The following is a 72089-nucleotide window of genomic DNA, read 5'->3' as shown; positions in this document are numbered from 1 at the left end:
AGCACAGATAGGAACCATGGAAATGGATTTGCAAATACATTTATTATTTTTTTATTGCGGCACGGCATCAGTTAGATTCAAATCTACGATCTTCTGTTCTCTATCCATGGAATTAGTCCACCAGGATGGAGCTAGCACGCCATGTTTTTAACTCATACACAGCTGTTTTAGTCAAACAGACCCCCTTTCAAAGGAAACAAGCGCAGCTAACACACATTAAAGGGGAATGGAAACACTTTAGGAAGTAAATCTAAGCAAAGAGATGTTTTCAATCCACTAAAACTAAACGTGTGCATTTAACATAAAAATATCTCTATATTTAGTATTTTGATCGTCGACAAGGTTTATATGACCTTTGTCAGCGCCATTTTAAATTGCCATAGTAACGACTGACGCCAGTGCGTCACAGGCAGGAATCCACAAATTGTCTGTGGTATTGAGTTTAAGCGGGTAGAGGGAATCGAAGAGAGTGAGGTTAGGTGCGGACAACGAAGAAGGCAACAACAAGTAGTAATTCAAACGTGAACAGTATAGCAGTATACTGTATGAATTGGCTCAAAAAAAATCCCTCGGTGAACTACCCAAGGACACAAAACTGTTGAAGAAGTGACTCCATGTCCTGAAGAGGAAGGAAGTGCCAGCTCGAGCTAGTAGGATCTGCAGACAGCACTTCGCAGACCTCGCGATGAAGGCCACTTTCGATGCGGCAACAGGGAGTTTCCGAATGGAAATAGGCCTACGTTGAAGCCCTCTGCTTGCGCCTCCACTTGCAATTTCGAGGCTTATGGACCGACCATCATCAACATTGCTGACTTGAGTCAAGTAAAAGTCAATGCAATGGAGCCTGAGGTAACGTTAACCAGTAATGACTGTTGTTGACTAGGCTGGCATTAGACACTGGACAGCTTTGTTGCAACTTTAGTTGAAGGTAACTAGCTGATTGTGTCTGAAGTTTTTTGTGTAACACCCCCAGCAAACAACGTTAGCAAGCAACTAATCTAAAATTGCAGCACAGTTTCTCTGTGTACCCCTGTTATTAGGTAGTTACTGTAGCTAGCTTCCCCCTCAGATAGTCAAGTAACGTAAACTCACCCCATTCCGTACAAATGTGCGCAACCGCAACATTCAAACGAGGCTACAAAGAAAAGTAATGGGACTGTGTTGACTTCAAAATCGGGGGTGTGAACTAGGTTTCTCTTCAAGCGTCGATCGACATGGTAATGGCTCTATAGTATTGGAGAAAAGTTGAGAACTGACCCTCCGTTACATCGTGACGCGTCATGCCGTAACGTACAGCACGCATAAAGCAACTATTTCTGTCTTACAATCTCTCTCCACCAGGTGTAGCACTTCTCTCATCCTTTAGAAACATGAAATGGACAGTGACGGGGGTAAGGGGGGGATACCTAGTCATTTTTTGCGTCATCATTGCATGCGATCATCATTCTCAAAGCCGCTGTTTACTTCTAAGATCACTTTAGCACCGCCCTAAAAAACAGATTCAAATTCGACACAAACCTTCAAATAGGTGTGCAATGACACATTATATAAACTCTTTATGGTGTTTTATTTACATTTTAGAGGCAATAAGGTGATAAGTTGGACAGATCGAGTGGAAAAAAAGCTATTTTCCCACACGACATATCTCCTTCTCACTATCACACATTAGTTTCACTACCCCACCCGCCATTTAAAAAAAAGACCCGACAGAAACGGGCAGCGTTTAGGTCATGTCATTTATTTTGTTGGAAAGGGGAGAAATTGTGCTTTACAATGGTATTGACATTACAGTTGATTTGGAAGTATTACGTTTTTGGGGCGCTAAAATAACGGCAATTGTACGGACCAAGGCGATGTACAAGTTTACGTGAGTTTACTATACTGTAATACATTTTGTTGACAGATTTGTTTTTGTAATGTTGTGTTGGCTCCACCTCATTTAGCTAAACTGAAGTTGACATAGCTAATGTTTGCTGAAAAAGAAGTGTGTGTGTGTGTGTGTTGACAAAGCCTACAAGACAGGTAGCTTGTTAATGCCAACTGATATATTTGGGTTTAGTTGTCTTAACAAAATGTTTCTTTGTTTTCAGGATGACATCTTCATCCCTGAAAATGTTTTCATCCTGGAGGAGACTGTGCAGGAGGCAGAGGAAATATGTGTAATCCATGTTATTTCTAAGGCTATTGTTAATTTCAAGTATATGCAGTGAATCTTGAATATAACTATAGCCTAATAGTTGCTTTCATTTTTTCTACCAACAGGAAAGAACGGTTAGTACAGCATGCCAAACTGACCCCTGGGTGCCAGAGTGTTCATGTGCTGCAGTGAAGAAGAGGTCCACCGAGACCATCACTAAAGAGCTCAGTGCCCAGCTAGATTGTGCTCACATCCATCAGTATACATCCAAGGCCTGCCCCTATACGCCACAGATGGAGCTGACAGAGAGTGAGATCAGTGAAGACCATAAAAGATGACTTTGGGGGAGCGGGCTGGTATTCCCGAAAATGGAGAAGGAGAAGGCCATTCAACAGCGAATTGAAAGATACACCCATCCATGAAAGGAATCGGAGTGGAATTGTTTTTCCACCAATTGTATTTTTATACCCGTTTCAACCTTGTCCACGTCCTGCTGTTTCGACTCTCTCTCTCTCTCAACCTATGAATGCTCAGCTATGAAAAGCCAACTGACATTTGCTCCTGAGGTGTTGAACTGTTGCACCCTCTGTAACCACTGTGGATATTATTTTTATTTAAAAAAGGGCTTTTGTAAAATACATTTGATTGATTGTTTGCTGTGCTGGAAACTGTGATGGGACATTTTTATAGTATCTGTAACATATTTTGGTGTGTGTTTAATCTCCATTTTAACTTCTTAAAGTGGCAATCAGCAGTAGAAACAATAACAAAGTGCCTCCCTGCTCCTCTTTTGGTAAAAAAATCTGAAGGATTGAGAAATGTAACCACTCTCAATTTCATAGACAGCGCTATAGATGCAAGGACTGACCATGTACACAGTTCGCTTTGGATAAAGGCGTCTGCTAAATGGCATATGTTTATTAAAGTCTACTTTGATGAACAGCCAAAAAGCACATGAAATCTGATATTTTAAGCCACATTCCAAGTCTGATACAATTCTGATTCCCGGCCACGTGACCTACGTCTGAACGGTCAAATCTGATTTATTTGTCCTCAAGAAGTGTTTTTTTTAGACGGTTATTTGTCATATCTTGTTGCTCACTGGCTACCGTGTTCACAGTATGACAAGAACATGTGGTAGCTTAATAGCTTGTTGATTGTTTACAAAGAAATTAGTCAACGTGCTAAATGGCTAGTTGAATGCTGTGGTTAGCCAAACATTATTTGTTTTGAAAGTTGGGTCATCTTATCCTTTGCGGCTTTAAAAGTGTTTTTACATTATAATTTTCTACATTAAAAAGCAACTGGGAAACATCCATGGCAGGCATTGCTGTCACCTTAGCTCGCTACAACTTCTGAGCAATTGGAAGCACGAGCAACACAACCAATCAGCCTACACCACTGCGCACACATGTTTTTACTATGACAATGAGTTTAGCCATGTCAGCAAATGACTGTCTGAACAGACACACCTGATTTGGTCACTGGTAACTTTCTGTTTGTACAGTCAGTAGTCCAAAACTGATTTGAAAAACAAAACTGATTTGAGCATTAAGGCCTGCAGTGTGTACAAGTCTTAAGAGCTTTTCACACCTTGATTGTACAATATTTGCCAATTATTCTTGAAAAAATTATTCAAGGTCTATCAAGTTGGTTGTTGATCATTGCTAGACAGCCATTTTCAAGTCGAGCCAATGTTGTCTTGGTAAGCAACTCCAGTGTATATTTGGCCTTGTGTTTTAGGTTATTGTCCTGCTGAAAGATGAATTTGTCTACCAGTGTCTGTTGGAAAGCAGACTGAAATAAGTTTCCCTCCAGGATGTTGCCTGTGCTTAGCTCTATTCAATTTCTTTATATCCCTCAAATAACTCCGTAGTCCTTGCTGATGACAAGCATACCCATAACATGATGCTGCCACCACCATGCTTGTTGTGTTGGATTTGCCCCAAACATAACGCTTTGTATTCAGGACAAAAAGTTAATTTCTTAGCCACATTTTTTGCATTATTACCTTTTGCCTTATTGGAAACAGGATGCATGTTTGGGAATATTTTTATTCTGCACAGGCTTCCTTCTTTTCACTGTAATTTATGTTAGAAGTAACTACAATGTTGTTGATCCATCCTCTGTTATCTCCTATCACAGCCATTAAACTCTGTAACTGTTTTAAAATCACCATTGGCCTCATGGTGGGATTTTGAGCGGTTTCCTTCCTCTCTGGCAAATGAGTTAGGAAGGGTGTCTGTATCGTTGTAGTGACTGGGTCTATTGATACAACATCCAAAGTGTAATTAATAACTTCACCATGCTCAAAGGGATATTCAATGTCTCACTTTTTTTTTACCCATCCACCAACACGTGCCCTTCTTTGCGAACCATTGGAAAATCTCCCTGGTGTTTGTGGATGAATCTGTGCTTGAAGTTCACTGCTCAACTGAGGGACCTTACATATAATTGTGTGGGGGGGGTTCATGTTAAACACTATTATTGCACAGAGAGTGAGTCCATGTAACTTATATATATATTTTTGTCACTTAGCAGACACTCGTATCCAGAGCAACTAAGGTTAAGTGCCTTGTTGCTCAAGGGCACATTGGCAGACTTTTCACCTAGTCAGCCCGGCGATTCAAAACAGCGACCTTATAGTTAGTGACCCCAAGCTCTGAACCGCTAGGCTAACTGCCACCCCACCCCGCAAGTATGATGTGACTTTTTAAGCACATTTTCACTCCTGAACTTATTTAGGCGTGCCATAACAAAAGGCTTGAATACTTATTGACTCAAGACACTGCAGCTTTCCAAAAAAAGTCATGGGTGTGAATACTTTCTGAAGGCACTGTATGTTGTTATAATACATATTATTAATCTAACTCAAATCTCCTTTTCATGAATAAGAAAAGGACTGAAAGTGTAACCTTGTGCCCCAGTCTCCCCTATCTACCTCTCCATCTTTCTCTTTCTACTTCTATCTATCCAACTCTTCAATGGAATTTAGGTTATTCTCTGTCTCTTACCAGGGTGTCTGTGGCTTTGGCCTACATCCATAAAATGCCAATCAGGATTGCTGTTTGCATTGCATGGAACCCCATCATGAAATAATCCAGTCGTCATGGAAAATTAGATCGCTGTTGGAGTGTGAAGATCTCTCTAATGTAAATAAATCATCTGTAGGCCTATAATAAATACATTCTATAGAAAGACATAAGAAAAAGTATATTTAATTAAAACGGCTATTTTGAACAATATATTTTTCCTACCATCTCCTGTCCACTGGACATGCTTTCTGCCACTTTTGTGGGAAATATGGCCAAGATGAATTGCCTTGCTTTGATTGAACTTGGCTTTGGCTTGAGGTCTGTCTCGCCCATCTCGGCCACCAGAGGGCGGATGTGGTCTCTTGAATGTGCAGGGCATGAGTGAATAACGGCCATGCTTGCTGGAGCCAGACAGACGCTCAAAACTTCTACATCAGGACCAGCCGGTGGACGGATTTTTGGATACGCTTCTGAAACTATTTGTGAATACATTTAGGCTTTTATGGAGTGATCCCTTATAAACAAGCTCAATACTTTCAGAATATTTACGTATTTTGCTCTGAACGTTCTATCAAGGTAAAATGACTCCGCTTTTTGCTTTGGTCGTACTTTTCCTGAGGGCTGCGGAGCCCCGAAATGTCGGCTCTGGTTACACGGCGCTGAGGAGCCAGGACAGGGACGGGTCAGCACGTGTATTAACCGCGGGGAACGGAGAGTCAGACACTGGGGTGAATCTGAATCAGATTGGAGGAGGACATATCGAATCTCGGTTGCAGGAACCAGACGCAAACCCAAAGAGAATCCCCCGGGGCGCCAAGGATGGGAGCTCGAGAAACCGGGACCAGCAGTCTCCCCACAGCTACCGACACCCCAGACCGTATGACCCGGACGGCTACTTTACCACGCCCAAGAATGCACACCTGGCCAATAGCACCCCAGACAGAGATTCCAAGGGTTCGGTGCTGCTACACAACCCACTCTATCCGGTAACTGACAGCTCCTACCGGGCTTACGCAGTGATGCTGCTGGCGCTCATCCTATTCGCTATGGGCATCGTCGGTAACCTCGCGCTCATGTGTATCGTTTGGCACAACTATTACCTGAAGAGCGCGTGGAACTGCATCCTGGCCAGCCTTGCGTTCTGGGACTTCCTCGTGCTCTTTTTCTGCATGCCGGTGGTCGTCTTCAACGAGCTCACCAAGAGGCGGTTGCTAGGCGACCTGTCATGTCGGATTGTGCCTTACATGGAGGTAAAAAAGTTCACATTGAACGTCCAAGTACGTGAGGACCTTTCAGCCGTGTGCGTTCACAAGCGCAAAGAGATGCAACTGTTGCGTCATGCGCAGGTGCCCGTTATTTCTGCATAGGATCTAGCTCTCCTCGTTCTCCCATTATTGAACAGTAGGGCTAGGCCAGTCATACACACAAGTGTTCATACTTTTGTATAAATACAAATTATTATACCTAGGTACACATGTGATAGGCAGCAAATATATAAATAAAGAGTCCATGAAGAGATACAAAGAACTCTTATTGTAAAAGGTCTTATCTTTTTATTTATATATATATGGGTGATCGGCTACTATTCACATATTTTTGAGTATGAATACTCCCTGTGTTAGTGCCATCAGGGCTGAAATAGTCCCCTTGCAGGGTTGATGGTGCTAGCACAACTCTGGCTGTTCTACTGTATCACTATAATGTGTGTTTTATAGATGTAATTACACTATGTGCACTTCTGCCCGTGTATATAGCTGTCTTCAGACCAGTCTGCCAGACCCCTCTGTGTTGTGGTAGTTAGCCCATTGTTATGCTAACAAGTGCCCCACGCTAATAGTCTGGTGGGGTGTGCTTAACTAATTGAGGTTGTTAGGAGCTCTATCGAGGAGGGGATCTGGGTCAGACAGGACGCTCTAATGTTAGTCTATATGCTCTTTTTAACCAAGCTTACGACATTTGCATATTCCTGGGGCATCTATTTGGGGCAATAGTGCTTCCCCCAGTGTTTTCTTTAGCGGGTTGGAGAAGCCTCAGAATCAGCATCAACACCTGCCAAATCAACATCTTGTATTGAAACCAGTGTCACTCCATCTATCCCATTCATTCTCCCTCTCCTTTCCACTGTCATCTTCTCTCCTCTCCTTCTTTGCCCTCACCCCTCTCTCCCATCTTCACTTTCTCTGCCTGTTTCGCCTCCCTCTCTACACCGCTCCCCCCTCTTCTTCCTTGTTTCTCCCTCTGTCCTTCTCCTACCCCTCTCCTTCCAGGTGACATCCCTGGGAGTAGCCACATTCAGCCTGTGTGCATTGACCATCGACCGGTTCCACGCAGCGACCAGCCTGCAGCCCCAGGCCCCGCGGGTGGAGCCCTGCCAGTCCATCCTGGCCAAGCTGTCTGTGGTCTGGATCGGCTCCATGGTCCTGGCTGCTCCGGAGCTGCTGCTGTGGCAGCTCACCCAGGAGGTCTCCGTCCAGCCAGGGGGCTTCGTGGTGGACCTGTGTATCCGGAGGCCCTCCCTCAGCCTGCCCGAGTCGGTCTACTCGCTGGTGCTGACCTACCACGAGGCCCGCATGTGGTGGTGCTTCGGCTGCTACTTCTGCCTGCCGCTCCTCTTCACCCTCGCCTGTCAGCTGGTGACGAGACACGTTGTCGCTGAAGAGGCACGGAGGAAACAGGGGACAACCACAGTAGTGGGAGGAAAAAGAGTACGCCCTTCCTCCTCCTCCACCTCTTCTTCATCGTCATCCTCCTCCGCTCCAAAGAAGCAGCAGCAGCTGAAGAGAGAGCGTAGGTTGAGTTCTACGGTCGTGGCTTTGGCCATCGTTTACGCCGCGTGTAACCTCCCCGAGAATGTCTGTAACATCGCCCTGGCCTACATCGCCAACCCCGTCTCCACGACAACTGAAGCCCTGCTGGCTCTGATTGGCCAGTTCCTGTTGTTTGTCCGTTGCTCGGTGACACCGGTGTTGTTCCTGTGTCTGTGTCGTTCACTGGGCCAGGCCTTCATGGACTGTTGTTGTTGCTGCTGTGAGGAGTGTCTACCAGACGGAGCTTCTTCATCATTGTCTTCCTCGACTACCGCAACAGCGGCCTCCACCTCCCTCTCCTCTCCGTCATCACTCTCTCCGTCCTCCACCAAGGAGGAGAAGCTGACGATTGTGTCTGGGACCACACCAGCCATCTTCTATGACAAGGCCAAAGACAGCTCCTCTCTCATGGTCATCGGAACACCCTGCTGAGGTCCTCTCCCTGACTAGCCAGGAGTCACTTCATTGGAGCACAAAGTGACCAAGCTACCCTTAGACCTCCAGCTCTCTTACCCCAACCTCTCTCAGCCCACTGTGGCTGTGCTGGGCATTGAACTGAATGAAGATAAAGGATCTCTATGATGCTGGGTCTTTAGAGAGTGACTTATTTTACCTTTATTTTACCAAGAAGACTATTGAGATGAAAGGTAGACTCGACACTGTTGGCATCATCATGCATAGGGGGCGACTTCCTGCTTAAAGCCCACTTTTTATGAGTTTGAGGTCATTGGTTTTGAGAGAATTATGGTTATGACCACTTGAGGAACTCTTGGCTAGGGCTTTGGTTGTCTTCAATCCCTCGAGGCCCCGAGAAAAGTTATGAAGATAACTTAACCATTATGACACGAGACAACATATCAATTGTAGTGGTGGAGCTGAAAGCTAGAAGACAGCTGAATCAACTGCCATAAACTTTTCTCAGCTTTTTTTTAAAACTAGTTTTCTATACTCTCTTAATAATAAAAAGAACACCAACAAAGACATTCCATTATCCTTACAAAAAAAAGAAAACAATTATCTTAGCTGTGAATAATGGTCTGGATTCTTGGTGTATTATTTTTTTTGTTGAACTTCCTGAGTTTGTATTAGTGGAGATTAACAACAGAAAGAGCCTTTGAGGGATCCTCTGACTGTGTCTGTGGGGTACATGTTCCCTCTCTAACCTCCTTCTAACCCCCCCTGCACCCCATCTCACAGTGATCTACAAGGGAAGGAATGTGGTAGAATGGTACCCGTCAAACATCAGTCATAACACCCACTACTGCTGGTGACAGACTGTTTACACATGGTGTAAATATTCATTGACCTTGCCGTTAGCTCGGTAACTAACAACCAGTACAGTGTAGTCGTCTAGGATCTCTCCAGAGCAATGTGACAGTGGGCGAAAATCAATGGTCTGGTGTGTTAAGAATTGTTCCAGTAATGCTTGTTGGTGTTGCTCAGGGTTGTCTCATCGTTTTGCCCGTCAAAAAAACGTGCTGCTGAGCATCTTCTGCAGAGCTACGAACATTGCTCAGGGCACCTATCCACCATGCGTCTCAGTATAGGAATGCTGATCTAGGATCAGTTTTGCCTTTTGGATCAAACTTGAGTATTATTATATGGACAGATCCTTTATCAGCACTCCTACTCATGAGAGGCTTTGTTGATACAGCGCCCAGATTTTACAACACGTCTATTCTACAGATAAACCCTATTATTATTATTATTATTATTATTAAAAGCGATTAGTATAACCGCTAGTCCACACAATGGCTCCTGTGTCAATATGTTGATATACTGTAAGTCGAGATAGAACCTAACCAATCCCTATCAAAATGGTGAATCTGTGTAGAGTACAATCTGACTGATACAATGCTGATATCTATTGTGGTTTGCTGTCATGTGACACAATACTGGAATTTCGACCTGCTCAGATTGCAGGACCCAATTAACAATATTTTAGTGTACATGTTTCAGTGTACATATGTGTACAATCTGGAAAACTTTCACTCCTCAAAAAGAGATCAGTCAAATCATATGAATGTAGTAACAAGTTGTCAATAAATCCATTGTTTTTCTTTGGAATTAGTATATATTCTCTTATATTGTGAATTTACTGCAATTATGTCTGATTTGAATCTAACATAGTTTATCTGAGGTAGTATTTAGTTTTGTATGTTTTTTTATTCAGTTCTCAATAAATAGTGAGACAGTGTCTGTGGTCTTGTTTTTACTGGCACGGAAGTCATGGCTGAGGGAAAGCATCTATCAGAGCATGAACAAGTCACTGTCAATTTAAAGAGACCACCACGTCTGCCCACACACACACACCCACACATGCACGCACACACATGCACACACACAGACGCATACACACACAAGTACACACATTCTCTGTCACAGACACATATCCTCATCCATCATCCCTCTCACACACACAATAACAGCACAGAGGACAGTGACGGTGAGGATCCTTCGGCTGGTCGACCCTGTCTTATGTGTTGCGTCTCGGCTCCCTGAGCTGAAATATTTGTCCTCCCACTTAGTTCTGCCTGGGCCTGAGAGGGGGGGGGGGACTCTCATAAGGAGAGCATTGTTCCTCAGCCCTCTCCCCAGTCCCAGTCCCCTCACTGCATATCAATGTCCAACCACCGGGGGAGTTGCCAAGCTACCGTCACATTGAAGTCCCCCTCGCAGTCACCAAACAGAACCAAGAGAGGGAGACGAGGGGAGAGAGGGAAGAATGAGGGAAAAAGGGGGCACTAGGCGACCAAAACAATCCGCACTTTCCCAAACCCTTCAGTTGCCCTGTGGTTCCCATGACGACGAATGAGGGGCCTTTTTTGGTCTGGTCTCTTGTTTGTTCAGGCCAGACGTTCCGTTTTTTGCTGCGCATGAAATTCTCCTCTGTCTACCAAGCCACCATTGAGTGTCGGAGGCCGCATAATGGGAAGGTTCATTAAAATGAGAGGCCTTATCGCTCTCTCAGACTGCTTACTTTTCTCATCAGACAAGGTTTTCAAACCTGATCTGCATCCGAGATGAAGCGAGGTGGGGCTGAAGTGACTCTTGAAGTAGGCTATGGTGACAGAGCGCAGCAATGAAAGCCAGGATGAGGAGGGCACAGTTGACACATAGTATTGGAACTGTGACCCACATAACGCGGTCGGAGTGTTTTGGTGACACACCAAGTGAACAGGTTCTAGCCAGTTAGGAACCAGTCTGGGTGAGAAACAGCTTGGGAAGCACTTGAGTGGACAACAACATGGAGATGGTTTCTCCTAGCTCTCCAATAGGTCAGAGTAGAGAATCCACCATAAAGCTTTGATCTAATCAGTGCTTTCACATTAGCAAGGGTATGAACGAAGAGCATGGTTTCAGTACAGACTTCTGAAAAGGGATTGGTCTAATGGGACAGGACAGGTGAACGCAGTATGGTGGGGTGCCAACTGTGAATGTACAATTCGCCTGTCCAGCTCGTTCTCGTCAGTGCAGATTAAGGAAAGGAGATTAGGAGAGGGAGACGGTTTTTGACCATTGAGAGGCAGCCAGTGTCTAAAATGTGCCGCCTGTGTTGCGAAAGGCCACAGATACCCACTGCATCGCAGTAAAGCTCCTTCTCAGCTGTGAAGGGAAATCTTGTGATTGAGACAAGTTCAGTGACACAAGCTGTCTATGAAATGAAAGAGGGATCTTTGTTGGGGCACACAAGCAAATCTTATTCATGGTCATATACAGATGCACATGTCCATTCATTCACAGTCGTACACATATGCGAATGCATTTTGGGAATTTATGTCCATTTATTCATTGACGGTGAGAGAAAGGATGGGAGAAAATAGAGAAGAGCGAGAAAAATATGTGTGTGGGTGTGTGTTCTCAGCCTCCCCATGTGTGTACTGACCGTGTTAAGGCCCTCTGTTTGTCTTGTTCCCTTCTTGCTCAGCAGGCTCTGATCACACCACAATCTACACGTTGTCACGGCTACTGCCTAGCAGCCAGCTCTGGAACATTGGAGAATGCAAACAGAACCGGTTTTTGGGGGTCCAGCGCTCCGCAGGCCCATAGGCTAGAACCCTGCAGAGAACCCTGGGCCCAGTTCCCAGAGAGGGCAGAGGTTCTGGACTTCTCAGTCTCCATGTGTTCCTTTTGTCAGCAGAACACAGAACCGGCTCAGTCCGCTCTGTCACAGTCCTGTGATTGTCACTGCTGGGGGTGGAACCGGACCGGAGTCGGGACAGCGGGGGGGGGGGGGGGACGACGACTATGTGTGTGACTGGGGTTGTTTTTCAATCAGGACTGGTACCAGTGACAGACCACCACAGGACACTTCCTCTGTGAGGGTGTTTGGCTTTGGTTTTAAAGGAACATGGGAAAAATAAATAAGCTCTAAAGACATCACCTTTCTATCCCGGCTGAAACAGTGCTTTCACTGGCTCTATTTACTGGTTCACAGCTTTACATGGTCAGGCAGGCCCTGGAAAACCAACATCTATTGAAAGACAGTCCAACTAGCAGGTCTTTTGAGATAAGACTGTTGTAGATGAAATGGTGAACGTTCTGTACAAGTGACTTGTTTTCTTTGCTAAGTGCAAGGCGTCTCATCAGCACCCATCTGTGTCGGACATTTGTAATCTGGTTGTCCCTTCATTCTCTTGGTCGTTTTCCACTGCCAAACAGGCTGGAGCCATCAACACTACTTAATGAGTTGAACTCTTTCCCGAGAGTTACACCGAGTCTATTTTGCATGTGAATATGAGGGAGAGAGAAAGAGAGAGGGAGAGAGAGATAACAACAAAAAACAAGTTCAAGGATGAGAAGAGAAAGGTCCACCCGTGTTATTACTTTTCCCAGGCCGCTCTGGTTCAGAGGGGTTGGGTTAAATGCGGAAGACTGACTAGGTATCCCCTTTCCCTCCCCCAGAAAGACACCCCTTTCCATCTGAAACCTGATCCTCTACCGCCTCTTGTTGGGTCTACTTGGGAATGACATCTATTATGCAGTGAAATAACTGTTCTCGTCTGTGCAACACATAATGATCTGGACAAATAAAGAAGTGTTCTCATCTGTGTTGAACTGTACTTACCATGGAAAAACCATTCCAACAATGAAAGTCCAGATTCATTTGTAGACATTCCAAAAATAGTGACCAATAGTTTTATCATGTAGCAAACATACAGTACCGGTCAGAAGTTTGGACACACTGACTCATTCAAGGGTTTTTCTTTATTTAGATTATTTTCGGCATTGTAGAATAATAGTGAGGTCATCAAAACTATGAAATAACACATATGGAATCATGTGGTAACCAAAAAAGTGTTAAACAAATCAAAATAGATTTTATTTCTTCAAAGTAGCCACCCTTTGCCTTGATGACAGCTTTCCACACGTTTGCCATTCTCTCAACCAGCTTCATGAGGTAGCCACCTGGAATGTATTTCAATTGACAGGTGTGCCATGTTAAAAGTTCATTTGTGGATTTTTTTTTCCAAATCAGTTGTGTTGTGCCAAGGTATGGGTGGTATAGGTATATAGAAAATAGTTTTTTTTTAAATAAAGAAAAACCCTTGAATGAGTAGGTGTGTCCAAACTTTTGACTGGTACTGTATATAATAAATGACAGTCATACAATGAAACTCACAGAAGAAAAAAAATCCATAAATTGGGTTTACAGAGTGGGACAGTTTTATTTTATTCTTCATCTCAAGATAACAATAGCGACACATACAGAGTGGTCACTGACAGGACAGAAAATGAAGATACATGAATTAAAGTCACGTGGGTCCTCATGATGACAGAGACACCTGGACTTTGTGTTTTGTCCCACCTCGTCGACCACATCAACTCAAATCAAAAAATAGTTCAAAAGAAGAAATTGCAAAGATCAGACGTTGTTTTTTTGTTGTTGTTGTACATTCACACTGTGGCCTTTAGTTCAACTGGCTAACCATGTCGCTTGTCCGTGGGAGCTCCACCAACAGCAGGTTGGAGGTTTGATTCAAGAGTTTTGTGGATCACTCTCCTCCTTATGCTGGGATCATGGAGCAGAGATTGGTTTACTGTAGTTCACTGCAAAGAGGTTCATGGAAATATTTCAATATGTGCCAATATGAAACTATATATTTAATATGTTCATGTGGCCTTATTGGTCTTTCATTAGGCAATTGGTCAGCCTGGTTTCATGTATTTTATGTATGAATACAGCAGGTAGCCTAGTAGTTAAGAGCACTGGGCCAGTAACCGAAAGGTTGTTTGTTCGAATCCCAGAGCCGACTTAGTGAAAAATCAGTCAATGTGCCCTAAGTTCTCCTGTAAGTCACTCTGGATAATGTATTAAGAGAGCGAGGAAACTTAACAGTTTTGAGCTTCTCAACTGCAGCTGTATTTCAGAACTGAGAATGGCGCACCATAGTATTTCAGGAAGTACTAACCACTGGGAACGACACACCACCCACTCATCCAAAATCACACATTCGCTCACAGCAGACAGAGACACAGACAAGCCATCACCCCCCCCCCCTCCCCCCTCCCCCCCATAAGAATGACATACACGTTATCACAATGCATTCAGAAGACTGCTACAAGGATAACATCCTGCCTCTCATAACAGCTCGTTACGGCTGCAGACAGCCGCTGTAGGAAAAGTGTGTGTAGTTTTGTATTAAAAGAATAGCCATATTCATCAGGCCTGATATTCAGGAGAGTTGTTTTGGTTCAAAGTCGCTATGTACAAGACCCTATCTGAAAGGATTAAAAACAACTAGTACATAGAGCTCTGTTTCTTAGTACTGATTCCTTTTCATCAGGAATGTGTATATTCTCCCAAAAAGCAGGTGTATTATTAACATGAAACTGAAACCAAAATGTTTTTTTTTTACATTTAAAAAATTAAATAAAAAATAAAATAAAGGCTGAGATAATTCCAGCAGACAGTCATGATGTGAGTTCTCTCTGTTTCACTGTACTCTGAACCTAGCCTGGTCCTCGATCGGTTTGCGCTTTTGCCAACTCCATTGTCAATCTAAACATTGCATGACAATTCCATAAGGAATTGCCAAGAGAGCAGAAACAGACTGGCACCCGACTTCCCTTGAACCCACACACATAAAACCCAACACAACCAGGCCTGTTCAGCATAAGGTGAGAGACTCCTATTCTCAGGCAGAGAAACCAAGACGAAGAGGTACCGTTACTGTTAACCAATAACACATCACTGTCAGTCACTGTAGCCAGGTGCATCGTGGAACAAATTACACCTTTCACTTCATTTTAGAGACAATACCATTTTTACTTTGTGTTAAACAAGCCAATTCACCAATGGTACATTCTGTCAGGTGCAAACGTCCAACTTCAAATAACGACTAGCAACCTTAAACAGGTATTAAGCCTATAGAGTGGCGTTGAAGTGAAGAACGGGACCAGGGATGCATCTCAATACTCTAAAATGGACTTCCTCGGCTCAACTCCACGGCTCAACCTGAAATGATCTGGACAGAGAGGACGTGTGAAAGCAATATGGTGGATGGATGCCTCTTTTAACCAGTCTAGTTCTTTCATATCTGTGTGAATGTAGGAAAGGGGAAAAGGGGGGGGGGAAGCAACAGTAGACTACTAGTATGCACCCTATAGCTAAAGTACAGTACATGGCACTAAACTAAAAGCTGAGCTGAAACCTCCACATCCAACAGGGAGGAACTGTTAGTGGAGGCAATGGCTAGATTCATATTCAGGGGAGTGAATAATCGGAGAAAAAATATACAAGTTGGATATTGTGTGCGTTACATCCTTTCTGTGCTCTATGAGATGTTTTTAAAGAGCATACTGCTGATTTTAGTATTGAATTGTTGTATTGCATCTTTTTTTTGTTGGTGGTTATGTTCAAAAGTTAAGACATGAAGAGAAAACCTAAACACTAAGAGTCAAATTTGGCCTTATAAACATGTTATACGAGACAGTGTCACGTAGGATTTTTAAAAGGAGGGTTCAAGTAAAATGTTGCAAACTGATATTGGTGAGAATATGTACAACTCAAAGCAGGGTCCAAATCTAGCCCAAATAACACGATATCAAATCTTATATTACATTGTTTTGCATTTGGAATTGGAACAGACGTTGACTGTGATATGAGACAAGCGGTTTGAAAAGCAGCACTAAGGTGTACATGTTTGCTTAAGACCGTCACATTGGTTTACTTATTGTCAAGGATATCGAACCTGCGTGAAACTTTATTGATTTATGTTGCATCAACATGGAACAATTTCCTGTAATGTCATATATATATATATATATATATCTCAGTTTTGCTAACTTGTGAGCTGGCCTGTGTATTAAATCCTTCAGATTGTAGTGGAATGCTTTTCCTTTCAGTTAGGTTAAACATGCAAGAGAAAGGAGAAATGACTGTATCCAATAAATCTCAACAAATAATTGGTCAGAGCTGATCACCTGATCAGGTTAAGAGCCAAAATGGCCACCATGTCGCTATGGGAACAGCTGTGAAGCTACAGGTTAGTTGACAGAATGAGTGAGTGTCTGTGTGAGTAGTTTTAACTTTGAATGACAGGCTAACATGAATCATTTGAGCAAGTGAAAATATATTACCTCATTGACCCAAATCTCATCCAATCAGACCCACACTGTACAAGTATAGTATATATATATATATATATATATATATATATATATATATATATATATATATATATATATATATATATATATATATATATATATATATATATATATATATATATATATATATATATATATATATATATATATATATATATATATATATATATATATATATAAAAACAAAATAAACAACAGTCAATGCAAACAATAACTACTCAGTGGGTGACTGTCAAGAGTCAACATTATCCAGCCTGAAGTACACGGTGTAAAAAAATGCATACCAAAACAATTCAAACAGTGCAAATCATAATTTTTCACACTCTTTACAAGAACAGAATCACGTAGGGGGGGGGCGGGTGTTTTTAAAGAGTAAAATGTAGGGATCTTAGATAGCTAAAGAAAAAAAAGAAAAGGAAGGTGAGCTGAAGATGACAGGACAGCCCCTTCTCTTAGCCTCTACTCATTCCATGTACGCAGATCCGAGAAAATTGGACATTTAGAAGCATTGTGGTGATGGCTCCATATTCGGACATATTGCTCACACCTATCCAATCCTCTCAGATCTGTGTATACCAAGAGGGTAGGAGTGAAACGAAGGGACTAGAAATGGAACCAGAGCGATGAGAGAAGGGAGGAGCGGAGGGAAAGGAGGGGGAGAGGAGATGAGAAGGAGGGGTACGGTTGGTCTTGGAGTTGTGGTCCTGCAGGGGAGAGGAGGAGGGGGGGGGGGGGGGGGGGGGGGGGGGCTCATCCAGTAAATTGAGGCCTCATGTTGTTGTCCTCCTGGTTCTGGAATGTATATATATATACACATATATATATACACACACACACACACACACACACACACACACACACACACACACACACACACACACGGGTTTCTGATGGGGTACGACAGTTGAACTAAGCTTATGAGGCATTTATAAGTTATATTCTTCAAGAATCAATGAGTACATATCATTCGTTTACAATTCCAAAAATGGATGTAGCAACTGCAGATTGCCCCTTTTTAAGGTTAGTAACGGGGAGGGAAAGTGGATGTTTGATCTGTACCTAGGAGAAGCTCCACCTCGGAGCTGACATTTCTGACGAGTCATTAAATCTGCAGAATGCTGACTCCAGAGTTCAGCCTAGACAACACAACTTTCAGGAAAACGTCACGAGTTCAGCTGAAAACATTCCCAGTGGTAGTGTCGTGTTAACCTCCAGGTCTAAAATCAGTTTACAAATATAAACCCAATAGTGAAAATATGAGTAAAATGCATTATGAAAAAAAAGACTCCATTTGAGGCGCTTGCAGGTTAACTCAAGAAGAAAGCCTTCATCTTGTACTGTCGGAGTGCTGCTCCTGTACTCTCTCTGACGAACAACCTTTTCGAGTTGAGAGCAAAACAGGAAGCAGAGGGAACGGCTGCCCATTAAATGAACAACTTAAAGAGCATCCACTGCGGTTGTCCTTGTGTCATTACAAAACAAGCTTATTTCACACCACCACCTGATGCACTTTGTTCATGAAGTCAGTTCGGTTGAGGCAAGGTTAAATAAAGTATACTAAGTAAAAGTAGGACACTAGGCCACAAAGCCATCTCTCTACTTGACATCAATATTACACTTTCACTCTATAGGGTCCTGAGACTAGTGTAATTTCCGTCGTCCCGGGGGCGAGGTGTTGACCTGATCATGCTGTAGAGGTGTCTCAGACAAGACTAATGCAACCTGGAACTATATTTCAGCCAGACTGACACATTACTAGCAAAGACCTGTTCGGCCAAGGGAATAAGTCTCTCACAGACTTTCAGAGGCAGGCAGGGGATTCATACACTTGTGTGTAGGCCTATCTGAACTGTGTGTAGCCCGTTTGTGTAGTTCAAATAAGAAACAGCCCGACGATCAATTGGGATCAATGGACGCAAATGTGGCGAGCGTTGCCTGTTGTGTATTTCCTAATGCAAACGCTGCGTATGTCCCAATGCAAAGATTGTGAGCTCAAAGTTCACATGGAATCAATCAAAACTGAGATTTTGACCAAAATCCCTAAGATTAAGATGTAAACTTCCATAACAGTCCAAATGAAATGATAGTGAAACTACAGAAATCCAGAAATCACTTTTTTTTTCAAAGGGCAAACATTCCTGGATATAGAAACCCCAAACAGGGAGCCTATGTAAAAAGGTCAATAGGATTTGCCTACAGCCAAGCCTACTGTTTTGATCATGGAGTGACTTCATATCAACTTAGGAGGAAATAAGCAAGGCCTTTGTTCCTCCTTCATAACCACTGAACAACATCTGACCTAAATATTGGAGAGGATCCCAGAGTAGGTAGCCTAGTGGTTAGAGCGCTGGGCCAGTAACGGAAAGATTGCTAGATCGAAGCCCCGAGGTGACAAGGTAAAAATCTGTCGTTCTGCCCCTGAACAAGGCAGTTAAACCACTGTTCCTAGGCCTTCATTGTAAATAAGAATTTGATCTTAACTGACTTGCCTGGTTAAATAATAAAAATCTAAAAATCTCAGTGGATGCCAGAGCAGCCCTTTGATTTTTTTCAGGAGAAAACTGTCAAGGAGGGCCATTGTCCTCACAAAACCTCACAACATTGTATCAACGTCACATGGAACTCATTGTTAAGTCAGATGCCATTTAAGCATAATGTCACTCCCTGTCTAGAGATGATGATATAATTGGGGTCCTGAGTTTTCCCCTGACTGCATGACCTGACCAGGAAAGGAATTAGGCCTTGAGGTTGTCCTGGTCAGGTCACATGGACTAAGGTCCTTAGAAAAGACTAAGGGCCCTAGCTATAATAGATTGCATTTAGCTCTGTCGGTCCCAGTCTGCTATATGGGGGGGGGGTATCTCACCTAATTTATCCCATCTTAAATGAAAACATATTTGTACATAAATCAAATTTGATTAGCTACGTACACATATTCTGCAGATGTTATCGCAGGTGCAGTGAAATACTGATGTGTCTAGCTCTATTGCAGTAATACCTAATAATACACACAAATCCAAAAAATAAAATAATTAAGACATTTCAGAACGCGCAATGTCAGAGTCCGGAATAAATTTCTCTCTCTCTCTATATATATATATATATATATATATATATATGGATGGTGTGTATGTACATTATGGACAGTATATGAATAGAAAAGGTGTGTACAGCAGCTACAGCTGAAGTCGGAAGTTTACGTGCACTGAGGTTGGAGTCATTAAAACTTGTTTTTCAACCACTCCACAAATGTATTTTGCCGTGAAGCACGGGGGTGGCAGCATCATGTTGTGGGGTTGCGTTGCTGCAGGAGGGACTGGTGCACTTCACAAAATAGATGGCATCATGAAGAAGCAAAATCATGTGGATATATTGAAGCAACATCTCATGGCAAACTGGCTTAAAGGACAACAAAGTCAAGGTGTTGGAGTGGCCATCACAAAGCCCTGACCTCAGTCCTATAGAACATTTGTGGGCAGAACTGAAAAATCGTGTGCGAGCAAAGAGGCCTACAAACCTGACTCAGTTACACCAGCTCTGTCAGGAGGAATGGGCCAAAATTCACCCAACTTATTGTGTGAAGCTTGTGGAAGGCTACCCGAAACGTTTGACCTAAGTGAAACAATTTAAAGGCAATGCTACCAAATACTCATTGAGTGTATGTAAACTCTACTATTATTCTGACATTTCAAATTCTAACTGACTGACCTAAAACAGGGAATTTTTACTAGGATTAAATGTCAGGAATTGTGAAATTAATAATTTTGCACGCCCAATTTTTCAGTTTTTGATTTGTTAAAAAAGTTTGAAATATCCAATAAATGTCGTTCTACTTCATGATTGTGTCCCACTTGTTGCTGATTCTTCACAAAAAGTTTTATATCTTTATGTTTATCTTTATGTTTGAAGCCTGAAATGTGGCAAAAGGTCGCAAAGTTCAAGGGGGCCGAATACTCTCGCAAGGCACTGTATGTCTCTGATGTCTCTCCTGAAGGAGATCCTCGCCCGGAGCTAGGCTATTTTTTTGTCCAGAGACTGAATATTAGCGAGTAATATACTCGGAAGCGGTGGATGGTATGTACGCATCCTGAGTCAGACTTAAAGCCCACTCCATATTCGTCTTTTCCATCAACGGCGTCTTTGAGCAGCCCCTGGGATGAGAGAAATTCCCTCAGGGGTACAAACAAAAGATCCAATTCAGGAAAGTCTCCTTTCTGATCGAAATGCTGGTGAGTGACTGCCGATCTAATATACAAAAGTTATTTTTGGCTGTACGTAATAATGCAAGAAACATTCTGCACCAATAATGTAAGAAATAACACCCAAAAAAGGGCGGCCATGTCTGTCGGCGCCATCTTGTTACATAGCCTATAGCCTAGCCTACAGATCTGTACTTGGATTCTTAGTACGAGTGGGATATGGCTTCAATGCTTTCACAACAACCTGGACATAGAAATGTAATGTCTAGAACTGATATGATTCCCTCTGTCTTAAAATGGAACAGAACGCCATGTATGCTCTATACATTACATCTCTATCTGAAAGTGTCATCCCAAAAAGTTAGAAAACTACACCATTAACAATACACTTCCCTACTAAGTGATCATACTGCAGTCACCCATAACCTGTGCATACTGATCAGAGCATGGCTGAGTTAGACTCTGGGCCTTCAGTTGTGCAATAGAAGCAGACGGATAAGGACACTTAACTGCCACTCACTGGGACTGTTATGAGACAGACGAGACACAAAACTGCCAGATGGGAGGATCTGACAAACCAGGATGAGTCACTAAATCACCATCTTCCCAAGTCCCTGTCTAGCACTCAGTGGGGAGCCAGGGCCAGAGCTGACAGCCTTCTGATTCTCACTCCTCCAATAAGACAGGACAACCCCACTCACTGCCACCTGTGGCAGCTCAACAGATACACCACAAGGATCAGGAAGTTGGGAATTGGACGGTCTGTGAAACCAGACGGATATGGCCCCGGACAGTGAGTTTGAGAGCCCTAAGCTAAGTGGGCCTGGGGGATGGGCACAGGGCCGTGAATGGGTTGAGTATGGGGCAGAAAATGGGGATGTGATGGTGCTGGGGAAATCGGCTGAGGCTGGACTTGGAGCTGTGAATGGGGCAGTGGAATGAGCTGAGGCTAGCTGAGCCTGGGGATGGGCTGGAGCAGGGGATGAGGATTGGGCTCAGGTTGGGTAGGAGCAAGGGCAGGGTCTGAGGCAGGGCCTGGGTAGCCTCATAAGGCTGATTACTGCATATTCGTGCAGCGAACATTCATGTAAGCTCGCAAGATCAGGCAGCTTGCTAGGCTAGGGGACCTAGATAGGGCTGGGAGATTGGGCTCAGCTGGAGCAGGCAGATGCAAGGAGGTAAAGTCCAGGTTTAATTTATGCGCTCTATAAAAACAGGTGAATTTATACACATGACCTTCTTCTGCACAGCCTGGTTTTGTGTGTGTTCGCAGAGGGGATACTCATCAGCACTGGTAGAGGGGTGAACACACACACCTACAGTATTAACACAAATTTGAATAAAGATAGGCTAATCATGTCCTCTTCATACAAAAATACCTGTAGAATGTACAAGCCATTATACACCCATCCACATACCACACTGCAAGGATATCACTACAATCACACGCTGGCTGGTGAGAGGCTTGATACAGTGTTGCAATGGAGCAGGGGAAAGGGTTGTTGTTGTTGCCACAAAGTAGAAGCAAATAAGTAGTGGGTGATACAATGAATACAGTCAGAGTGGAGGCCAATATCGAATGTACAGCCCAACTGTGACCTACTGGCTGTATGTCAGAGAGATACACTATTTTAGGGCCTGGTGTAGCCTGCAGTGTGTAAAAGTACTTCAACCAATGTAGGCCTATGCCTTGGTCATTTCTGGTCCTGGTCTTGGCCTTTTCTAGTTCCTTGTCATAGATTCATGTAAGCAGTATCAGCATCCTAATCCAAGACCTTGGTTTGGACATTCCTGGGCGGATTTAGCCCCAGCACATTTTACTGCACATAATTATCTAGGTTATGTGTAACATATACACTCTCTGGTGTACAATGAAATAACCGTGCACCATTTCAAGGTTGTAAATGCAGTCTCCATCCTTCAATAAATCATATAGGCCAATTAATTTAGCATATCGTCCTATTCAATTACATCTAGACATTATTCACACACACAGTCTATTTGTTTCTAGCCAGGACGAAAAGGTCCGGATTACGAATAATGCTGCGACACTGTACCAATTGAAAGGAGGAGCAGCGGTTCAATCACGAGACCGCTACTTTGTGCAAAGGTCTGTTCCCATCGTAATCGGTGCACACACACAGACGGAGCGAGTAAACTGAGAAATTACCGCTATTACGTTGACGAAGGTGGTTTTCCCCGAATACTGCAGACCGACCAGTGTCAACTCCATCTCCTCCTTCCAAAATAGCTGTTTAAACCAGTCCAACAGCTTGTTAAAAAGGGCTATCATCTTGAGAGTGTGGCTAGGGTAGCAAAATATCAACTGACTGGATGTCTTCGCCGCCGCTATCAGATGGGAGGAATGCGAAGATGTGACCCGTTTCAGTCCTCAAGGGTCGCAATATAAACGGCGATGTTTTGATTAGACGCCTTACAGAATGTTAATTGTTTTTAAAGCCTCTTATTTTCTTGCGGTCATTATTGCTTTTTTCCCCCTTCGTTCCTTCCTAATCGGGTGGGGTTTTAGATCCATGCACAGCTGATCCACGAAACAAAGCGCGGAAAGGGGCGCTTTGATGAAAGGAGCAAGTATGAGTAGCTGCAGTTGCGATCACTGAGGTGTAAAACCGATTCACTCTGGAAAGTGCGCCCTCTACCGGTTGATAAGATATGTTACACTAAATATAACATTTTGTGGCCAGGCAGATTCGTCTATTTAATTATTTTATACATGCAAAACAAATACTACCAATACAAGACAAACAAGAGTAAGAATATACGTTAGTTTTAATCCATACAATTGTACTAATTATATTATATTTCAACATCAATCTTGAGTTTTGCTACTCGAATCTGATGTTGACACTCTCAACTTGAATCTGTAAAACAGGGAAGTCAAGTGACATCGCAAATTCTCAAGCACCAAGAAAAGTGGGGAAAGGTTGGTTGGTCGACACGAAGCTAAATATGAGCAAGACATAGTGGATCTGTAATTGCACATTAACCGTGAATTACGGTGAGTTTGTGGTCACTGTTTGACAAATGACTTGATCTTATAAAATATATCTACACCTGTTAGTAGCTAAGTTAGCTAGCTAGTAACCCTAGCAGAGACTCATTTTCGTAAATATCTGACCCTAGCCACTTAGCTAGCTTTATTTCTTCACCCCACTGCTGCAACTGACACTCATTTCTGGATTCACTGGGGCTCCCGAGTGGCGCAGCGGTCAAAGGCACTGCATCTCAGTGTTAGAAGCGTCACTACAGACCCTGGGTCGATTCCTGGCTGTATCACTAGCGGCCGTGATTGGTATTCCCATAGGGTGGCGCACAATTGGCCCTGCGGCGTTAGGGTTTGGCCAGGGTAGGCCGTCATTGTAAATAAGAATGTGTTCTTAACTGACTTGCCTAGTTTAAAGGTTCAATTTATGTGCACATGACAATAATATCAACAAACAATTCAGAGGTTGAAAACGTTGGGACAACATCTAAGCAGGCAGAGACATATGTCCTTAACATAAAACTACAAATGTAGAGAACGCGTCGACGAAGTTCAACTCGATGTCAATCTAACCATTTTTTGTTGTTGTTGCTTACAGTTCATGTGGGCCTCTGAATGCTTGTGTTGACATTGACATGGTGTATATTTTTGACCACAGTCCAAGGCCAAGTTCCGCTATATCATCTGGATTGTTTGTGTAACTTCTGTCTGGGGCTTTGGAAGTGCTGTTTTTCCCAACCTCCGAGGGAATATGAGTTACACAGCAACAAACCGAAGACTAGAGGCACTGTCCCTTCTAAAATAACTGTTGACCTGATTAATTTGGACCACGTTTGTCATGGGCACCACGCTGAGTGAGCCTTGCATCTACGACAAGCTGTCAGAGAGCATCGATATTCTCCGCCAGTCGGGGTATCGCTATGGCATGTCAGAGAGGGAGATCGAGAAGTTTATCAAACAAGTCCTGGAGACCAACGAGCCTCGACGAGACCCGCCACAATTCCCTATCCTTCGAGCCACTATCAAGGTAAGATGTGCACACACACACACGTGGTGGCCACAGATCATATATCAAGCAATGGGACTTTCGATGTCCATCAGCTAATCATATGCCAGTCAACATATCAAAAGCACATTGCAGGGATTGTCATTAAGGTTTAAGGTCATTAAGGTTTGAACCCCATTGAGCAAGTCAGGAGCATTTTTTTGGTTGCCGAAAATTATGATCACTTGCCTGAAAATGTAAAGTGGCTATTCACCTACACACGGGAGGACCCAGCAAGACCAGACTACCCTTAATGTCAATCTCTGCATTGATCAACCATCCTCTCACTGTCCTCATCTCCTTACTGTAGTTTGTGGTAGCGGTAGGCTTTCTGTTGGTGGTGGTGCTGGCCTTCACCTACCCCCAGACTCGGCCCCAGCTAGGTGTGATGTACACGGGGGGACACAACTGGTCCTCCCCCCTCAGCCATGTCAGACTACTAGCTCTGCCCATCGCCAAGAAGTACAACCTGCAAGGTACAGCTACTGAGGGAAAATACCTATGTTAAACACTAGTTGTTCACTATAGATGGATCTTTGTTCCTAGCCAGTGTGTGTGTAATAACAGCTTCCGGACTGTCTCTCTCCTGTAGGTTTCCATGAGTGGTGGAGTGTGGGGCCTCTGCGGCAGGGCCTGGTCAACTGTTCTGGCTGTGCAGAGGTCTCCTCTGTGCTGGAGGTCCCTGAGACCCTCAGAGAGTCTGCAGCCATGCGCAGGGGGCCACAACCTGTGCTGCTTAAGGTACGACCACCACTGCAAGTAAGAATTTCAAGTAAGAATTTAAAGTAAGCATTTCGTTGGTCGATGTATACCATGCGTGTCCCGTACATACTGTATGGCTAATAAAACTTGAAACACTAACACCATACAAATTTACTCAAATATACATTTTAGTTCAACAGGAAAACAGCAATATCACTGAAAGGAAATGTTTTTGTTAGACTGAAAATCTTAGTTAGACTGGAAAAACAACAATGTACCTGAAAGTGAGTGTCCAGTCTGCTTATTGTTTACAGGTCCATCACAGCATGCAGCATATACATATTGTGCTAGTTCATTTAGCTAACATCGGCAGTCTTTTCTGCCCTGTGCCGACGTCTGTCCCCTGTCTTTATGCAGGGTGGGGAGTATCTGTGCATGCAGAGGCAGCAGCTAGAGGAGCTCTACTCCGCGCACTCCGGCTCCATGAGTATACTAGTGGAGAAGGACAACTTACTGTCACATGACGAGGGTTTTCCACAGGGCCCAGCAAACTTCACCCTGCTCTGGTACACACACACTTACACATATAGATGCACACACTAACGCATATATGCTGCTCTTTAATTATTTGTTACTTTATTTTTTTTTATTTTTGTAGGTATTTGTCTTAACTGCATTGTTGGTTAAGGGCTTGTGAGTAAGCATTTCACTGTAAGGCCTGTTGTATTCGGTGCATGTGACAAATAAAATGTGATATAGATACAAACACACACACTTGTGTGCAGACATGCACACACAGAGAAACCCAACCACACCCACAAATGCATATGATTTAGTAAACAGGTCTCAAGGAAGGAAGAAAATAAGGATGCATTTTTCAGTGTCCTCCCCTTCTTTCTCTAGGAGGTTTACATCTGTGGCCAGAGAGAAGGTGTTAAGGTGGCTGTTCCCCAAGGCTGAGCTATGTCCCCTACTGGACAGCGCCGGAACAACATTGCAGCGTTGCCTGGTCACGCATAGTGCCAACTCTCAGAGCAGAGTGAGTCTGGCCTCTAACGAAGTCCAAATAGACAAGCATGGATGGTGCCTTCGGGAAAGTATTCAGACCCCTTGACTTTTTTCACATTATGTTATACTAAAATGGATAAAAATTTTAAATTAAAATAAATCGTCAGCAATGTACACACAATACCCCATAATGTCAAAGCGAATACAGGTTTTTAGATTTTTTGCAAATGTATAAAAATTAAATAAAACAGTTACCTTATTTACACTAGACCCTTTACTATGAGGCTCGAAATTGAGCTCTGTTGCATCCTGTTCCCATTGATCGTCCTTGATGTTTCTACAACTTGGAGTCCACCTGTGGTAAATTCAATTGATTGGACATGATTTGGAAAGGCACACGCCAGTCTATATAAGGTCCAACAGAGCAAAAATCAAGCCATGAGGTCAAAAAAATGGTACATAGGACTTCAAGACAGGATTGTTTGAAGGCACAGATCTGGGGAAGTTTGAAACCACCAAGACTCCTAGAGCTGGCCGCCAGGCCAAACTGAGTAATCGGAGTGTGGACTAGATATAGTCCTTGGTTCACTCCAGACCTGTCTGCCCTTGACCAACACAAAAACATCTGTGGCATTCTGCATTAGCATCGAATAGCCCCCGTGATATGCAACTTTTCAGGGAAGTTAGGAACAAATATACACAGGCAGTTAGGAAAGCTAAGGCCAGAAATTTGCATCCTGTAGTAGTAACTCAAAAAAGTTCTGGGACACTAAAGTCCATGGAGGATAAGAGCACCTCCTCCCAACTGCCCACTGCTCTGAGGCTAGGAAACACTCACCACCGATAAATCCACTATAATTGGGAATTTCAATAAGCATTTCTCTACGGCTGGCCATGCTTTCCAGCTGGCTACCCCAACCCCGGTCAACTGCCCGGCACCCTCCTCAGCAACCCGCCAAAGCCCCCACCATTTCTCCTTTACCCAAATCCAGATAGCTGATGTTCTGAAAGAGCTGCAGAATCTGGACCCCTACAAATCAGCTGGGCTAGACAATCTGGACCCTCTCTTTCTAAAATGATCTGCCGAAATTGTTGCAACCCCTATTACTAGCCTGTTCAACCTCTTTCGTATCGTCAGAGATTCCCAAAGATTGGAAAGCTGCCGCAGTCAACCCCCTCTTCACACTCTAAACCCAAACTGCTATAGACAAATATCTATCCTACCATGTCTTTCTAAGGTATTCGAAAGCCAAGTTAACAAACAGATCACCGACCATTTTGAATCCCGCCGTACCTTCTCCGCTATGCAATCTGGTTTTAGAGCTGGTCATGGGTGCACCTCAGCCATGCTCAAGGTCCTAAACGACGACATAACCGCCATCGATAAGAGACATTACTGTGCAGCCGTATTCATCGACCTGGCCAAGGCTTTCGACTCTGTCAATCACCACATTCTTATTGGAAGACTCGACAGCCTTGGTTTCTCAAATGATTGCCTCGCCTGGTTTACCAACTACTTCTCTGATAGAGTCAAATCGGAGGGCCTTTTGTCTGGACCTCTGGCAGTCTTTATGGGGGTGCCACAGGGTTCAATCCTTGGGTCGACTCTCTTCTCTGTATGCATCAATGATGTTGCTCTTGCTGCTGGTGATTCTCTGATACACCTCTATGCAGATGACCCCATTCTGTATACTTCTGGCCCCTCTTTAGACACTGTGTTAATTAACTAACCTCCAGACGAGCTTCAATACAACTCTCCTTCCGTGGCCTCCAACTGCTCTTAAACGCAAGTAAAACTAAATGCATGCTATTCAACCGATCCCTGCCCGCACCTGCTCACCCGTCCAACATCACTACTCTGGACGGCTCTGACTTAGAATACGTGGACAACTACAAATACCTAGGTGTCTGGTTAGACTGTAAACTCTCCTTCCAGACTCACATTAAGCATCTCCAATCCAAAATTCAATCTAGAATTGGCTTCCTATATCGCAACAAAGCATCCTTCATTCATGCTGCCAAACATACCCTCGTAAAACTGACCATCCTACCGATCCTTGATTTCGGTGATGTCATCTATAAAATAGCCTCCAACACTCTACTCAACAAACTGGATGTAGTCTATCACAGTGCCATCCGTTTTGTCCCAAAAGCCCCATACACTACCCACCATTGCGACCTGTTCGCTCTTGTTGGTTGGCCCTCGCCTCATACTCGTCACCAAACCCACTGGCTACAGGGTATCTTCAAGTCTCTGCTAGGTAAAGCCCCACCTTACCTCAGCTCACTGGTCACCATAGCAGCACCCACTTGTAGCACGTGCCCCAAAGCCAATTCCTCCTTTGGTCGTCTTTCCTTCCAGTTCTCTTCCTCCAATGACTGGAACGAACTGCAAAAATCTCTGAAGCTGGAGACTCATATCGCCCTCACTAGCTTTAAGTATCAGCTGTCAGAGCAGCTCACAGATTACTGCACCTGTACATAGCCCATCTGTAAACTGCCCATCTATCTACCTACCTCATCCCCATACTGTATTTGTTTATTTATCTTGCTCCTTTGCACCGCAGTATCTCTACTTGCACATTCATCTTCTGCACATCTACCATTCCAGTGTTTAATTGCTATATTGTAATTACTTCGCCAACATGGCCTATTTATTGCCTTAACTCCCTTATCTTACCTCATTTGCATTCACTGTATATAGACTTTTTGTTTTATTTTGTTCTACTGTATTATTGACGATGTTTTGTTTATTCCATGTGTAACTCTGTTGTTGTATGTGTCGAATTGCTATGCTTTATCTTGGCCAGGTCGCAGTGGCAAATGAGAACTTGTTCTAGCCTACCTGGTTAAATAAAGGTGTGTGTGGGGGGGGGGGGGGGGGGGGGGGGGGAGAGAATCGGGGGGAGAAGGGCCTTTTGTCAGGGAGGTGACCAAGAACCAGATGGCCACTGACAGAGCTCCAGAGTTCCTCTGTGGAGGTGGGAGAACCTTCCAGAAGGACAACCATCTCTGCAGCACTCCACCAATCAGGCCTTTATTGTAGAGTGGCCAGACGGAAGCCACTCCTCAGTAAAAGACCCATGACATCCCATGGCACCATCCCTACGGTAAAGCATGGTGGTGGCAGAATCATGCTGTGGTGATGTTTTTCAGAAACAGGGACTGGGAGACTTGTCAGGATCAAGGCAAAGATGAACAGAGCAAAGTACAGAGAGCTCCTTGATGAAAACCTGCTCCAGAGCACTCAGGACCTCAGACTGGGGCGAAGGTTTAACTTCCAACAGGACAATGACCCTAAGCACACAGCCCACACAACGCAGGAGTGGATTCGGGACAAGTCTCTGAATGTCCTTGAGTGGCCCAGCCAGAGCCCGGACTTGAACCCGATCGAACATCTCTGGAGGAACCTGAATAGCTGTGCAGCAACGTTCCCCATCTAACCTGACAGAGCTTGAGCGGATCTGCAGAGAAGAATGGGAGAAACTCCCCAAAGACAGGTGTGCCAAGCTTGTAGCATCATACCCAAGAAGACTCAATTCTGTAACGACTGCCAAAACTGATTCAACAAAGTCTGAATAGTTATGTAAATGTGATATTTCAGGTTTTGTTTTTATTAACAAATACATTTTAGAATTAGGCTGTAACGTAACAAAATGTGGAAAAAGTCAAGGGGTCTGAATGCTTTCCGAAGGCACTGTATGTTTGTTGTTATGGTGTTTGTCTTGATTCAGCTGTGTGCTGTTACAGTGGTATTGTGCGTGTGTGTTTCAGGGGGTGCGAGTGCTGGGCTGGCTGGTGGTAGGAGAGGGCCTGCCCACAGTTAGAGTGCTCCCGGTCCACCACTGTCAGAAACACTGCAGCTCCTTCAACCTCTGGCTGGGACCTGGAGATATGGGTGAGAAGAACACACACACACACGCACACACACTGCAAGTATACTGTGTAATATTGTAAGTATACTGTAACCATTATTAGTTAATTATTTGAACTGTGTCTTTGTGCTAGGCAGTAACCAAAGCCTGATTTAGACCTATACAAATTTGCATTTAGTTTGACCTCATTGTGACCTTTGTGCTTTGACCCTGCCAGTGTACGCTGACCCGCTTTACTGGCAGATGGAGCTGTTCCCCGGCCGAGACCAAAACATAGTTTGTGACGGCTCCACTTTCTGAGGGAGGAGAGGCACAACCGAATGGGAGGAAGACGGAGGGAGAGAGTGAAGGGTTCTGTCATACAGAACTCTTGAAACTCCATTCCGGTCTTGACATCTGCATACTGGCTGAGTATCACTTCCTGTAGAGTCCGAGTGTGATTGGACCTTTTAACCGTCCCTTGCAGGCTAGTCCCGCCCTCCTCTAGGTATGGGAAAGCACACTCACCACAGGCACAATATAGACTGAAGAAATCTGAACACCTCTCATCTCCCCTACCCTTCTCTGGCCTAATACCAAACTCCTCTCTAGCCCCTACTTGTGCCTCTTTGTTGATATCCCTTTGCAGATTTAAGACAACAGGATGGTTGTAAGCAGGGAACGACCACTCTCAGGCTTGGAGGTGTGTGTCTCGATGAGGAAGAGGCTGGAATGTTCTCAAACTCGGACCGTTTGCCTCAGAGGAAAAATGGAGAGAGTGACTGATTTAATTTTTTTGAACATCAGAAGGTGTTGCCTCTGTTTTGTTCAGTTGGAATGTTCAAGATTGTTTTGGTTATGTTTTTTAGTTGTGATCAAATCACACCGCCACAACAGGAAAAATGGGACAGTTTTGTGGCTCTGCCCTCCCTTCATCTACTCACTCTTATACCGGACCGTATTCATCACCTAAGTTCAACATGTCGCTGCTAGTGTAACAATGACAGTTGGTTAGGAGGATGTATGAAATTGATTTGTCAGTTTAGGGAATTGCATTTGATTACTGAAAGTGCAGATATTGTATTTAATATATAGTTGATGATAAGTGCTTGTGCCATAATTTCAGAAAGACTGAAATGCTATTTCTTAAGGTTCTTTTCACTAACTGTTTTTGTTTTGTCAATGCTTTTTTCCCCTGTCATCCAGTCTCCCGCGTGAGCACTAACAAGCCAGAGTTTGTTTTAGTGATGTCACAGTGTTTGTTGTTTTGTCACTAACGCTATAGTCCCAGTCATTATTAGATAAAACTTTGCGGCCCTGCCGCTTATGGGGAAAACAGCCTGTAGTTACCTAGGTTACCCCATTGGTTCAGAGCCAAAACATTTTTAAAATGCAATTTTATTGTTGTTTCAACATTGCTCGCCTTCTCACTACTTAGAAAAAAAAACAAATATTCTAGGGCTTCCCTCATGCGCCTTTACATGATGGTGCTAGCAGCTGAGTGAGTGCTACCGGCTACCGACCGGAACATTAAGCTAGCCAAGACAAACAAGACAAAACAAACAAAAAAGTAGTGAGTGGCGTTACAAACGGACTATACTAAACAAGTTAAATGTCTTACCGATGATTAAATGTTTTCCACACACAGATACCTTTTAGCCTACTTGGACACCAGGTCCCCGCATCTCCCACGCCGAGAATAGCCTAAAGCCACAGGGCTCTTCTCGCAGGCTCCATTTCCCTGTGTGGGAGCATTTGGAACCGCTGGTCGTGATTTTTGACCTGGTTACATGTACATTGAGCAACACAGCAGATTTTCTCTATGTTTTGTTATTTCTGTTTACCAAAAAAATTGATAACAAAGTTGGCTCTTTTACACTGGGGGTCAATGGGAAATACGTTTTGTTTTCCCCAATTTGTGGGCATGGTTGGGGGGAATTCCTTATTATTATGTGAATAGCGACATGGACTATCGATGTTCAGAGATTTGATCCGGTTCTATTGTCAACATAGTGTTTATAGGGTTATAGACCATTGTCACATTATGGCCTTATTGTTAAGCTATATTTTAACATTTTAAATGAATCTGTTTTTCAGCTTTCCTGTTGGAGCTGCCTTCTTTTATCATTATTTATTGTTTCAAGTTCAAATGATGTCCATGTACTGGAACCTAAGCTATTAAGTGGTTGTTATTGTCATCTCTTCATGACTGTGGATGCATTGGCATGTACTACTGCCATATTGCATAATACATACTATGAATGCATCTGTTCTTTTGGTAGTACACATGTCTAATTCCCTCCTTTGAATGAACTCTGAGGATTGTGCCAAAAATAGTCTATTGAAGAAGTTCGATATATATATATATATATTTTTTTTACCAAATCTTAAAAAAAAAAAACATCTTTAAATGGCATGTTAGAAGGGTCCAGACATTTTTTTTGCGATTTCACTTGTTTTTGAGGAACTTATCCAAAATATAATATTGAAATTGCTGAGACAATTTCATGTGTACATCTAAAGGGGTAAGTTTCTGGGGTAAGTTTCTCAAAAACAAGTGAAATAGCAAAACAGTTTCTGCACCCTTCCATAACATGCCATTTATATCCACCCATCAAAGTTCTCTGGGTGGATATAAATTAGAATCCACACAAAGTGGCTCTCGGTTTCTCTCTCCTGTCTGAAACCCAGTTGGGTGGGTGAGATATCTTTACCATTACATCTTATTTGACACTCGAAATATAGTTGTGGTTCAAGGCCCTAGGCTTTGACCAACCAATATCACCTCCTTCCTAAACCTGACACATTTCCCTTGAGTTCAAGCTTGCCTTTTTCATATCACGCCTTTCTTATAGTGCACTGTATGTCATTGCATATATTATCCTAGCTACAGATTGTATGCCAGGTAATGTGATATAACCAAATATTTTTGGGGTCCAGTAACCAGAGACTTTTTTATAATAGGTTATATCACATTATCTGGCATACTATCTGTAGCTAATATTCTGCCTGTTTTATTTTCTTTTTCTGTTAGCAAGCTCAAGGCTACTTAATTTGGTGTCCTTCAAGCAGTCCACTGTGGGTTCTTTGTATTGAAAACGGGGCAATGTATATCACTGGCTTTAAATGTGATTACTTTGGTGAAAGCGGCAATTCAACATTTTCTTATTGGCTTTGAACAATAGTTTTGTATGATCAAATTGCAATGTGAGTCAAGAATTGGACACTTGTTTTGGTTGTGTGTGCTTAATAGGTGTCATGGAAATCAACACTTTAGTTTGACTATTGTATTTTTGATATCCCTTTAAATCATGATGTTATAAAATGTGCAATAATTTCCATGTTGGATCTTAAAATCAGAGAGCATTATATCAAATAGTTTGCTTTCATGCACCCCTGTGTCGTCTCTGGCTTCTTTTAATGTGATGCCAAGCTATTATCAAATCGATTATGTGATTTGAATTAAGCCACTCGTTAATAACCTGGGGCACCACGGAAGAGTTTGTTTATATAGAGTGGCTATCTCCCAAATCCATTCTTAAATAGTGGCAGGTAGCCAAGTGGTTAAGAGTGTTGGGCCAGGAACCAAAAGGTTGCTAGATCGAATCCCTGAGCTGACAAGGTAAAAATCTGTCGTTCTGCCCCTGAACAAGGCTGTTAACCCACTGTTCCTAGGCCTTCATTGTAAAAAAGAATTTGTTCTTAACTGACTTGCCTAGTTAAATAAAGGTGAAATCATTTTTTTTAAATACATGGTCTTTTATATCAATAGCAGTCAATCAGTCATTAATTATTATTTACATATCAGTCTCATCTGAAAGTTGTAAAATTCTTGGTCCTCTACGAACTCAGCCTTTACTATGAATCATCCATCCACATTTGCGCAATTATTTATTTACTAACTAATTAAACAATTACAGAATATACAATACATAATAACTTTATACAGTAAATACCATCCCTAGTGGACTAAACAAAAACAGTTTTGTTATAACACGATAGATTCAGAGATAATAAAGGGGAGGTTCAGAAGGAAGACTAAGGAATGGGTCACAATTGGACATGGGAAGCTATTCTCACAAATACCTATGCCACTAATGATCTCTCGTTCGGAGAAAGGTAATGCATTGTATTTATGTGAAGCTGCCTTCGATAGTTGAGCTGGTTTGCCCAACTGGGCTTTGGTTTGCCCAGTTGATGTCGCCATTGTCCTTTGTTGATTCTTCTGGGTCAATGTTCTTACTAGATTTGCTACCTTTTCAGCTGCAGTCTGTTAGGCTGTAATCTAGGACTCACTTCTTGAGTGGTCAATAGTTCAGAGTTCATACCATTTCAAGTGTGGAGCAAGCTCATGTTCTGGCCTGTAGATTGGAAATTACAATTAGCCCTTTTTAAACATGAGGACCTCACGGTATTTGGAACTGAGGTGACTTTTCATCACAGGAGCTTATATTCTAGAGTGGAAAAGGGGTTGGTTCATCATATCCAACCAATGTCTATTCACTTGGGCATGGTTACTGACTGGGCACAAGTTACCAAAAACAAAGATTTTCATTTTAGAAGACGAAATCACATTATCTTTTCAAAAGTATTCTTATACTTCGTTAGACATTTTATCCCACATTCAGATGCAAGCCTCATAACTGAGGAACCTGTCTAAACAGAATTAGGGTAATGTGGCTGTGTTGTATTTCATGAGGTCACAAACATGAAACAAAACAGACCGGGTCGTAGCTGGCTTCTCCACTGACCATTTATTTCCACATTCTCTAAATTAGGAATAACGTTTAATTCTCCAATTCGGGAGGTAGGAGTATTTGGCGGGAGAGTCCCTTTGTCTTACTGTGACACTCTCCATACTGCATGTTGCAAGGGAGAAGAGGGCCTCTGCCAGGAATTTATGGAGCTGTTGCAAAAACTGCCCCCTCCTAAGGAGGGGGGAGGGGGGTCACATCTCTGCTAGAGGGCTAGTGTCATGACATCTGTCAGACGCTGAATGTTAGGATAATATTTATAAATAAATGTGTTTCCGGTCTACTGTGAGTGAGGTTGCTTGTCAGGTATGTTCATTTTATTTCACCTTTTATTTATCCAGGTAGGCCAGTTGAGAACAAGTTCTCATTTACAACTGCGACCTGGCCAAGATAAAGCAAAGCAGTGCGACACAAACACAGAGTTATGCATGGGATAAACAAACATACAGTCAATAACACAATAGAAAAATCTATATGCAGTGTGTGCAAATGTAGAAGAGTAGGGAGGTAGGCAATAAATAGGCCATAGAGGCCGGAATAATGACAAATTAGCATTAACACTGGAGTGATATATGTGCAAGTAGAGATACTGGGGTGCAAAGGAGCAAAAAAAAGAATAATATGGGGATGAGGTAGTTGGGTTGTTTACAGATGGGCTGTGTACAGGTGCAATGATCGGTAAGTTGCTCTGACAGCTGATGCTTAAAGTTAGTGAGGGTGATATAAGTCTCCAGCTTCAGTGATTTTTGCAATTCGTTCCAGTCATTGGCAGCAGAGAACTGGATGGAAAGGCATCCAAAGGAGGAGTTGGCTTTGGGAATGACCAGTGAAATATACCTGCTGGAGCGTGTGCTACGAGTGGGTGCTGCTATGGTGACCAGTGAGCTGAGATAAAGCGAAGATTTACCTAGCAAAGACTTATAGATTACCTGGAGCCAGTGGGTTTGGCGACGAATATGAATCGAGGGCCAGCCAACGAGAGCATACAGGTCGCAATGGTGGGTGGTATATGGGGCTTTGGTGACTAAACTGATGGCACTGTGATAGACGACATCCAATTTGCTGAGTAGAGTGTTTGAGGCTATTTTGTAAATGACATCGCCAAAGTCGAGGATCGGTAGGATAGTCAGTTTTACGAGGGTATGTTTGGCAGCATGAGTGAAGGAGGCTTTGTTGCGAAATAGGAAGCCGATTCTAGATTTAATTTTGGATTGGAAATGTGAGATGCTTAATGTGAGTCTGGAAGGAGAGTTTACAGTCTAACCAGACACCTAGGTATTTGTAGTTGTCCACATATTCTAAATCAGAACCGTCCAGAGTAGTGATGCTAGACGGGCGGGCAGGTGCGTGCAGCGATCGGTTGAAGAGCATGCATTTAGTTTTACTTGCACTTAAGAGCAGTTGGAGGCCACGGAAGGAGAGTTGTATGGCATTGAAGCTCGTTTGGAGGTTTGTTAACACAGTGCCCAAAGAAGGGCCAGAGGTATACAGAATGGTGTCGTCTGCGTAGAGGTCGTTGAATACGGCTGCACAGCAATGTATTTTATCGATGGCGGTTAAGATATCGTTTAGGACCTTGAGCGTGGCTGAGGTGCACCCGTGACCAGCTCGGAAACCAGATTGCATAGCGGAGAAGGTACGGTGGGATTCGAAATGGTCGGTGATCTGTTAACTTGGCTTCCGAAGACTTTAGAAAGGGAGGGCAGGATGGATATAGGTCTGTAGCAGTTTGGGTCTAGAGTGTCTCCCCCTTTGAAGAGGGGTATGACCATGGCAGCTTTCCAATCTTTAGGAATCTCAGACGATGCGAAAGAGCATTTGAACAAGTTAGTAATAAGGGTTGCAACAATTTCGGCAGATAATTTTAGAACGATAGGGTCCAGATTGTCTAGCCCAGCTGATTTGTAGGGGTCCAGATTCTGTAGCTCTTTCAGAACATGAGCAATCTGTATTTGGGTGAAGGAGAAATGGGGGAGGCTTGGGCAAGTTGCTGTGGGGGTCAGCATGGCCAGCTGCTTGTTGAAAATGCTTATTGAAAATCTTGATTATCGTAGATTTATTGGTGGTGACAGTGTTTCCTAGCCTCAGTGCAGTGGGCAGCTGGGAGGAGGTGCTCTTATTCTCCATGGACTTTAGTGTCCCAGAACGTTTTGGAGTTTGCTACAGGATGCACATTTCTAATACAACTTGAAACTGAAACTAATCATGATCTTCAGTTTAGAATGTAATTTGTTTAATATGCTGTGTTTGCTACAGATGGGGAACAAGTGAGACACCTGTCCAGCCCCGAGGACTGAAGTTGCCCGTCCTTGAAATGCACTACATGACCAAAAGTATGTGGACATCTGCTTCTCAAACATCTCATTCCAAATGATTGTGCTACGTTGAAAGTCACTGAGCTGATCCTTAAAAAATATATATAGAACCAGTCTTTCCCACCCCTGTATCAACCCCTAGCCTATCCAGTGGCGACCCATCATTCAGGGCAGAGCCCCACTTGTTTTTTTGTTTTTTAGGGGGGGGGGGGGGCTTTCCTGTTCTGCATGTTATTTTGGCATTAAAATGTGTAACATATCAAACGATATATATCATTGAGTTAATAAAGCCGTGTACAAACATCGTTTATTTTTTGACAGCTCCTAAATGCAGGTGTCAGCCAAGCTCAGTGCTTTCTGTGGTGGTTGGGCAAGCCAGCAGAAAATACGGAGCGTTGAGCTGTGATTGGCTCAATTTTCTGTCACTCATGGGTACTTTACGTCACTGACAAATGTAAGAGGAGACATTGAAAGTTCTAACCCTTCAGCTGCTGCCACAGAAGTGCCCATCCAAGAAGGCTCAGAGGTCATTTGCCACAGATAAAATGTCAAATCACGTTATATCTACAGTAGCTTTGATTGACCTGATCATGTCAACGTCATACTTTAAAAATCTTAGCTAGCAGTCATCATGAATCAAGTCGACAATCTACTGGGAAATCCTTTTTAATCATTGTCATATGAAGCTAAATTATAGATAAAACGCATCGGTGGACAAACATAACACAAGTTGGAAAATTGCAAATTCAATAAGTGGTTTGGAAGGAATCAGTGACAGTGGCTGTGTGGTCCCAAATCTGGGATTAAGGGGCTCTTTTCCAAGTTTTAAATGATAAGGAGGACCGCCGCACCACCTTCCTGTTCAAATGAGCCAAGCACAACAATGTGAGTCCAAAAATGTACTGTATTTCTGCTTCATAAATGCTGTAACATGCAAGGGAGATATGTATACTGTAGCTGAGAAAGTAATACTAAGTGAATGTTGTGTCGGAAGGTGTTAGTAGCCCATGTGCCTCAGCCCAGTAATTTGGTCTATTTACCCCTCATAATTTCACCTAGTGTTCTGACTGTTCTACTGTAGACTATAACCCGTTTTAGAGAAATGTAATCATTGAATATTGTAAGAGCTTTCATTGTCTGCTTATATGCCCCATTTATTTATCCTACAGTTCTAACTTGGTGTACTGGGAGAGCACTGTAAGAACACCCATGTTCTGAATTCTGTCACTGTACATTTCAAAAGTGTTAAACATATAGTTATATTGACTAACATTATGCCTGTCCTAGCTCGCTCATTGTCTTAAACCAAATTACGGATTGCCTCTTATCTGCTTGTCGTCCCCTTATGCAATAGTTTGTACATCTCAATTGTCATTAGAAACCACATTTGTGCAGTATTCAGAAGTTGGATGACTGAGGTGCCCAAAGTAAACTGCCTTTTACTCAGGTCTAGAAGCTAGGATATGCATACAATTGGTAGTATTGAATAGAAAACACTCTAAAGTTTCCAAAACTGTTAAAATAATCTGTCTGTGAGTATAACAGAACTGATATGGCAGGTGAAAACCCGAGGAGAATCCATATGGAATTTTTTGTTGTTGTTGTTGAGCTCACCACTCATTGAAATGGCTGTCTTTGGGAATATCAATGGAATACCTCCCAGATTGCAGTTCCTTGGGCTTCCAGTAGATGTCAACAGTCTTTAGAAAGAGTTTCTAAAAATGAACTATAATTTGTAGTTTTTCTAGGTGGCTCCCATTTTGACTGTAATATTGTTGCGTGTGTTTATTTACATATTAAGGTACCTGAGGATTGATTAGAAATGTTATTTGACTTGTTTGGAAAAGGTTTATTGGTCACTTTTGAGATTCATTTGTATGCATTTTGAATGACGGAAATCGGTGGATTACTGAATCAAGCGTGCCAACTAAACTTACTTTTTTGGGATATAAAGAAGGACTTCATCGAACAAAGGGACCATTTGGCTGGGTAGCTGGGACCCTTGGGATTGCAGACGGAGGAAGATCTTCAAAGGGAAGTTATTTATTTTATAGCTATTTCTGACTTTTGTGACATCTCTGCTTGTTTGGAAAAGGTTTGTAATGCTTTTGTATGTGGGGCGCTGTCCTCAGATAATCGCATGGTATACTTTCGCCGTAAAGCCTTTTTGAAATCTAACAAAGAGGCTGGATTAACAAGATGTTAAGCTTTTAAACTATGTAAGACACTTGTATTTTCATGAATGTTTAATATTACAAATTTTATATTTTGAATTTGGTGCTCTGCAATTTCACCGGATGTTGTCGAGGTGGGGCGCTAGTGGCACGCCTATCCCAAAGAGGTTGTTTAAGCAAGTCAGCCATGTTTTTATAAAGACAGTAAATGAGGCTGAATGAACTGTTTCGCTGCCAGACAACGCTCCGCTGAGAGCCAGGTGTAGCAGTGGTAAGATGTTGGGACAGCTTTATGTAGGCCCTAACAGTTTGTGGTTACCGTTTGTCACTGTTATAGTGCAATTAGTATATTGTTTAGTGTTGTGTAGTGGCATTGCTGGCATGCATTCCACTTTCCTTTTTTTCTTCGCCCCACCAAGATTTACATGCTAAAATCGCCACTGAGCCTATCAAGTCATCATAACAACAGATTATAGATCAGTGTTGTGACCCAACTCGTTTTCATACCATTCAGGTTCCCTGGTGCTTATTTGGTGCCTAGCGTTCTGCTGGAGGTGAGCATCCCAGCTTGCGTTGCAACTTGTCAAACCGAGGGAGAGATGGGATAGGAAAATGGAGGATAGGAAGAGGGAAATAAAGAAGGGCTTGTGAATTTCTGGATTTCTTTTGAGTTTGAGGTAAAATATTAAGATAAAGAAAACGCTTTGTTAGGGATCGATTATCGGTGTTTCCGACGGGAGTAACCATGTTGCGGCACAAATGTCTGATTTGAGCTCAAAGGTGTTGTAATGAAGAGGCCTGGTTGTATTTAGACTTTCGCGCGCGCTTTAGTTACAGTAGTTAGCTACATGTCAAAAGACATTGCAAACGTAGTCAAGGTTAGGGGGTTAGGCTAGCAATTCAACGATTGCTGATGTCATTGGTGTTATGTGATTTTTAACTAGTTGTAACAACTACGGTAAAGAACATGTGCTTCTTGAAGCTAGCCATAGCATCAATAGCCTGCCAGTTGCTAGCTAGGTAAACTTGCCATTCAGTGTAATGATGACGTTAGCTTACTTACTTGTTAGCTAGCTACTTAGTTGTCACTCGACCCCTAGTTTGTGAACCAGTTTAAATTGACTATTTTGAGTCCACATCCCTTCTTGACAAGCTACCTTTTAGACTTAATGGCATATTGTTACACCTACTATAATGTACAACAAATATTATTCCCAATAATTTACTAAAATGAAAGATAGATGTGTGGCCTGACCAGTTCTGCTGCAGAATAATTCATTCAGCCAAATAACCCATCTAAACCGATACAGTGACAACCTGGAAATGATGGCACAGTGACAACCGGATGGAAATGCACCCAATGATGGCATACTGCTTATGCCATAAACCCTTGTGTCAACATGAACATGAGCAGATAGCTATGTCCATTAACAGTAAAATATTAGTCTGCCCTCCCCATATCCTGGAAACCCGACGTTGAATTTCATTGAATTCTACATTGGACATAAATGAGCGATTGTATCAGGACAGCTTTCTCTCAGGACATAAAAATCTATTTTAACTTACTTTACCAGTTGTCTGTGTGGTAGGTCCTTTGAAGGTAGGAATGGCAATATATCCACAGGAAAGTATATTTACATAAACGTTTCAAAGCACTGTTAGTGCCTATAGTGCATAAGATAAATACATAAAGTATATCATACAGTACATTCAAAGTAGACCTCTTGACTTTTTGTTACGTTACAGCCTTATTCTAAAATTGATTAAATGTATTGTTTTTCTTATCAATCTCCACACAATACCTCATAATGACAAAGCGAAAACAAGTTTTCATTTTTTTTTTGCAAATGTATAAAAACAGAACTACCTTATTTCTATAGTCTTCAGACCCTTTGCTATGAGACTCAAAATTGAGCTCAGGTGCATCTTGTTTCCATTGATCATCCTTGATGTTTCTACAACTTGATTGGAGTCCACCTGTGGTGAATTCATTTGATTGGACATGATTTGGAAAGGCACACACCTGTCTATATAAGGTCCCACAGTTGACAGTGCATATCAGCAAAAAAAACAAGCCATGAGGTCAAGGGAATTGTGTCGAGGCACGGATCTGGGAAAGGGTACTAAAACATTTCTGAAGCATTGAAGGTCCCCAAGAACACAGTGGCCTCCATCATTCTTAAATGGAAGAAGTCTGGAACCAACAACACTCTTCCTAGAGCTGGCTGCCTGGCCAAACTGAGAAATTGGGGGAGGGCATTGGCCAGGGAGCTGACCAAGAACCCAATGGTGACTTTGACAGTGCTCCAGAGTTCCTCTGTGGAGATGGGAGAACCTTCAATAAGGACAACCATCTCTGCAGCACTACACCAATCAGGCCTTTATGCTAGAGTGGCCAGACGGAAGCCACTCGTCAGTGAAAGACCCATGACAGCCCGGTTGAAGTTTGCCAAAAGGCACCTAAAGGACTCTGACCATGAGAAACAAGATTCTCTGGTCTGATGAAACCAAGGTTGAAATCTTTGGCTTGAATGCCAAGTGTCACGTTCGAAGGAAACCTGGCACCATCCCTAAAGGGAAGCGTGGTGGCAGCATCATGCTGTGGGGATATTTTGCTGTGACTGGGAGACTAGTCAGGATCGAGCGAAAGATGAACGGAGCAAAGTACAGAGAGATCTTTGATGAAAACCTGCTCTAGAGCGCTCAGGACCTCAGACTGGGGTGAAGGTAAACCTTCCAACAGGACAACAACCCTAAGCACACAGCCAAGACAATATAGGAGTGGCTTCAGGACAAGTCCCAGACTTGAACCCGATCGAACATCTCTGGAAAGACCTGAAAATAGCTGTGCAGCGACCACTCCCCATTCAACCTGACAGAGCTTGAGGATCTACTGAGAAGAATGGGAGAAACTCCCCAAATACAGGTGTGCCAAGCTTGTAACATCAAACCCAAGAAAACTCGAGGTTGAAATTGCTGCCAAAGGTGCTTCAACATAGTACTGAGTAAAGGGCCTGAATACTTAAGTGAATGTAATATTTCGTTTTTCATTTTAATACATGTGCAAAAATTTCTAAACCAGTTTTTGCTTTTGTCATTATGTGGTATTGTGTGTAGATGAGGGGGGGGGGGGCAATTGAATCAATTTTAGAATAAGGCTGTAACGTAACAAAATGTGGGAAAAGTAAAGGGGTCTGAATACTTTCTGAATGCATGATACATATACGCGCGTACATGTTGAGCTTGTGCACGTGTTTAGATGGTTCTGTTCGTGCTTCCGGTGCTAGAGATACTTTCCTGTGGTTATGTTGTTTCACATGCCTGCCTGCAGAAGGACTATCCACACGGACTACCAGTGAAGTTTCATTAAACATTCTGGCTTGTAGAGGTCCAAACGCTCATTTCTACCCGACGTTGAATCCAATGCAGTTTAACGTCGGATCTCCGGGTTCCTCTCCCCATAGACTCATCTTGAACCTAACCTAGGTGCATTCACATAATGCAAATATTATAGAATATGGTATATTCAGTGGTTGAGGGTCCAGGACAGCCACAGATTGTTAATACCCGTCACTCAACACCTTTTCTCTTCTGATGTATCAAGCCACCACACACAACCCCTAGGTCATCATCAGTGCAATAATGTCACATCAGCTGACCTAGGTTATCTGTCCTTGTTACAGAGTAAGATGTTAGGACAATGGCCACATAAATATGAACAATGTAATACAGTATTACACAGGATTGTTGGGGCGGTACTACAGCCTATATCCACCAGGTCACTGTACCGCAGAAAGGTCATTCTACACCCTCAGAACCACATATCTGCTGCAGGGTTTGTGACTAACATTGTCTGTGTTCTGTGAGACCATGTCGCTCCTGATGCTGGCTGTTCTCCTGTCCTCTCTCCAGAGCCCCTGGCCTTTGAGGATGGCCAGGCAGTTCAGCTTCGAGGACGGGACCATCGCACACATCCACCACACACCCAAAGGTATATTAACATCAAACCTGGGCCAGATACTGCATTCACTACTCTAGGAAAGGCTTGGTGAAAGCAATAGTTGTTGTCACCTTGTTTTCTTTGGTCCAGTCCCTCACACATCAGTTAGCATTACTTCTCAAAATGATGGAAGGAAAGGGATCTCAAACATTCTCTAACCCCTGCAGATTGATATGACCCCAGTGCTGTGGAGGCAGTGCAGCTGGACGATGGCAGCACAGCGTACATCCACCACCCCTTGGGCTTGCAGTTTGGCAGCACAATCCTGACTGCAGCTGTATAACGTCTTGAGGATCTGAGGGGCTATGCCAAATTTCTTCAGTTGCCGAAAGGTTGAAGAGGCGCTGAAGCTTTTGACCCTCTCCACTGCAGCCCCGCTGATGCAGATGGGGACCTGCTCCCCCCCCTGTTTACTGTAGTCCACAATCACCTCCTTGGTTTTGTTGAGGAAGAGGCTGTTGTCCTGGCACCACTCTTCCAGTGCTCTAATCTCCTCCCTGTGGTCTGTCTCGTCGTCGGCAATCAGGCCCACCAACTTCGTGTCGTCGTGGGTGTACAGTGAGCACAGAAGGGGGCTGAGCGCACATCCTTGAGGGGCCCCTGTGTGAGGGTCAGAATGGCAGCGGTGTTGTTGCCTTCCCTCACCAGCTGGGGTCTGCCCGTCAGGAAGTCCAGGATCCAGTTGCAGAGGGAGGTGTTCAGACCCCGGGCCTGAGCTTAATGAGCTTGAAGGGGACTATGGCGTTGAAAGCTCAGCTGTAGTCAATGAACAGCATTCTCACATAGGTATTCCTCTTGTCCAGATGGGATAGAGCCAAGTGCAGCGCAATGACGATTGCGTCGTGCGTGGATCTATTGGAGTGGTATGCACATTGTAGTGGGTCCAGTGTGTCAGTTAAGGTGGAGCTGATGTGGTCCTTGAATAGCTTCTCAAAGCACTTCACGATGACAGAAGTCAGTGCTACAGGGTGATAGTCATTTAGGCAAGTTACCTTTGTTTGCTTGGAGACCGGAACAATGGCGGACATCATGAAGCATGTGGGGATTACAGACTGGGGCGGGAAGAGGTTGAGTATGTCCGTAAACACTCCCGCCCGCTGGTCTGCGGCATGCTCTGAGGACGCCGCCTGGGATACCGTCTGGGCCGGCTGCCTTGCGAGTATTCACACACTTAAAAGTCTTACTCACGTTGGCCATAGAGATCAAGAGCACACAGTCCCTTTGCGCACCGGGGGCCCTCCTAGAAGGATCGGTATTGTTTACCTCTGAGTCAGCAGAAAAAGTGTTTTAGCTGGTCTGGGAGAAGGGCATCAGTGTTTGCCACACAGCTGGCTTTCCCTTTATAAGCCGTAATTGTTTGTAGTCCTTTCCACATGCGTCGCCACCTCAAGATACCACACAGCTGTCCGGCCATACAGGTGTGACGTGTGGAAAGGCGTTCCCCACAGGTTACGGGCTGAAGTGTCACCTTGCGAACACACACTGGAGAGAAACCACACAAGTGTCCTGAAGACATGCTTCAAGGCCTTCAAAACCTCTGAGGACCTCCAGAAACACGTCCGCACACACACAGGTAGCAGGACACACACACACCCTGCATCTTTCCCCCACCACTTCTTTCCTCAGCCCCCCCCCCCCCCCCCCCCCCCCCCCCCCCCCCCCCTTCTTTTTCAGTCACTTTCTCTTTCCATCAGTCTCCTCATATCTCTGTACATTAGGAATGCCTGCTCTTTCGGTAACATAGACTGACCAGGTGAATCCAGGTGAAAGCTATGATCTCTTATTGATGTCACCTGTCATATCCACTTAAATCAGTGTAGATGAAGGAGAGGAGACCGGTTAAAGAATGATTTTTTTGCCTTGAAACATGAATTGTGTATGTGTGCCATTCAGAGCAACACAAAATATCTAAGTGCCAGGCGCATCGGTTTGAGTGTGTCAAGAACTGCAGCGCTGCTGGGTTTTTCACGCTCAACAGTTTACCGTGTGTATCAAGAATGGTCCACCACCCACCCAAATGACATCTAGTCAACAACAGCCAGTGGTCGAAAATGGGTCATTGATGAAAGAGGACAAAGGAGGCTGACACGAATTGTGCAGAGCAACAGACGGGCTACAGTTCATCAACTGACAGTCCAGTACAACATTGGTGCCCAAAGACCCATCAAATACTGCACAACTCGTTGTACCTTGACATGAATGGGGTATGGCAGTCGATGACCTGAGTTTCACTTCCTTCAGCAAAAAAATTAAAAATGTGGTTGCAATGGGCTAAGGAACGAAAACACAGGACACTGGAGAATTAGAAAAACATTGCCTGGTCTGATGAATCCCGGTTCCTGCTGTTTCATGCTGATGGGAGGACTAGGTTATGGCGAAAACCACGAGTCCTTGCATATATGTTATGCCGCGTGTCATCATTGCAGGCTAGTGATGATGGTGTGGGGTGTGTTTTCATGGCACACGTTTGGCCCCTTGATAAAAGTGAAGCCACAGCATATCTGAACATCGTTTCCAATCAGGTGCATCCCTTCATGGCGGCAGTGTATCTATCTGATTGAGTTTTTCAGCAGGATAATGCCCCGTGCCACAAGGCTAGGATTGTCCAGGAATGGTTCCACGGACATGACAGCCAACTTGACACAACTGTGGGAAGCATTGGAGTCAATATGGGCCAGCATCCCTGTGGAACACTTTCGACACCTTGTAGAGTCCATGTACCGACGGATTGAGTCTGTTCTGAGGACAAAAGGGGGGTTGCAACTCAATATTAGGAAGGTGTTCCTAATGTTTTGTACATCTCAGTGTAGACCTCTTACGCTCCCTCTCACTTTCTCTCGTTTTCTCCTTTTTGTCTTTCCCTCCTTGTTTCCTTCCCTCTTGTTCGATGGGACACTATATTAAAGTGCCCGTTCAAGGGTTGTACATGCTCTTCCCCCATATCTTTCTTTCCTTCTCTCAATCTCTTCCCCTGACATTTTGTCTATCTCTCTGTCAGGTGAGAAGCCATTTAAGTGTCCGTTTGAGGGCTGTGGTCATTCCTTCACCACCTCGAACAACAGGAAGGTCCACATCAGAACACACACAGGAGAACGCCCCTACATGTGACCTGTACCCTCCTGTGGACAAAGCTTCGCCAGTGCCACCAACTACAAGAACCACATGAGAATACACACGGGTAGGACGCACCCCAAGATAAAACACACACATACACACACACACACACTACTAATACTACATGAGAATACACACGGGTGAGCGATTACATGACTGTTTAGTTAGATACTTCACATGAAACAAGTACTCCTCTTTCTCTCTCTCCCCTGCTCCCTCACTCTTTCTATCTCCCTCTCTCTCCTCTAGGAGAGAAGCCCTACCTGTGTACTGTACCTGGGTGTGGGAAGCGATTTACAGAGTACTCCAGCCTGTACAAGCACCATGTGGTTCACACACCTGCAACCATTGTGGCACAGCCCTCTACACTGGCCATGCACAAATGCATCACGCACAGACTTTGAGGCCACAGGGGACAGGGAAGGTATGTAGAGAGACACACACACACACACACTCTTATAATAAACACCAGCTGTGAACTAATTTCCTCTTGAAGATCTTAACAGTATTCAATACGTTGAGGGAGTTCTGTTAACCTGAGCAGCGGTGCAACGGTACATGGTGAACGGACAAAAGCGGTGAGGGAGGAGCTCCCTTCTCAAATTGAACAATAATCAGCTCCGCTCGGTCATGTTGTCAACAAGGCAGCATTGTGCGTCGCTCCAGAAACATACAATCTATTATGTGAGAACACAATCCTACTCATTACTCCACGTGCTCCATCTAGTCTAGGCTACATCACTTTTGTTTTAAGCCGACTTTGCTGCGGGCTTTGAACGGGGCACCTGGCTCATGACCGGGAGGCTGCCTACTTCCAAAACAAATGCAATCACTTTTAACACGGTGCTAAGTCCTCTCACCGGAGTAACCCGGGCCAGATGATCGAATCCCCTCATTCGTTAATGACCCGCCTCTCCGATTTCTCTTTTGCAAAAGCGATGAACGACCATTCACAGGTCTCCTTCCTGGAAGGGGCGGAGCAGAAAGAGGAAGGGTCGGATTCCCAAGACGTCATTGGCTCTCAGGTAGTCCTACTTTCCTATCTAGTGATTCCACTTGTGTGATATGGAAAGAAAAGGGCATACATACTTTTGATAGCCGCGTGCTCAGTTCTAGTACATGCTGTCACCACAGTCCCAAGCTGTTCTGTTTCTCCGAACTTGAGTGTATTATAAAAACAGTTGGTTCTCTTCTGGCAGGTGGGTCTGTCGGAAGAGGACCTACAGGCTCTTGGCACGGCTATCACCATGGTGATGCGGGACGGCACAACCATCTCCCTGCCGACCCAGCAGACGGACACGACCGCCATGGGACACCGCCACATTACCATGGTTACAGGGGAGGCCAAGGCGCTGCAGCAGGTAGGTTACACGCACATACTTCTTAGCCCACACTAGGCTAAATGCATGAAGCAGTATTTGCTCTTGCATGTCAATGTTTGTGCTGTAAAGTGGATCATCATGTTTCTGGTGGTTTGTCTTTCCTCTCCAGGTTGCCATAGTGACGTCGGAGGGTGTTATGACAGGCAACTCACTACCAGCAGGTGTGCTGCTGGTTAACGGCACACCGATTGCTTTTCAGGTCAGTTCATGCACACCGAGGTTAAGAACTTGTCGAGTTGAACTCTTAGCATTATACTGTGTGTGTGTGTGTGTGTGTGTGTGTGTGTGTGTGTGTGTGTGTGTGAGGAGCAGCAGCAGACATTGGAGGAGGCCATCAGCATGGCGACAGCTGTCATCCAGCAGGGAGGGATGGTTCAGGACGTGGACACCTCAGAGGGGGGCTGGTGAGACACACCTACCCCCAAACAGCACCTTTCCCTGGGTACGACACGGAGCCCGCTCCAGAGCACTCCTGGAGCCCAGCCTCCTGTCACAAACACAGTGTGCGGATCTCAGATCTAATCAGAGAGAGAGAATCCGAGGGCCCGTTGTCATGGAGACTGGGTTAGAATGTTCAGATGTGAGCATGAGCAGATCAATGTTTGTTTGTTTAACCACAATACAGTAGCATACTCATGCTTTTGAGAAGCTGCAGCTCCACGAAAGCTAGCTAAAGTTCAGATTTCACCTCCAATCTTTGTAACCACAATACAATAATCATGATACAATAACTTTTGGTTTTGTTTTGCAACACTGACTGCAATGATTTTTCCAGGGCCAGTACTGTGTACTTCTACTCATCAAGCTCTAAAACTTGGAAGTTTTGGTTTGGAGAACACTCTCAAACAGATGGATTCTTTCACTGATGAATCTGTTCTGAGTGATGCTGTCGGTCTAAGGAGCTAAAAGTTGCCTTGTCTAAATCGTTGAAGAAATGAACAAAATCACAGAGTCCAATATGATATCATGCTGTGCTGTATATCTGGACCTGTGCTGAGGTATACATTTGTCAATAAATAGTTTGTGTGTGTGTGTGTGTGTTTGTGGTTCGACCAGACAATTTATCTGGGCATTATCTTTTCACCACCAGGGGTCAGACTCGCACCTAGAATACCCTGAACAATTACCATGTTTTGGAGGAAGTCCTTGATTCAGACAATTGCTGAATCGAAAAGTTTCTTGACTTCATAAACTGTAGGGAAAAAGTACAGGAAGGGGCTAATTGCTGCTAATTCTTTCCTAAATGTTACACTTTCCTTTGGGAAATACTTTTTCTGCTAATAGATTTTTTGGAGTTTCTGAAGATTCTTGTCTTTGATTATCTTTACTGACTTGAGTCTCCCCTAATGTGAAGTTTTGTTTGAGGCATCGTGTACATGTTAAACACGAGACAAAAGCAGTAACACACGTAAAACGTCACAGTACAAACTGCATCTTAAATGTATGTAAATCTAGCCTTCTACTTATCCTACTGTTAAGTGGTATGGGTCAAGGAAACGAGAGACAGGAGTCTTTGAAAAGAGTCTGTGGCTCTATTCAATGATTATTCACGTTGTAATGAAACAACTCCAATCATGACAACAAAAAGTGGGTGGAAAAATCAACTTTGGGATCAAAATAGATAAAGAGAGAAGACAAAACATGAGGTCTCCATTGGATCTTTGCATTCCACCGCCAGCTGTCTTCACCTTTCATTTGTTATGAGTTGCCAATGTTGCGGCCACACCCACCCTGCATCCTGCCTGCCTCACACAAAAGGGGATGGCCAAGCAACACCCCAGCCCTCTCTCCCCTCCCCAGGATCAGTGCATTCCAGCCCAGCCACGTACCAACCAGTCCGCTCTTTATCACAACACTCATGGTGGTAGTAGTTGTGGAGTTCGGTGAGTGTGGCTTCACCTATTCCAGATAAGACTCACAGTCAGGGACCTGTGTTTACATCTAATGAAAGACGTCCAGGGGAATAAGATAATAAACACTGGGGCTGGAGGCTGGGCTCCTTGATGAGTTGATTGTCCAGGCCAGGATAGAGAAGAACTAAACACACAGAGGCATGGTGATCTGGCTCTCATCGCTGTTCACAAGGAGGGCCTTTATCTACACCAGCTCCCACCAGGCAGAACACACTACACACGAAACCCTTCCTCCTCCCCTCTCCACCCCTTCTTTCTTTCCTCTGCTTAGTCGCTCTGTTCTCCCTCGACAACAGCACCTGATTGGCTGGGTGGCTGTGACATCACGCCTCATCGAGACCAACAGCTGCAGCAAGGAAGGGACGGAGGAGGTTGAGAGAGCAGTGGCGAAGGAGTGGAAGTGAAGCGAGAGTGAAAGAGTAAGAAACAGAGTAACTATAGAGATTTGAGAAAGAACAACAGAGGAGAGGAAGAAAGAAAGACGTAAGAGGAGGTTAGGAGAAATATAGAGCAGAGCCAGAAAGAGGAGAGCTTTGGACAACCTGCGTTTCCTCTCTATTGTGGTCCACCCAGCTCTCCGTGCTCCCTCGCTTTCCGTGTTTATTGTGTTTACTGACACTCGTGTTAGAGCGGCCTTGGCTACATCCTGTCTCGGAGAGGAGAATAGAGCCTACGCCTAGCACCAACACACACATACTAACCCTGAAGCCTAGCACCAACACACACATACTAACCCTGAAGCCTAGCACCAACACACACATACTAACCCTGAAGCCTAGCACCAACACACATACTAACCCTGAGGCCTAGCACCAACACACATACTGACCCTGAGGCCTAGCACCAACACACACATACTAACCCTGAAGCCTAGCACCAACACACACATACTAACCCTGAAGCCTAGCACCAACACACACATACTAACCCTGAAGCCTAGCACCAACACACATACTAACCCTGAGGCCTAGCACCAACACACATACTAACCCTGAGGCCTAGCACCAACACACACATACTAACCCTGAAGCCTAGCACCAACACACATACTAACCCTGAGGCCTAGCACCAACACACACATACTAACCCTGAGGCCTAGCACCAACACACATACTGACCCTGAAGCCTAGCACCAACACACATACTAACTCTGAGGCTTAGCACCAACACACACATACTAACCCTGAAGCCTAGCACCAACACACATACTGACCCTGAGGCCTAGCACCAAGACACACATACTAACCCTGAAGCCTAGCACCAACACACACATACTAACCCTGAGGCCTAGCACCAACACACACATACTAACCCTGAAGCCTAGCACCAACACACATACTGACCCTGAGGCCTAGCACCAACACACATACTAACCCTGCGGCCTAGCACCAACACACACATACTAACCCTGAAGCCTAGCACCAACACACATACTAACCCTGAAGCCTAGCACCAACACACACATACTAACCCTGAAGCCTAGCACCAACACACACATACTAACCCTGAGGCCTAGCACCAACACACATACTAACCCTGAGGCCTAGCACCAACACACACATACTAACCCTGAAGCCTAGCACCAACACACACATACTAACCCTGAAGCCTAGCACCAACACACATACTAACCCTGAAGCCTAGCACCAACACACACATACTAACCCTGAGGCCTAGCACCAACACACATACTAACCCTGAGGCCTAGCACCAACACACACATACTAACCCTGAAGCCTAGCACCAACACACACATACTAACCCTGAAGCCTAGCACCAACACACACATACTAACCCTGAAGCCTAGCACCAACACACATACTAACCCTGAGGCCTAGCACCAACACACATACTGACCCTGAGGCCTAGCACCAACACACACATACTAACCCTGAAGCCTAGCACCAACACACACATACTAACCCTGAAGCCTAGCACCAACACACACATACTAACCCTGAAGCCTAGCACCAACACACATACTAACCCTGAGGCCTAGCACCAACACACATACTAACCCTGAGGCCTAGCACCAACACACACATACTAACCCTGAAGCCTAGCACCAACACACATACTAACCCTGAGGCCTAGCACCAACACACACATACTAACCCTGAGGCCTAGCACCAACACACATACTGACCCTGAAGCCTAGCACCAACACACATACTAACCCTGAGGCCTAGCACCAACACACACATACTAACCCTGAAGCCTAGCACCAACACACATACTGACCCTGAGGCCTAGCACCAAGACACACATACTAACCCTGAAGCCTAGCACCAACACACACATACTAACCCTGAGGCCTAGCACCAACACACACATACTAACCCTGAAGCCTAGCACCAACACACATACTGACCCTGAGGCCTAGCACCAACACACATACTAACCCTGAGGCCTAGCACCAACACACACATACTAACCCTGAAGCCTAGCACCAACACACATACTAACCCTGAAGCCTAGCACCAACACACACATACTAACCCTGAAGCCTAGCACCAACACACACATACTAACCCTGAGGCCTAGCACCAACACACATACTAACCCTGAGGCCTAGCACCAACACACACATACTAACCCTGAAGCCTAGCACCAACACACACATACTAACCCTGAAGCCTAGCACCAACACACATACTAACCCTGAAGCCTAGCACCAACACACACATACTAACCCTGAAGCCTAGCACCAACACACATACTAACCCTGAGGCCTAGCACCAACACACACATACTAACCCTGAAGCCTAGCACCAACACACATACTAACCCTGAGGCCTAGCACCAACACACATACTAACCCTGAGGCCTAGCACCAACACACATACTGACCCTGAGGCCTAGCACCAACACACACATACTAACCCTGAAGCCTAGCACCAACACACACATACTAACCCTGAAGCCTAGCACCAACACACACATACTAACCCTGAAGCCTAGCACCAACACACATACTAACCCTGAGGCCTAGCACCAACACACATACTAACCCTGAAGCCTAGCACCAACACACATACTGACCCTGAGGCCTAGCACCAACACACACATACTAACCCTGAAGCCTAGCACCAACACACACATACTAACCCTGAAGCCTAGCACCAACACACACATACTGACCCTGAGGCCTAGCACCAACAAACACATACTAACCCTGAGGCCTAGCACCAACACACACATACTAACCCTGAAGCCTAGCACCAACACACACATACTAACCCTGAAGCCTAGCACCAACACATACTGAAGTCTCAGTCTCACACACTTTCCCACACACAAACTCCCCGAAACCTAGCACTCAGCAAACCCCCCTCGTCGCCTGTAATCATATCCTCTTCAGCTAAATGATGCCAGACCACTGTTTCCTAAAGACTCACTGGTGGGTTGGGGAGGATTCCCTTTGGGTTACAATTTCAGACTACTTTTAGACCTGACTAAACATTGGTTTTGTTGACTTGGTGGCCCAAAAGCTTGAGATGGGTCACAGCACAAAACAATGTGCTCTCCATTGAGCTGGGTGAAGTTAGAAGACTTCTTATCTGTCTTGCTGGGGGCCGATAGGGTGGCTGGCTCTAGCCATAACTAAAACAACAGACCTCTCTTGTGGTATAATCAGCCATTATCTTGGTTTACTAATCTGATGAACAGAGACATTCTCAGGAACTGGCTTCCTGCCACAGGTAATCACAATGCAATGCACCCTGGGAAAGAGGTCAAGTTACAACCTGTAACCAACAGGAGTGGCCCTCTGATGTTGATCTGAATAATATGAACAGGGCGGGTTTAATGCAGGAGCTTACCGAGGCTGAAGCCCCTGGGCCCAGGCCTATGGGGAGCCCAAGAGGCAGCAAGAAAAGTAATACAAAAATACATATATACAGTATATACTGTATTAGATATGAAGTATATATTTTTTATTTCTTTACAGCAACAGCAAACCACAGGAGGATTCAGGAGCCTGCTCTCAATGAGTGTAGACAGCCTGCTGCCACCGCTCTGCTAATCGTACGATGGGGGAGGAGAGGAGGTAAGGAGCCCACGTCGGTAACTGTGGGGCCCTGCCATGATTGGGTAACTGATTCATCAAAATAAACTAAATAAATAGCATAATAAATACATGTGACAGGTCAATTGTGAGTCAGGGGCCCAAGAGGCAAAACATTTAGAAAAAAACAACATTTAACCCGCTCTCAATGTTCAAAATACACCAGAGAGCATCATTTAGGCACGGAGGACAAGTCGTTTTTTTTTAATTAACTTGATTAAAAAAAATGTCACAAGCGCTAACAGGTAACTGCCAAAATAAAGGAAACACCAACATAAAGTGTCTTAAAAGGGTGTTGGGCCACCACAAGCTGCCAGATCAGCTTTAATGTGCCTTGGCATAGATTCTACAAGTGGACCTAAACCATGCCAGGAAAATACACCCACACACAATAACATAAACTTTGTGTCCCTCATTTACTCAAGTGTTTCCTTTATTTTGGCAGTAACCGGTTGCTTACAGTCTGGAAGGCTGTAATTTGGGCAGCATGCGTGCCGAACATACAGCTTCTTGCGTTGTGGCCGTAGACATATACTGAGCAAAAATATCAAATCAACATGTAAGGTATTGGTCTGATGTTTCATGAGCTGAAATAAAAGATCACAGAAATGTTCCAAACGCACAAAAAGAGTATTTGTCAATTTAAAAAATGTATAAATTATTTACATCCTTGTTATTGAGCATTTCTCCTTTGTCAAGATAATCCATCTACCTGATAGGTGTGGTAAATCAATAATTTAATCAAACAGTATGATCATTACATACAGTAGGTGACCTTGTGCCGGGGACAATAAAAGGCCACTCTAGAATCTTCAGTTTTGTCACACAACACAATGCCACAGGTCTCTGTTTTGAGGGAGAGTGCAACTGGCATGCTGACTGCAGGAATTGCCAGAGAATTGCATGTTCATTTTTCTACTATAAGCCGCTTCCAATGTGCTTTAGAGAATTCGGCAGTACGTCCAACCAGCCTCACAACCGCAGACCAGGTGTAACCAGGAGCTCCACATCCGTCTTCTTTACCCGCGGGATCATCTGAGGCCAGCCACCCGGACAACCAAAGAATTTCTGCACAAACTGTCAGAAACCGTCTCAGGGAAGATCATCTGCATGCTCGTCGTCCTCACCATGGCCTTGACATGACTGCAGTTTGGTGTCATAGCTGACTTCATTGGGGGCAAATGCTCACCTTTGATGGCCACTGGTATGCTGAAGAAGTGTGCTCTTCACGGATGAATCCCGGTTTCAACTGTAGGTTGGGAACAGAGTGCCCCATGGTGGCGGTGGGGTTATGGTATGGACAGGCATAAGCCACAGACAACAAACACAGTTGCATTTTATCGATGGCAATTTGAATGCACAGAGATACCGTGGTGAGATCCTGAAGCCCATTGTCATGCCATTCATCCGCCGCCATCACCTCATGTTTCAACATGATCAGGCACGGCCCCATGTTGCAAGGATCTGCACATAATACCACAGGCCACAACCAACAGCCTGAAAAAAACAAAGCTCCAGGGTCTATGATTTCTTAATCCAGCCCTGGATAGGAATCTGTGTGTTGGAATGACACACACTGACACGTGCAAGATCTCTCATTTACTCACGCACACGCATGCTGACACACACACACACACCCACACAATTCATTTTTAGAAAAGGCCTATCCCCTAGTCCTATAGGCGTACTCACACACCCATGCATTCTTGTCATAGTATGGAAAGGACAACCTAGTCCTTAGGGCTACTTCTTTATGACTGACTAGTCAAGGCAAGTCGATGCAAAAACATGGGCCCTAATAAACTACTGTTGGTCAAGCTGATGGTTCGTCATGCTACCTCATTTACCCCACATCATGACCTCTATTGTCTGTGAACGGTGCCTTGTCCTCTGGGTGTTTACACACACATACTCTTTAGAGTAGTTTTACTGTTGTTTTGGGTCACCCCAGAGGTCTGGTTCTGATCCTATCACCCAGATCTGGGGGGGGGGGGGGGTTTGCCTGGCTACCCAAACTCCTTGCTCCGGCCAAACGCTACATCACGCCCACGGACGTTAGTGTCTGGATCCGAGTACCTCCCCGAAGATTTCGAGAACACAAACACATTCTGACTGGTCCCCCAAAAAATGATGGGTAGGGCCAGAGCCAGAACACAGGTGGGTAAAAGTGCCATTTTGAAAATTCGTAATACTTTGATATTCTGACGGGTTACAGATGTTCCCGTTGCTGACGACTTTGATTTGTTCAACACCCCTCATTTTAACGTGCCACAAACGACTTCAACGATGGCCGTCTCAGACTGAAGTGTGTGGAGAACATAGAGCAGCGTAATTCTTCAGTTCTATCAGGGCCAGTGAGGAGAGGAGGGCGTGGGTGTGGAGGCAGGGCCAGTGGTAAGGCCCACTTTTAAGTGGAGTAGTGTTTGTTTTTCAAACCCTCAACATGCCTGTTTTCCAGAAGGTTCCTAGAAATGTTTTAGGTTCCCCATCCCCCTGTCCTCCTCTCTATCAACACGGAGACAATCTCTTCCACCACACACAAGTACACGCACAGACACAAAACACACACACACAGACACACATCAGCAGTGGGCTGACCCATCAGTGAATGGTCAAAGTACCCAGCATGCTTTGCAAGTGTTTGTTTTAACATTTCCATTTTGGTCATTCAGCAGACGCTCTTGTCCAGAGCGACTTACAGTCAATGCGTTAAACTGAGGTCTATAAACAACAACATATCACAGTCATAGCAAGAAAAGAAAAATCTGTAACCTTGACTGAGAATATTATTGTATTTGAAGTGATCTGTTGGTTTAATCTATAGGTTTGTCTACTTTGCTGACAGGTTTAAAGCTTTTGAAAAAGCTAACATAGATGCATGTGCAAGATGGGAGCAATAATACATATTCTGTCACAATCTTACATTGCCACCTCTTTCCTTGATGAATGTGATATAATGCTTACTTCATAAAAAATGTATGTGCAATTAAAATTTTGCCATAGATTCAATTACTACAAAATACGTATTTTCAATGTCGGTAAATGACATATTTTCAATGTCCGGAAAATATGTATTTTTGGCGTCTGAAAAATATAGGTCTCTGAATATTTTTTCCGTATGCACTGTATACACTGAGTGTACAAAACATTAGGAACACTTGCTCTTTCCATGACATGGACTGACCAGGTGGATCCAGGTGAAAGCTATGATCCCTTATTGATGTCACTTGTTGAATCCACTTCAATCAGTGTAGATGAAGGAGAGGAAACAGGTTCAAGAAGGATTTTTAAGCCTTGAGACATGGATCGTGTAAAATATTGAAGTGCCTTTGAATGGGGTATGGTAGTAGGTGCCCGGCGCACTGCTTTGATTCTGTCTAGAACAGCAACGCTATTGGGTTTTTCACACTCAACAGTTTCCCATGTGTATCAAGTGGGGGTTGTTTTGGGATGGGAGATCAGGGGGGACCTGGGAGTTTGTTATGGGGGAAGTCTGGGGGAGGGGCTGGAGAGGATATGGCTGCAGTCTGGGAGGGGGTGGGCCACAAGCCCCTGTGTGTGCGTGCGTGCGTGCATGGATTTATTCAGACAGCTGCCCCTGGATTGGGTCGAGTTCACGGCATCCACAGGGAACAATTTAGGCTTTGTGAGGTGAGGGGGCTGGGGGGAGTGATGGTGGGGAATTCAGGGGTTGAGAAAGAAGAGGGGGACACGGTCAGAGGGAGAGTTGGTAAACAGCTGCTAAAAGACTCACGGCACCCATAAAACTCACCCTGTCCTTTTAAAGTCTCACCTTTGCAGCTTTACTGTGACCTATTTACCTATTCACTGGAGTTTAGTGCTGTTTGACTAGTGTTTCCCTGTTCTAATGAGATTGACTTTAAAGACACAGGTAGCTGCTAGGGTCACTCCCCCATGAAACTAACAAGAGACCATGGGTGTGTTCAGTGGGGTGAAACGTTCTGTTCATATCTCTTCTGCACAATACATTTCTATATGAACGTCCGGCAATGTGAGAGGAACAGTCCAACATGTTTACCACTGAGACTCATAGAGAATCAACAATCAGAACTAGCAGGGACAGAGCTAACGGTAATGTATTTTGAGTCATATTCCAACCAACTCACTAACTCGTTACTCATTATCATCACTTAGAGAATCAAAGACGAAGCAAATGTCTGATCTAATCTGCGGTTGTTTGTATGTTTGTAGTCTGGGTTGGGTTTTGTGAGATGAGTGATATAACATCAATTCTCTGATAGAGAAGAAACATAGAGGTTTAGAGAAAACAACGAACAATCGAGTTATGCTCCCACACTTTTGTTAAGGTCTTTAGTCTGAGGTAAAATTACAGCACAAAGATAAAAAAAAAAATGTAAAACTTGGGTCATCACTAGACAGATGGGAGAGAATTGTGGAGGTACTGTGGCTTTGTGTCCTATAAGTGTTTGGTTCTTTACAGTAAAACTCCAGTAGAAACAATAAAAAACTTCCATAAAAGTTCAAACCTGCATTTTTACAGTTAACAACCCCCAGCTTCCCTCCATAGGGACTTCCCCCAGTTAGCAGCACAGCTACGTCTCAGTTCCCTTCCGCCATTTTGATCATGGGCTACATGACAACAGTGGTGTAAAGTAAAAATATTTTGAAGCATTACTGAAGTCGTTTTTTTAGGGGTACTTTACTATTTATGTTTTTGACAACTTTTACTTTTACTCCACCACAATCCTAAAGAAAAGAACGTACGTTTTACTCCATACATTTTCCCTGACACCCAGAGGTACTCTTTACATTTTGAATGCTTAGTAGGACAGGAAAATGGGCCCAATTCACGCACTTGTCAAGAGAACATCCCTGGTTGGTCATCCCTACTGCCTCTGATCTGGCCGACTCATTAAACAAAAATGCTTTGTTTTGTAAATCATGTCCGAGTGTTGGAGTGTGCCCCATGGCTATGTATAAATAAATGTAAAATCCCGCTGTCTGGTTTGCTTAATATAAAGAATTTGAAATGATTTAAAGCACTTACTTTTACTTTTGATACTCAAGTATATTTAAAACCAAATTCTTTTAGAATTTTTCTCAAGTAGTATTATGTAGCATTATACAGGGTGACTCACTTTTATTTGAGTCATTTTCTATAAAGCTATCTTTACTTTTACTCAAGTATGACAATTGGGTACTTTTTCCAGCACTGCAGGAGAAATGAGACAGGTGGGCGAAAGAAAGAACACACAGACAGAGACGGTAGGGTTTCACATAAGATACAACGAGTGAGTGGGAGAGGATAGGAGAATAGAGAATGAAAATGAGAAGGTTATTGAGTGGCACCTCTCGTATGCTTCTCTCACACATAGCAGAATAGACAGGGTCTATTGTAACGTATTGGGCCGGGAGGTCAACCAGTAAATACACTGTGTCGAGAATCATCTTTCACCCTGACAAATGGTCTCTGAGGAGATGGGCCACCGAGGAATCTCTCATGCTCTATCTTCCACTTCAGCCAGTGGCCTCCGAACAGTTTCTGTTGTGATGGTCTGGGGGGGGAGCAAGGCCAAGGCAATGGGATGTGGGTGGGTGTGTTTTGTGTGCAGAATGGGGAATGAAGCCTGAGCTGAGACACTGGCAGCCTCAGGACAGGGAAGGGTAGCATGGAGGTGAAAGGGAGAGATGAATGAGAAAGAGAGAGAGAGAGAAAAAAAAAAGCTTTGAGATCCTATAGCTTAGGGATTCTAAATGAATCTTTTTTTTCATGGGGGAACCCAAATACATGTGGGGACTGCTCTGTCAAAGACCCTATTGAATCTCTATTTCCCTGGGGTAAGAAGAGACACACTAGCAGTACTGTTTACCATCTCTCTACTTCTATAAGTGACTTTCAACGGCACTGTGGCACGAAGAAGCAGTTTCACTTTGTTGTGAGTCTCACAGAGAAACAGAGACAGACAGGGAGATAGAAATAGAGACAGAGACATAGACAGGGAGATAGAAATAGAGACAGAGACACAGACAGAGAGATAGAAATAGAGAGAGAGACATAGACAGGGAGATAGAGACAGATAGAGAAAGAAGCAAGAAACCTGCTAGGATGCCGCCATCGACCAATGAGAAAGCAGACAGGTCCATACATTTAGTGCTTTATTAAACCCGAATTGTGAATGTTCAGAGTGATTGAAAAGTAAAGGCAATGTTCCCGCTTTAGTAGAGACTGCACTCACGTAAATGCTCAAACGCTCGATCAGAAAGTTTCTATCGAGGAATCAGATTGAATAGAATTCAACGTTTGACTGGCCCCAGCAGTCCCTACAGGTCAGAGATCATCCATTCTTTGTCATTGGGCGCGGAGAGAGTGAGAGACAGGCTGGGAGAACGAAAGGGGAAAGGAGGGCACGGACAGGGGAGACTGGGGGTTTGTTTAGGGAATGACCTCAAATGTACACACCCATAATCATGTTATCATGTATATTATGTATATACTGCTATTTCTATTGTTTAATTACCATTTTCATTATTTTTATTTCACCAGTCCTGCGTGTTGGAACTCGAACCCTAAGACTTCCACTGTACCCTGCACTCACACTTGCAACCCTGTACATGTGACTGTTAAACCCTCTGAATGTAAATCTGAATCATTCTGGCCAACATACAATAGGAAACAGTGTTACATTCTTGACAGTTCACCCCCAAAACGTATTTTTTGTAAAAAAAAATTACGTGTGGTTAGGGGGCATTCACAGGTAACTTGAGATGCAGTTTCCTCAATAGAATGTCCTAACAAAGTTAGATAAGAGGGTGGAAGAAAGAGAGGGTGGGAGACAGAGAGAGAGATGTAACTCTACCCATCTTTGTCCCAACTATGGCCTAACACAAACAACAAACTGACTGGAATTATCAAATGAGCACACACATACTGCACTAGTACACAATTCCAAGTTGTGTTTATTTTTCAAAATGCGAGTGTTCAGTTGTCATATGAATAGATATTAGACTGGCTGTCAGGTTGAACATTGATGCTCCACATTTATCTTTTTATGGTCTCTCCTATCTGGTGTGTGTTCCAGGAGACTGTACTTATCAGTCTGGCCTGAGAGGCTCTGTCAAAGCCACACACACACACACACTTATTCCCATGGGGACACAGTATCACTCTGGCCCGAATGTGACAGGCAGACTATTCTCTCTCTGTCTCTTTCACACACACTCAAGCATACACACTCGCGCACTCAGAGCACTTTTGACTCTGTCCGGTGTGTTGCAGACAGAGAGCCCCCGCTGAAGTCCACTCTGTCTGTCTCTCTGTAGCAATCAAGAGTACAACGTCACAAACTATTCAGCCTATCTCTAACCTTGTACTTCAGGCCGAGTGCAGACAAAGGGAACCATGGTGAACGTCAATCTGCAAACTCAGCACCTGGCAAAAGAGAGACTGCGACGGTGTTTGTTCAGTTTATGGGCCAGTTTTACAACACAGCAGGCCAAATCCGCAGGCTACTTTAGACAGGGAACACGTTGTTAGGCTGGCATAAGCACTATTACAGGAGCAAAATGTCCATTATGGCAAGTGTTACATGAAGTACATTTTTGGGTCACTGTGTCACTCTTAACCACCTGTCTACCTCCCAAGGGCCAAAGAGGATCCGGCATCAGGGAAGCAGAATTTCCCTGGCTAGTTACCATAGTTAGCTTTGCATACTGCTATCTTAACTGGGTCTCATTTAGAGTGTGCTTTGCCTGTGTGCTCCTAAGACACGGAGTGGCAGCTTTACACAGTCTTGATTGGGTGACGAAGCGAAGAGACAACCGTGTGATATGTGAGACGTGACCTAAGATGAAGCACAATGATCTACATGTATGTAGGATTGGAGGGTCTCCTTTCCTCTACAATCTAGATCAAGGGAGAAATGTGAATCGTGCGTGTGTGCGTACATGTGATAGGTCTGAATTGAGGTGGAATCCACACTGTTTCAACAGACAGAGAATCGTTCCATTTATGTCTCTGACATATCCCTCTGCTTTATCTATGCCTCGCCAATCACACTGTGATGTCAATAAAGTGGCCCCATGTTGAGCCTCGCACCCACACCGTGTTTACACACATCACCTCACCTCCCATTATATCCTCCTTCACACCCTACTTTATGATGACACTCTAACTGGATCACACACACACAACCGAGAGCAGACGCACACACCGACACGCAGTGGTGTCCTCTAAGCAGACACAAAGAACCAACTCAGTAAACAACAACATACACACATTGGTCTACAGTGACACAATCCTGAAGCGAGCACACAGGTACTAGTCAGACACCAAAAGACAGACAGAGCGACAGCAACAGACAAACTGGGTAATAAACTACACCCTCTGTGCTCCGCCCTAACACCTACATCTTGTTTACCCACTTCCAGTTATATCCCTCTTCACACCATTTCACTCACTGTTTTGTTTGCACCCAGACATATCCCCTCTCTCTCTCCCACACACACATAAATGCTCCCTTCCCCCACACACAACCAATACACTGTAAATAATAAGGTAGAGATAAACTCTTAGAAAGTATCTGATTGTCCATATTTTCTGAGAGTTATGGTGCGTATATTGTAGTATGTATTTTGTATATGAAATTAGAGATTGACATAGTTACAAATGTGACTGTTGTACTGATTCACAGCTTAAGAGTTAACTCAATAAAAGAAAACTGAAGTACTTTGACAGTTAGCGATTTACTTTGTAGCTGCAGAGGCTCAGACCAACATAAAAGCAGCGGGCAAACTTCTGGAAACTTCTGCTCTCAGACATCTACACATCAATAGGATTCCTTCAAAGGCATAAATTGCACTGATTCCACTCCTCTGTTTCTCTGCTCAACTACTCCCCTTCCTCGCCCTTTTTCTCTCTTCCTCTCTCCCCCTCAGTCAAAGCGGAGTAATCCACCACAGGTACATGTTGCTGCGTGAAAAGTTCTGTCGACCTCACGGGCCTCTGTACCAGTGAGAGGAAGACAGGAGGGCTGAGGGGGTCCGTTGAGCTGAAAGAGGCCTTTTGCTCTCTGTTTAGTGCTGGAGGGGTGAGGAGGGCGGGGGGGGGGGGGGGGGGGGGGGCAGGAGCGAGGTGGGGACGGGACAGATGGTGCTATGGCTACTATGAGAGGGGGGAGCGAGGCATGCCTCTTTTATTGTTCCCCACCATCTCCCCAGGTTTCACAAACACCCTCTCCTGAAAGGCCCAGCGATGCGATGCCAATTTGGGACCTATAAGGTTCTATCTGACATGTTAGTCAAAAATGATAGAGTTGCTCTTCCGGTGGTCCTTTACATGTGAGATATGTCAGAGTTTTGAAAAATTAAATGTATGATGGAGAAAAAAAATACACATCTGAAAGTTATATCTGTGTAAACACCTTTTAACATGGTGCTATAAGGTTCTATCTGCAATCCAATCCCAAATAATACGATTTAAGGTGACATACTTATTGAGTCCTGACGAGGAAGAGATCACAAGACAGTTCTGAGATCTGGCACTTAAAAAATACTCATTATCTCAAAACATTACATACATTTCACAGATAGAACCTTGCTGTCCCGAATCCTTGATTATTCATATCATAGGTTCTGCTCAGAAGAATGTCCATAACGTAAGCTCTTTGTGGTAAAAACAAATAAATAATAGGTACCTTACAGCGTGTTTGAGGCCCTTAGGAGAGGCATTGCTGTTTTTGTCTACAAAAATCTCCATGGAAGGGGTATTTCACTAAAATTACAAACTTACCACATTTTTGTTGATAACTAGCAAGTACTTTGCTGACTTTGGGTGTCAGAGACCAGACAAATATATCAGTTTACTCATCCAGGGCTAGGCTTCAGCAATTTTGTTAGTTATCCATAGGATATAGTCCATTTGACATTTTAGGGAACTATCACTTTAACAAATCTGCGATGAACATTAATTATTATATTTGATGATGTGATTAGAAAGAAGGAAGGTTATTCCCTTTATTTAATCATTACATGTCTGTACTATTCCATTGAAATTGAAATAATTGTAACTTTCTATGCCAGATAGAAACTTTTGACTGAACCCAGATTTCTGCTATTGCACCCCCCAAATTGTTTTTTTTCAAATAACTTTTGATACTCTACACTTTAGGTTAAGGTTATGAAAGAAGAATTCACTACATAACAGTTCTGAGATCTGGGATGTGAAAACTAATGCTCAATATCTCAGAACAATGCTTTGCGCAGATAGGACTGTAAGGTTCTAAGGTCTCAAATTGTCTTGCAAGCGTGCTGCAAAGGGGTCTATCGCTCACCCCTCCTGGGTCAGCAGAGGGAGAAGAAAGGGGTAACAGGGATGGATGAGGGAGTGGGTAGAACAACCTCCTTTCCAGTCTTTTAAGCCTGGTTCACACTGCAGGACTTAATTCTGAAATCAGTTTTGTTTTTCAAATCCGTTTTGGAATACTCACTGTGCAAACAGCAAGTTACAAGTGACCAAATCAGATCTGTGTGTGTTCAGACAGCAGTAATTTTCTGACATGGCTACGCTAGTTGTCATAGGTGTGTGCACAGTTGTGTAGACTGATTGGTGGTGGTGCTTGTGATTCTTGTCACTCAGAAGTTGTAGCAAGCTAAGGTGACAACAATGCCTGCAGTGGACATTTCCCAATTACTTTTAAATGTTCAAAATCATAGTGTAAGAACACTTTTAAAGCCACAAAGGATAAGATCAATCAATCCAACTTTCAAAACAAGTATTTTTGTTAGCTAGCCACAGCCATCAACTAGCTAGCTAGTTAGCTTTCTAGCACACTCACTAATTTGTTTGTAAACCATTAATTTATCTTCCACATGTTCTTGTCAAACTGTCAACAGAGTAGCTACCGAGCAACAAGCTATGCCAAATAAGTCTAAAAACCACTTGAGGGCAAACCAGGAATCAGATTTGTATCTGACTGACACCTATGAAGGTGGTTTGAAATATCCTATTCCATGTGCTTTTTGGCTGTTCAGACTACAGGAAAAATAACAGATTCGAATCAGATATGCAAACAATTGGGATTTGATACACTTCCAGCTACCAATGTGAGCTAGGCTTAAGAGAGCTGCATTCTGGTATTTTCTCCCCCCTCTCTGCTGCTGGGTTTTAGGGGCACAGAAGAGGAGAGTGAGGAAGGCCAGGCAACACTGACTGGCCCTCAGAGAGGGAGGTTCAGGGGTTTCTTATTTCTTATGGAAATGGAACCACTGCAGGGCTTCATTCTCTCTGTGTGCTAGACGTGGTACTGGAGGTCACAACAGAGCCCTGCTCCTCTTTATACCAGCCCCTTCCTGTTCCAGCTGTGTGCGTATTCTGTTCGTAATTACTTGAGGTAAAACATCCCTGAGTGTTGGCATTCATTGTGTTGTATGACTCACATTGTTACATAAACACACTGCAGAATACATAACTGAAGTTTTTAGTTGTCTGGGCAGGTCAACTCAAAATCATTTTTTGCTAAAAAGTTTGAAATCAAAAGGTAAAAGCATTTCAGACAAGAGAGTGCCAGCGTGACCAAAAATAAGCCATGGGGAACCAGACACACACCCTCATAGTCCTTTATTTTATAGTACTTACCCCCACACAACCAACCTGAGGGCACCTTTGCCAATACAGGTTTAGAAAACATTACTTCAGTCTGTAGATCTATTGGCTGTGTTGTGATTACCAACACTGTTTAGCCTGGTGTTTAGACTCAAACAGGTCTCTCCATTCCTAGAAGGTAGGATTGCTGATTCAAGACTGCCGCTTTCTCCTAACAAATGTGCATGTTCACACAAACACCCTCGTTGAAGGGTTTGACAGAAATTAAGCCTGCACAAACACAGAGGCTGGGTTCATAATGTAACTTGACACATTCTCCCAGGACACAGAGGCGTAGTTATTAAGCAGATTCAGTTGAAGGTTTCTTAAAAACAGAGGGACATACCCAAATTTGTCCAATAGAAATGTATATTAAAAAGACATTCCACCTAATGACTACATCCAGGAAACTGCTGATAGATCCCTCTGTGGCTGGTGTAGAGCATGTCCAGACACAGGTGTGCCCTTAAGCCAAGCCAGTGCTGGAGGTACAGACAGGCCTGGTCCTGATAGTGAACACAACAGAAAGTGATAAAACGCACCACTCACACAAACCAAGGCCACTCATGCCAACTAGACCTGAAAGGAGCAGAAGGGTATAATGGTCCTGCCCTATGGTTAGGTGCCGTTTTTTTGCCAAATACTATACAAGCCTTTCAGATCAACACATGGACTTAGAGCAGAGGCATCCTGAGTGACTCAGCATCTCAGTGCAAAAGGTCTGTCTCTGGTTCAAATCCAGGCTGTATCACAGCCAGCCGTGGTTGGGAGCCCCATATTGCGGCGCACAATTGGCCCAGCGTTACTCGGGTTTCTCCATCATTGTAAAGACTTTGTTCGTAACTGGTTAAATTGAAAGCATAATGTTGACAGGTTCCCTTGGGTCACAAAAGGAATAGATCACTTACAATGTGCTACAGGTGCAAAGCTGTGTTGATTAGGAACACTCAAATGTAAATTGAAACTCACCACAAGAGACAATGTGAATTCATAAAGGTTTATTGTAATAAAATTGTGACAAACTGTACAAATATTTATAGATGCACAAAAGTCATTTAAAATAGTTACTTTAAATGCTTACTGTGCTTCAAATAGCTTACAAACTATATCCTTCCCCTGTCTAGAACAGTAAGCAATGGTGAGCTGCTCAACAGCTCGGTAGGAAGAAGAGGATGCTACAGAGGGCTGAGAGCACCACACTACCTGGCAGTGCTAGACGTTAAAATGACGCCAACAACCACCTCACAGCTTATTCTACCTGGGGGGGGATAACAGAAGACTTCCCAACAACAAAATTCACAATAGTGAAATATTTAAATCCTAACCCCTTTTTGAACATGTTGACAGCAGAAGCCATTTTAAATGATTAATGTTATGTCTACTGGGATGCAAGAGGTGTGAAATTAGAGATTGACATACTCCAATTTTCTGAACACTGACTATTGTGAAAAAAGGATCTATGAAAGTTAGGCAGTATTCCTCAAAGGTGTTTGGGCAGCAGACCTCACCTTTTTAGAGGCAGCTTTTTTTGCAACTGGGAAGTCAGACATTTTGTCTTGGGTCTTTGATTTCAGGGCACAGATAGGTGACGTGGTCCCGTAAGATTACAAACCAGCAGTGAACTGAATTATAAAACCACATTTTTGTAAATGTATAGGTTTCTGAACAAATACTTGACTCCAGTTATACGATTGTTTTAGTTTACATGTGTGGGAAGTGGCGTGAAGTATTATTACACCATGAGAAACTAGCATCAGAATCCCAGATGTTGTGTTTACACTTAACAAAGCCCATGCTTGCATGTAGTGTGCTAATACCACAGGACATATGCACACTACATACTGAGTCTCAGCAGTGCAATTAGAGCCTATGGGCCGGTAGTCAAACATTCAAAAGTGCTACCCAACGCTCTAACAAATACCAGGTGCTTTTAGAATACGCAAATTCAATTAAATAAGCAATCAAGTTCATTTAATAGGGGGAAACACTATGAAATGAAAATACAAAAAGGATCACTGTGGGTGGTCGATGGCCTTCACACCGATGCTGTTTGGCGTCGCAGTAGTGCCTGAACCACACTAGCTCGAGACAGTCATCAGGTAGTTCTTCGGAGGGCTAGTGCGGCCACCGATCAGAAACTGATTCTTGCAGTTGTGTGTGGGGTCAGGGCTAGGGGCTGCTGCGGGCGCTAGGGACTCTGCCTCATAGAGGACACAGATGGAGCCATCCTCCCCGATGCGGTAAGAGACCTCAAAAGGGTCCACCCAGAGTGTCAGCTCCCGGGGAAGGAGGGCAAAGAGCTGATCGCTAGTAAGTCCGATCCGACCAGCAGCCCTGCCAATGATTGGGTCCATTTCATGATTCATTCTGATGCAGCGGTAGCCAGAGCCCTTCTGTGGTCTGTCAGGGAACCAGTGGTTCTGGTAGTGCTCTGAAGAGAAAATGTTCAGACAGACATGAAATTAGAAGTCAACGTGCTGCTTTGAAAACAAAGCCCCAGACAATAAAACGTGACAGCTGATGCTAGCAATAGACAAGACAACCTCTTTTGAATGAGTTTGAATTACTGATATGTGATACTACTACCTATCAACTTTTGCCGACATCGCTCGCCGCCCCAAATATAGCTATGCTCGAGAATAGACAGTTGGTCGATCCGATTGGGCCTAATTTATTAGTATAGTCTCGAGACAAGCTTACCTAGGCTAACGAGAACTTGCTGCCTTGCAAAAACAGCAAAGCCATTCGACTAAACATCGTGAAAAAGACACGTAAGCAACAGGTTGGCCTTGTATTTCAACATTATCTAATATAGGTAGACCATTTGGCTGAAATTAAGTATTAAATCGATAAAACAAGACAGAAAGTGAATGTTCGCTAGCTAACAGTCAGTTGAACAGACAAAGGCTAGCTAACGTTAGCTAGGTTGACGCTAGTAAACAAGCAACCAGTTTGTTTAGGAAGCCATTTCGACATGAACTTTAGTACCGAGCAAATCTATTTCTGTAGGAAATGGCTAACCAAATTACCTGATAATGACTGTTGAAGACAATCTCTGAAATCATGGAGTTGGTGTTCGCTCAGGAAGCCTCTTGTTCTCAATAGCCTGGAAACAAAGGTTGCTGCGGCCGTTACTTCGGGGCCTATTTCACTTCTAGAAGAGTATGCTTGGTTCATTTTGCCCGCAAAAATAGTTACTTCAGCTCGTAGAAAATAATACGTTTTTTTTCGTCAGGAATGCAGTGTGAAGCAGAGGTACCGTAAACTAACGTTGGCTAGCTAACTGAAAAAGATATGTGGGCCTCACTCCAGTCCAGGGCGAATCCTTCAGTAAATGGAATCTTCAAGTCAGAAGCAGTAATATCAACGCACCAAGTTGGCTCTGGCCAACGTAACAATCAGCATTCTTTATCCCCAAAAAATGTTTCGCTTGATGCTGTGGCCTCTCAAACAGCACTTCCAAGTTCTCTTTGTGCTTACATTACGTCTTGTGGCCTCTTTTTATCAAGGGACAGAGAATGGATGACGTTACTCAAGTACCATTTTTGAGTGATTGGCATTTTAACCAATGGGATTCACAGAGAAAGCGCACACACTGTGCGATGTGATTGGTTCACATCGTGGAAAACAATCCGAGAGCGTGGTGGGATTAACATGCAAATAGGGTTCCGTCCAACACCAAATATAGAAACTGACGTCAAACCCTGCTCTAAAAGTATTTGTGACGACAGTACGATAAAAACACCCCTTACCGTAAGTTTCAAACGAGAACATTTATGTTTTTCTCGTTTATGGTTTTTCCACTACACTAACTACCGTCTTTAACAACAATTGACATCAACTCAAAATAGGTTTGATGACAAAATAGTTATTGTTTAAACTTTGCAGATACAGTAAACACGCTACACCAGGAAGAAAAGCTGCGAGAGAAGTTATTCGATCCCCTTCAGCCAAGTGAAATGAACACACTGCTATTGACAAAAACATTAATCCCAAGTATGCATCCAAGTATTAAACACAACATATTTAATTGAATCAATGCCAATACAGTTTTATGTGGTTAAATACTTTCTCGACTGCGGGGGACAAACTGTTAAATCACAGCGTTCAAGTGTGTGGCATTGTGATTCCGTTCCGCTGGTGCTACTTCAGTGACATCTGGTGGTTGGGAATTCAAATAGAATTGTGCAGTTTTACCCGTCAGTGAACTGTAGTCAGTGTAGACCCAGCGTAGAGAGTCGTCAGTCTGAAAAAACATATTAGTTTATATTTTAGAAAACACATCACAATGTGAACATGTTGGCTATATGAGAAATCCATTCTCAACAGGAGCAGTAGGCCTCAGATCAAACACTTTCTGGTATTTGCCATCTGGTTTGCTCTTTGTCCTCCTAGGCCTTTTGACCTGGCTATTAGTATCACGGTGTTCAGGTTAGATTTCTTTTGGTGGGGTGGGGTAGTAATGGGGGACAAGATCCATATCTAGTTCTCCAGAGCCACTGAGATTTATTTTCTCTTGTGGCCGACAGCCTGTTGCTTAAATGCCACAACCACATGCTTGACCTGCTTGTCTGAATAGCAAATGAACTTTAGCATTTATGCTCACACAGCAAAGGCCACAGCAGCTCCTGAGGTTGTGTGTATGTGATTGGTCTTCTCGCAGGTAAGGGCATGGCTGGTTTCTGGTCCATTGCAAATTGAAGAGTTCAACCCCACCGGCTTAATATTTACATTTCTGATCCTGTGGGTTTAGATCAGGGATGGGCAACTGGTGGCCCCCCTTTTGTAGAGTCGCGGATCAATGTACTTACTGTTTGTTGAGAGCCAGAATAGAAAAATATAGAAGGGGCAATTTGTCTTAAAACTTGTATGAAAGCGAGGGAGGTAATTGGTTGCTCAGTTTCAATGGTTATGACACCTCTGATGTTGTTGCCTGTCTCGGCCAGACAATGACCATAGATACTGTAACAGAGTGACCCCTGGCCTGGCTAGACTCCAGTCCCTCTCTATGGTCCATCTAGAAGGGATCGTCAGTTAGTGTTTCAGCATAAGCCCATGATGTTTCCTGAGGGTATTATGACACCCTTCCTAAATGTTATGCTATATTTGGATGGGATGATGTCACTGTCGCAGTAATGGAAGGCTTCAAGCACAGAACCCCCTCACCATGGCAACACCAGAATGATTTTCAGCCAAAAGCGGGAGTTTTCTATCTTTTTCCCCCCTTTTTGATGTGATCTGCTGTTGATTTTCTTGCAACTTTGCACTCCGTATGTGTAGTTTATTCCTCTCATTTTGTGTGTGTTTGTAGCTAGGTGTGTGAATGCAAACGGCTGCATGTATGATTGCCTTTTTTTTGTGTGAAATAGGAAATCTGAATATCCTTCTATTTCTTTTATTCAGAGCGGTATATGATAACTCCAGCATGTTATAATAAGTCCACGCCAAATACCTTGTATGACTCCAGTCTGTATCTCTTAAGTTTAAGCAGTTTTGCTCAGAAATCCCATTTGATTACTTTATGCATGAAAGGTACTGTATCACTTGTCAAGTGTATGAAAGCTGTGAAAAGTCTCTCCTGCCTCAAACTAGTCACACACGTCCTAACCAACTTATTACTGTATCAATCATGTCTCTAATAAATGTGCTGCTTGGGAATGTTCCTGGAGCTGAGGATCTGCTCTCCGGTGACAGACTCGGACGTTGGCTGGATGGCTTGTGAAAACAGGACATTCCAATCATCAATGGCATTCTAAATCAAATCCTAACCTATTCAAAAAGTATTGAAAGGATCTCCACACACTTTACAAATGAAAATGGAAAGGAAAAGGAAGAAATACTGTTCATATTGTACAGTACATGTAGGCATGTAGTGATAGATGCCTGAGGAGAGAGAGGCTGTGTTGGAGTGTGATGGACAGATGGATAGAGTCAGAGTCATCATAGTGGACTGACTCCTAGCAAGCCATCTGGCCCTCAGGACCCCACTCTCCCCACCCATACTCAGTTCTGAACTCTACAGAGAGAGACAAAAATGTGTCCTGTTTGATGCAAAATTAACTAATGGAACCAGTCATGCTAATGGGACTTTTCTCTTGCTTTGCATGTTGGTCTATTGGAAGTGGAACACAGCTGCAGGTAGAAGTAGCCTGTAGCCACAGATTTAGGATCATCCCTGTCTGATTAGTTGAATCAGATGTGTTTGTGCTTGTATTGCCTATAATTCAGGAACTCATGCTACCCAGGTGTTGTGTACTATGCATGAGTTCCTGCTGCCTCAGGGCCACTTCCTGTTCTGATTGAGTGACCTTTGATACCCGCGCTGTGTCGGCAGCATGGAGCCACCT

General features: G+C 43.9%; 3 protein-coding genes and 1 pseudogene across 6 annotated transcripts; 3 read left to right on the top strand and 1 right to left on the bottom strand.

Annotated features, from left to right (window-relative positions):
- Window positions 1-5568: 5568 nt before the first annotated feature.
- LOC110494050 (G-protein coupled receptor 37-like 1) lies at window positions 5569-10176 on the top strand. Its single transcript, XM_021568740.2, has 2 exons — window positions 5569-6422; window positions 7440-10176. Exons 1-2 carry the CDS (start codon window positions 5754-5756, stop codon window positions 8409-8411), a joined length of 1641 nt encoding a protein of 546 aa, XP_021424415.2. The 5' UTR covers window positions 5569-5753; the 3' UTR covers window positions 8412-10176.
- A 12759-nt stretch (window positions 10177-22935) lies between these two features.
- On the top strand, window positions 22936-33797 carry c17h6orf89 (chromosome 17 C6orf89 homolog). 4 transcript variants are annotated; one of them, XR_005037002.1, is made up of 10 exons: window positions 22937-23562; window positions 23685-23810; window positions 24454-24822; window positions 25151-25316; window positions 25433-25599; window positions 25960-26108; window positions 26446-26581; window positions 30325-30448; window positions 30643-30870; window positions 31019-33797. XR_005037002.1 is itself a non-coding variant. In XM_036950049.1 (9 exons), exons 3-9 carry the CDS (start codon window positions 24634-24636, stop codon window positions 30723-30725), a joined length of 1014 nt encoding a protein of 337 aa, XP_036805944.1. In that variant the 5' UTR covers window positions 22936-23562; window positions 23685-23810; window positions 24394-24633; the 3' UTR covers window positions 30726-33797. The 4 variants fall into 4 exon arrangements, 3 of the variants coding, with proteins under 3 accessions (XP_036805944.1, XP_021424412.1, XP_021424413.1); XM_036950049.1 differs by having other exon boundaries at window positions 22936-23562; window positions 24394-24822; window positions 30643-33797; XM_021568737.2 differs by having other exon boundaries at window positions 30643-33797.
- Window positions 33798-36754: 2957 nt separating this feature from the next.
- Window positions 36755-49645, top strand: LOC110493205 (annotated as a pseudogene).
- A 17080-nt stretch (window positions 49646-66725) lies between these two features.
- Window positions 66726-69267, bottom strand: LOC110494047 (protein BTG2). Its single transcript, XM_021568732.2, has 2 exons — window positions 68772-69267; window positions 66726-68173 (listed from the first exon to the last, which is right to left on the bottom strand). The coding sequence occupies exons 1-2, from the start codon at window positions 68917-68919 to the stop codon at window positions 67821-67823; spliced, it is 501 nt and encodes a 166-aa protein (XP_021424407.1). The 5' UTR covers window positions 68920-69267; the 3' UTR covers window positions 66726-67820.
- Window positions 69268-72089: the final 2822 nt, after the last annotated feature.

Source organism: Oncorhynchus mykiss, chromosome 17, assembly GCF_013265735.2.
Source record: "Oncorhynchus mykiss isolate Arlee chromosome 17, USDA_OmykA_1.1, whole genome shotgun sequence".
Taxonomy (NCBI): domain Eukaryota; kingdom Metazoa; phylum Chordata; class Actinopteri; order Salmoniformes; family Salmonidae; genus Oncorhynchus; species Oncorhynchus mykiss.
This window is presented reverse-complemented; position numbering and strand designations above follow the sequence as displayed.

Excerpts from the sequence above, each read along its gene's own strand:
- LOC110494050 (XM_021568740.2), top strand. The coding sequence starts at position 5,754 with ATGACTCCGCTTTTTGCTTTGGTCGTACTTTTCCTGAGGGCTGCGGAG. Across the intron at positions 6,423-7,439 it reads GGATTGTGCCTTACATGGAG|GTGACATCCCTGGGAGTAGC; the intron begins GTAAAAAAGTTC and ends CTCTCCTTCCAG.
- c17h6orf89 (XM_036950049.1), top strand. The coding sequence starts at position 24,634 with ATGGGCACCACGCTGAGTGAGCCTTGCATCTACGACAAGCTGTCAGAG. Across the intron at positions 25,600-25,959 it reads AGGTACGACCACCACTGCAA|GGTGGGGAGTATCTGTGCAT; the intron begins GTAAGAATTTCA and ends GTCTTTATGCAG. Across the intron at positions 26,109-26,445 it reads GCAAACTTCACCCTGCTCTG|GAGGTTTACATCTGTGGCCA; the intron begins GTACACACACAC and ends TTCTTTCTCTAG.
- LOC110494047 (XM_021568732.2), bottom strand. The coding sequence starts at position 68,919 with ATGAACCAAGCATACTCTTCTAGAAGTGAAATAGGCCCCGAAGTAACG. Across the intron at positions 68,174-68,771 it reads TCTTCAACAGTCATTATCAG|AGCACTACCAGAACCACTGG; the intron begins GTAATTTGGTTA and ends TTTTCTCTTCAG.